This window comes from Lacerta agilis, chromosome 14 (genome assembly GCF_009819535.1).
Source record: "Lacerta agilis isolate rLacAgi1 chromosome 14, rLacAgi1.pri, whole genome shotgun sequence".
Lineage (NCBI taxonomy): Eukaryota > Metazoa > Chordata > Lepidosauria > Squamata > Lacertidae > Lacerta > Lacerta agilis.
In genome coordinates this window covers 7,273,041-7,344,570 of record NC_046325.1, presented here as the reverse complement: position 1 = coordinate 7,344,570, position 71,530 = coordinate 7,273,041, and the positions used below count along the sequence as shown (strand labels likewise).

The window sequence follows — 71,530 nt, the reverse complement described above, 5'->3', positions numbered from 1 at the left end:
GATCTAGGTGAGTAAATGTTCTGCAAGGCTTGAGCCACAGCATAGACACCATTGTAGATACTGTAGCTGTGGCCAGTCATGCCCATTTCAAATAGAGACCTTGGAAGACTCTGCAACCTCTCCTCCCCAGTACACATGCCACTCAACTCCACTGGCACATCAAGATTTGGAAATAAACAGTCAAATGCTTGCTCCCAGAAGACTTTGATGAAACCATCTCCCTGTGTCCAGGAAGGCTTTATGTTGTGAAGAAATTCCCTGAATGCTGGAAGATTTTGTGAGTGGATTGTGAAGGAAAGGGAACCCTGGAAGAGCAGAACGTTCCAAACCTTAAGAAGACCCATAGATATGAAATCAGTCTGTGCTGTAAAGATCCATACCTTTTTAAACGATGTGTTTTTCTTATTTGTAGGATCTGGCAGAAATATGATAGCTCTCAGTGCTATAATGGCTAGAGATTCTCCATAAACAATAAATGTAGTGACTTTATTATCTCTGATTTTTACATACATATTTAAAGCTATATCATGCATTTCATCCACATTATCAATGTGGAGTTGTTTGGGGATTTTTTGTGTGAAGGCTGAGCAAATTCCATTTTGAGAAAGCAATGGCTCCAGGGTCTGCAAGAAATGTTCCCCGCTGTTATCATTCAGAGCAAGGAGTCCGATCCACATCCATCCAAAATGCTTTAGCAAGCGGATAATCCCCACAAACTGGTGGGATTCATTGGGAACCATGCGGTAAAAGGAAGGAACCTGTCTTGTATCACTCTCCACTACAGGAAATGAACCATATGCAAACTAAAAGAAAATGTACATATATTTTCAGGTTATGTTGAAATATTTTGGCTTTTTATTCAGTAAGTATCTGTTGAATTATATAGAAGATGATAGATAGATAGATAGATAGATAGATAGATAGATGATATAGTTAGTTAGATAGATAGATACAGTGGTACCTCGACTTACGAATTTAATCCGTTCCGAATGCACATTCGTAGGTCGAAAAATTCGTAAGTCGAAAAAAGCGATTTCCCCATAGGAATGCATTGGAAACAAAAAATTCGGAAAAATTCGTAAGTCGAGTAAACCACATCTAAAATTCGTGAGTCGAGTAAACCCCATCTAAAACCGCCAACGTGTGTCCTTTGGATGTCAAAAAATTCGTAGGCCTGTGGGCACTTTTTTCATTCGTAAGTCGAAAAATTCATATGTCGAGTAATTCGTAAGTCGAGGTACCACTGTAGATAGATAGATAGATAGATAGATATATAAGCGTTTTTCTTATTCCATATTTTTATTTTCTATTGATCTGATCAGTCTCGCATGCCTAGAAATAACAAAGAAAGAGAAATATCTAGGGAAGAAGGGATAAAGATGTAGAATTGTACTAAATTTTAAATTAATGATCATGACCGTTTGGCTTTTTATTCAATAAATTCTAAGCTTTCCTTTTTCCCTAATTGCACATTTTGATTTGAGCTGTGACCAGATCAGTCTCACATCCCTAGAAATAAAACAGAAAAAAGGAAAAGGAATATGAGCTAATGATGTAGGCTTGTGTACAATTATTTATCATGACTAAGATAGATCCATTAATTTTGGTGAGTCTGTTCTGAGTAAATCTACCGAGCAGAATACTTACCAATAGGCGTGCTCTGTGTAGAACAAACATGGAAGTAACCCATAGAAGGAGGAAGAAAAAAAAAATCCAAGGCACCCCTTCAGATCTCTTACCTGTGGAATCTTATAAAGACCTAATGCGTCTGCCATATGGAAGGTGGTATCATGGCCAAGACCCCCAATGGTGGATATGAGGGTTTTCTGAGTGTCACATTTGTAGTTGGGGACAAATGTCCTCATTTTAAAGAGGAGGTCTAGAGTCGTACGGTAGGTCATCCTTGCGTCATAATAGCTGTCATAGATGTGGAAGCCAAGTGTGGTATTGGGCAAGATGTTGGGATTCTCATTGACTTCTTTCACAGCAAATGCCAACGCAAGGACGTGCTGATAAAATTTTGGCACCATACTGCAAATAAAGTAAATTATTTAGAAATATGAATTTACTACAATATTGGACATCTTCTGTTTCAAATTGAAATGAAGATTGTGTTTGTAATTGACACATCTATGCTAATAAAATTCATACTGTCCAATGATCAGGGCATTACTGTTTTGCATGACACTTTCACACACCTGCTTTTCTTCTATTGCTTTTCTTCTATTGACATTTCCATCTTAGTTGATCAAGAAAAATAAATAAAACAAATCTGTTTCTCCTTAAGTAGGCAACAACTTCATTTAACTGAAATCTGCAATGTTATACAGACTTACATGAAAGTCCCATTGAATTCAGATAGCTTTTTTCCTCAGTATACGGCTGTGGTTGGGGCAGGAAGGTTTCTTACACATGACAACCACAGGTTTGAAGTGTGCAGGCTACTATAGCTAAGGACAGTCATTGATCCTGCAGTGCATCAGATGGAAAGGGGAGTCAGGTGGCATTGGACTTACCTTCACACTGGAAGACACAGCTGGTGGCAAAATTAGTCTCCTATTTCTTTAGGTTTTCCAGCCCAATGTCAGCCTCTCTTTCTGGGCTAATGCCCCATTCTGACAATCTCAGGTTTCCCTGTGTTATCTAACATGAACTGTCGCAATCCCTGTCTGCCTCAACACAATTCAACCAATTTCCATATCCCTCCATAAAGGATGACTTTCACCATGATGTAACAATTTACATAAGAAATCTATTCTAGTCAGCACACACTGAAACTTTAAAGGACTTTGAGTATGTGGTAGTAAAATATAATACTCCTTCAAAAGCCAAGGAAGTTTTGGGGATATTGAAGGACGGTGTATAATTTTATCTTTGAACTTATCTGTAATGTAACCTTATCTATTTGTTTACATTTTCTCCCTTCTCTTCCCCACTCCTCATAATATGTATACTGCAGAGAAATTGCAAGTACACTTTTTTATTCAAAACATTCTTTGTGAGCTGGTAGGTTTTTATTATTGTTATTGAAACAACTTCTTAATAACACCATTCAGTCAAAATGTGGCTCTGGTTGCAGTTTGAAAATGTCGGTGATAAGATATTCCCTCCCCTTAAGATTCCTGTCTGAAAAACATGAGAAAAAGAGAAAAGCAGTCCAGAGGGGGAATGGAAGTTTCTTACTATGAGACATCAAACAGGTTCTGTGATGGGTGTTCCTTGAATAAAACTTCATAGAAAATGTAATAGCTCTGAGAGGCAATCCCACGAATGATGAGGTCACCCGGCTGGTACCACTCATGTGGAACAGAAAAAGGATTATTCCTGGGGCACCGGATAGAGGTATTAGAAACAGGAATTATTAGAAACAGCAACACCAAGAGCAGCAACATCCTGGTAACCAAGCTTATGATATACATTTAATCAAATACATTTCTGTAGCAGTTAACAGAGATTATATTCTTATAAATTGCGACCTGCCTGACCCTCCATAGCATATGAGCTTATTTTTTAAACACTTTCTGTCTTGCTTGTTGATTGTTTTCTACTTACTACATGAAACCATCTGGGGGCTTTACCTGGTGAAGAAATTACAGTCATTTGAGTAATTGTAGTATAGGAGTATTAATCACTTGTTCAGAGATTGGAGTCTAGGTGACACTTTTGCTTTTTTTTTTTTTTTTTACTTCCAGTTCTGCTCCACATTGGGGGGGGGGGCAAGAATAATTTTTCCTTGGTGAACTAACAACAATAGGAAACTCAAGAGCAAAGGCTCTAGTTTTTGGATACAAAGCGGAAGTACTTTATATTGAGATTAAAGACACTTCTCAACTCCATTTTTAAACTATGATTAAAAACCAGGCAGCTTGTCTCATTTGCATGAATTATATGAAGGTATTGTTGTATTGGAGGGGTAGTCCATTCCCCGCCCCCAACAGCATGAGGACTGAATTCTTAGCAAAATAACCGTCCCAAAGCCATATGCCTGTGGGGGCTGGGACTAGAGGTGAAAGTAAACAGAATCCCTAATGTACATTTTAGTAGTGTATTGCGTCTACTTTATTCTCTTACACACCCACACGGGTCTATTCCCCATTCAAACCATCAAGAGTTCAAGGTCATATTGAAGGCAATCAAAAGAACTCCGCATATGTAGCAGAACAAGGGATATGTGTCTTGTTGTTGTTGCTGTTGCTGTCAAATAGTAGTAGTAGTAGTAGTAGTAGTAATATCTTTATAAACCATCTTTTTTTCCCTGAAGGGGTCCAAAGTAGCCTATGGATAAACACAAATATCACTAAAAACATGGAAAAAGCTAACATTAAAATACACCTAAACATTAATAGAATTTAAACTATATAGCTTCTATATAGGGCTTCCAGGAGAGGTTTTCTACAAAATAGATGCCAATATACTTAAATTCTCAGCATTGTTCAATCTGGTGACCATTAATAGACCACCGGAAATGAGAATGCCTTTTCCCAAACAACATTACCTTTGTTTTGGTATAATTAATGTTCAGTTGTTCTTTAGAACAGAAAACGCTGAACTAAGAGAGTAGCCTTCTCAACCCTATGCGAGAGATTGAAATTAAAAACATATCATCATCATCATCATATAAAAGAATAGAGATCTTATTTGACCTGATTGAGAGAGGGGGGAATTATGGGCCAGACAATACTTCCATTTGTCCAACTCCATGCAATGCTGGAATCTTTTTGCTCAATGTGGGGCTCAAACCAAAGACCCTGTTATTAAGGGTCTCATGCTCTACCAACTGAATTAGCTGCACCAGTAATTACAATGAAAGCAGCATGGCCCTCTTTCATTAATAGCAATTCCAGAAAACCTGCAGGAACAAGGAGGTACTCAGTTGCCAAAGGAAGAAGGGATCCAGTCTAGCTTATCCAGTGAGAGACTTCCATAGCTTAGGAGCAGCCACAGAGAAGGCCCTCTCCCACGTCCCCACCAATCATACCTGTGAGGGTGCTGAGATTGAGAAAAGGGCCTCCCCTGAAGATTTCAAAACCTGGGCAGCTATAGTCTGAGAGAATAGTCTTTCAGGGAACTTGAACCTACGTAAGCTGTCTAGAGCAGGGGTCAGCAACCTTTTTCAGCCATGTGCCAGTCCACCATCTTTCAGACCATGTGGTGGGACGGACTATATTTTTTTGTGTGGGCGGAATTGAATTGTTCCCAGAAACAGACTGCAAGCCAGTGGAGCTGTTCTAGCAAGGAAATCATATGCTCCCTAAAACCAGACTTGGTCAGCAACATGGCTTCATCTCTTTGAGCCCTTTGAAGCTTCTGAGCATTTTTCAAAGACAGCACCAAAGGGGAAGGAAATTATGCATGTGCCTCTGTCGCCAAATCAGACATCTCATGTCTGGAATGGGCACAACTGTGAATGTCACTGAGCATGAAGAGTGACTGGGGGTGGACCAATATAATATCTGCCAGTAATTAAAATTATTCATTGTATGGAACAAGAAAGGGGTCACTTGGAGGGTACCTCAAAGTATTTGCAGAAAGAGGGAGAATAACTCCTCCCTCCCTCCCCCCCCAATTTTAGCTAGAATTGGGAATTTTGGTAACAATCGTGCAGGGTTGTATGCTTTCCCCACAACTGACCACATGTCACCTTTGCTCCATGGTGACACCAAAAGTGGCAGAAAAGTGGCACTAGTTGCCAGTTACTGTCTGAAGGATTGTAATTTGGTTGTTGTTGTTTTTTTAGTTTATTGTTTTTAATTGGATTATTATGATTTGATGGATATGTTAATTGGCTGTTTTTATTGGAAAATTAATGAAATGTTTTAAAAAAATAAGAATAGACAAAACAATGTGGGGGCCAGGATGCATCTCTGTCTCACCCCCCTAGTCATCTCGATAACTGTCCCTGTCGACCACATCGGACCTGCAATCTGGTTCCATTATATACAGCTTTTATGAGGAATAGAAGTCGTTTATCCTGTAATATCAAATCTAATTTGGACCATAGCTGGGATCTGGGTATGGAATCAAATGCTGATTTCAGATCCACGAAGGCCATGAAGAGTTTGCCCTGTAGATGCTTGTTATTCTTTTCAGCTAGGAAGGACAGCATATGGATACAGAATTGACCTGTGCCTCCATGGACAGCTGTGAGTCCAAAATGACTTCCAGGCTGTGCACCTGGTCCTTCAGGGACACAGTTACCCCATTCAGGACCAGGGAGTCCTCCACACCTGCGCACCCCCTGTCCCCCCAAAACAGTACTTCTGTCTTGTCAGGATTCAGCCTCAATCCATTAGCTGCCATCCATCCTCCAACCGCCTCCAGGCACTCACACAGGACCTTCATTGCCTTCACTGGTTCAGATTTAAAAGAGAGGTAGAGCTGGGTATCATCCACATATTGATGGACACCCAGCCCAAACCTCCTGATGATCTCTCCCAGCGGCTTCATGTAGATGTTAAAAAACACAAGTGAGAGTCAAGTAAGTGGTCTGAACACTCATCCCCCACCACCACTTACTTGACACGGCCCAGGAGGAAGGAGCGGAACCACTTTATAACAGTGCCCCCAGCTCCCAGCTCCTCTAGATGGTCCAGAAGGATGTTATGATCAATGGTGTCAAAGGTCACTGAGAGATCCAGCAGAACTAGGAAACAGCTCTCACCTTTGTCCCTAGCCCGCCGGAGATCATCAACCAGTGTGAGCAAGGCAGTTTCAGTCCCATGATAAGGCCTGAATCCCGATTGGAAGGGATCCAAATGGTCCACATCCTTCAGGCGTGCCTGGAGTTGTTCAGCAACCACCCGCTCAATCACCTTGCCCAAGAATGGAAGATTTCAGACTGGGAGATAGTTGGCCATACTGGCCGGGTCTAAAGATGTTTTTTAAAGAAGCGGTTTAATGACTGCCTCTTTCAGTGGGTCTGGGAATACTACCTCACAGAGGGAAGCATTCACCACCCTGCAGAGCCCATCACCCAGCCCTTCCCAGGAAAAAATGAGATGGTTCCCATCCCTGTTCTAGGGTGACAGAGCACATTAATAGTTTTTTTTTTTTAATCTAAACTAAATTCCCCTTCCCAACAAAACAGTGGCATGCTGGAGACATTCATAATAAATATATCTTATAATAAATCAGTAAGATAAAAACAAAGGTATTGCTCAGCTCTTTTTCATTATTTGATCCCTATTGTTCAGCTCAGGCCTCAGGAAAATGATGTAACATTTAGGGAAAAAGATGCAGCCCAACAATCCAGCACTTGAAGACAAGATGGAGAAGATCTCCACCACCACCATGGATTTCCCTTTGGTGCTCAGGTAGGTTGGGACAAAGGACAGCCAAACACTGCAAAACAGCAACATACTGAAAGTAATGAATTTGGCTTCATTAAAACTGTCTGGCAATTTGCGAGCTGCAAATGCCACAATAAAGCTGGCAATGGCCAGGAGGCCCATGTAGCCCAGGACACAGTAAAACAGGGTCACTGAGCCTTCATTACATTGAACAATGATTTCTTCTGCTACTGAGTCCATGTCTAGTTGGGGGAACGGGGGAGAAGTCATCAACCACACAGTACAAATACTTGCTTGAGTAAGAGAGCAGGAAAGGACAATGGCATAGGCCAGCCGTTTTCCTACCCACTTCCTCATGCTGGACCCTGGCTTAGTGGCCATGAACGCTACAACTACAGTCACAGTCTTTGCCAACACACATGAAACAGCCAGTGAGAAGACGATGCCAAACGTTGGTTGACGAAGAAGGCAGGTCACTTTCCCAGGGTGTCCGATGAACAGAAATGATGAGAGGAAGCAGAGCAGGAGGGCAATGAGGAGAATGTAAGTGAGATCGAGGTTGTTGGCTTTGACAATGGGAGTTTCTTTGTATTTAATAAAAGTTCCTATCACCAAAGTTGTGATCAGGGAAAAAGAAAGAGCAAGGGAGGCCAAGCTGATCCCAAAAGATTCATCATAAGAAAGAAAGCTTATTCTTTTTGGGATGCACCCATTTTTCTTCTGGTTTGGATACTGATCTGCTGGGCATCTGATGCAGTCATCCATATCTGAAAAATATATGGTCATATAGCATTATGTGAACTACTTTTTGAGTAGTTAGCTGAATATATTCCATTTGAGTTTAAACAATTTATTATGCCTCGGGAAAGCAGGTTTGGGAAAGGAGTAGGGTGAAGAGAAGGTTATCATTTCAGTGAGGACCTGCTATTCGAGTTCCACTCAGTGGTTGAGATGCACCTATTACCCTTAAGAGTTGAGCAGCATTGGGCAGTGGTGTGCCACAGGACAGATCTCACTAAGCAACCATGGGCTGAGTTTAAGAAAGGCCAGCCTCATCTCAACTAGTGGCATGCTTTCATTCTGTGCCCTGCCATGTGCCTTGTCCCCTGCCAGCAACAAAAAGTGCCATCTTGTGCCTAATTCTCTGCCCCACCACTGTTATCACTGGTGCTAGAGGAAGCCCCCCCATGGGCAGGGTGCATAGAGAAGCAGCTTAATATAAGTGTCTGACTGAATTTCACCACATGAATGTCTTCTAAGTTTCATTCCAGTCATACTATCAAGCCGCAAACCTGCATCTTGCAGACAATTATACTTCTAGATGTGCGTTTAATGAGACATTTGAGATGAGTGGGGAGCACTTTCAAATCTATGTGCATTGTATTGCACCAGACATATTGGTTTTTAAATGCTTTCTTCAGAGGTTGCTGGAAAACAGTGGAAAAATATGAACACACCACTCCATGTAGGATAGTGCAAATACATGCAAAACGTAGTAGTTAAGTTATTTTAAATAGATCTGACACAATAATCTTTATTGATATTGAACAATGAAAAGTGTTCTATACCATTCTGGTTTGACATCTTCCCTTCTGGACATAGCATACAATCGTAGCAGCAAAACTTCTGCCCTTCCTTCCTGTTCTTCTGATTACCAGGCCGGCAGTAGTCATTACACACAGAAATGGGTGTCATCTATCCATACACAGGAAATAATTTCATAAGGGAGACTTCTTTCTTAAAAAAATGTTCAATCACTGCATTCAAATAATAAAGTAAACCTCTCACAACCGCCCCCCTAAAAAAAAAAAAAAGCCTTAGAAAGCTGCTTCATCTAAATCACAGCCATTGGCCCATTCTTTGTTAGTAAACCACAGAAAGAGGCAAGATAAAGAACATGGATTAAGCTAGAGCCACTTTATTAGATGTACTGTAACTTTAAGAATTTATAAATAGCAAAGGGCAGGCATAGGCAAACTCAGCCCTCCAGTGTGGTGTTTCTAGTTGAATTACCACGGCACGTTACTTAAAAGAATAGAGAAAAGACAAGACGTTTGAACCAGCAAACGACCTGTATGAGGATAAATGAGCAAGAGAGAGAGAGCTTCCTTCTCAGCCCTCATACAGGTACTTTTTATTGAACACAAAACCCGCCTTTCAAGATTCAAATCATCCAATCACAGTGTCCAGAGCAAACTCCCCCCACAGGCCATGTGGCCATGAGAAGAACAAAGAATCTTTGAACTTAGCAGAACTGTTTTGATCTAACCCTACTTCCTAGGCTACAGGTAATTAGCATTCCAAGATCAGGTAGAAGAAAGACACAAGATTGATAGGAGGAAGTGAAAGAACAAGCATCCTGGCCATATTGACACTTCCCAGGCCTCCAGGATGTTAGCAGATATACTTCAAAGAAACAAGAGGTACAGATGCTCTGAGGTTATCAAAGATACACTCATTGCCATGTAGTTGTAAATTAAACAGCAACCAAATTGGAAAAAGAGAGACGTGACTCTGCTGCTAGCCAGCAATGGAGTTTTAAGACACAGCCAATTAATGCAGCCAGATTCAGGTCATGTAGGATAAATATGAAAATCATATTTTGCCACCAGAACCAGAAAGGAGCTTTGCACTCAAACACAACCAATATTGGTCTCGGAATGTCCAGCTCGACTTCCACCATGTTCTTAGGCAATTTATTTATTCCTTATTTATCCCTGCATGAACACCACATATCAACCTTTTTTTTTCTTTTTTCTTTGTTTTGTTTTGTTTTGTTTGTTGCTGTTAATAACACATTACTGAAGCAATGGCATGGTATCATCTTCATCCGCCTGGAACTGTTGTTGAATCACGTATAAATCCCTTGGAGACAAACCTGAACCAGGTCTAAGAAAGATATTAGAGAAAATGTTGCAAAGAGAGGGAATGCATTGTATCAGGCAACCATATCACAACTAAGCTAACTAAAATCATTCTAACTAAGAAAATTAGAAAACATTAACCATTCTAAAATAAGCAAAGACTAGCAATATCAAAAATGAAATTAGACTACCTTATATTAGGAAAATCTTGAATAAGAAATAAGCATACAACAATTAATAGCAATTATGAAATAAGCATACAACAATAATAACATCATGAGATAAAATCATAGAATACAAACACAATGTTTACAGAAAATACAAATCAATACAGAAGGTACAATCAATACATTGAAGCAATAATAGAATCAGCAATCAACTGAAGAATGATGGATTTCTGATCAATGGTAACTAAAAGAAAGGTCTTCTGGGTAAAAGTTCTTTTTGCTAAAAAGTCTCTTAAACTTTCTGGATCACTCTGATCTTCTTTTTGAAGACTTGGCATCTGGAACACAGTCTTCAACTCTCCTCAGTTTAGTTGTCCAGTTATGATTGTCTGGTTAACTTCAGCATTAGGATGAAACTCTGGAACAGGAATCTTACAGGATTTTGCACGTCTGTGGTCACACACTTCAGCTATCACTGCACCATAGACCTGTTAAAGCAAAAACAATTGCTCCTTTGCTCCAAAATTAGAGCTGAGCGATATGATTAAAAATCTGTTTCATCTTCATACAAATCAAATGATTGAGAAGAACCTCTATCCTGAAACTAATACTTTATAGAAGAAACTTTTTTAATTAAAAACTATAATTGAGAATTGAGATTGTTTAGATTATCAATAACAACATAAGAAATACCTGTGAAAAGAAATATTTAATTAAGGAAATCAGAATCAAATTATTCTGTTCAAAATTCTAAAAGAAATTTTTAGTCTATTAGAGAAATTTTGATTAGAAATATATTTTTTAGAAAACCTAGTTCAGAAAACATCTAAGGATATAATACACCTTTTTTATTTTTATTTTTCTTTATTTTTTGTTCATGCACTAGAAAGGAAAGAAATTTCATAAAAACACTACTATATAACAACTTAACTGTAATAATAACTATGAAATTAAAGATTGGAAATCAGTAAACTAGAACTTCCAAAAAACTGAGTAGCACTGAGTAGAAAACTCCATTGGCAGTAGACAGAAAAAGTTTGGCTTGGAAACACTAAATTTGAAGCAAATAGCCGGGTAGGTAAATTTACTCCCGAGTAAGCTTTCTTCCAGCAGGAAACCTGTAAACGCAACCTGAGAACTTGAGTTTCCCTCCTAGGGGAGGGGCAATCTAAACACAAAGATCAAAGCAAAGATAATACACCACTGTAGATAAAACTTTAGAAATCTGAAAATGAAAACTTTAAAAATATAAAATATCACTTAATTCTAAAACTAGTTAAAAACTTTTAAAGAGTAACTTCTGGGAAAAACCTTATCAAAGGAAGAATTTTTTTAGAAAACATTCACAAAGACAACAAATAGATTAAACTGTAACACACCCTCTAGCTGTGAGCAAAAGAAATAACACTTTCATTCCAGTTTGAACCACTTTGAGGACTAGCAACTTAGCTACATAAAACATCAAAGAACAAAGAAACAGAGATTATAGTAATGCATCTGGATCTGTTTTCGTCTTCAGAGTGAGATCAACAAACCTCATATGGGAAAAAATATTAATAGAAATAAGAAACATGAAAGAACCTGGATAGTAATAAAAATAAAGTGTTAGACAACCATTTAAACCACATAAACACTAAATAGAGAAAAACACAACTAACAATGATTCTCCAGCATCCTTGCAGCGTTGTACTTAAGCTAGAAACAAAACAACGTTAGAAATAGAATTGAGAATTCTTTAGAAATTCTTTAAAATAACTCTTTTCCATGGAATTTTGCTGTAGGTCTAAAAATCATAGCCTGCAATTGAATAAAGTTTAGCACCATAAAACATTCTAAACTAACTTCAATACAGGAAATTCTGAATTATTATTTTTTGAAAAATCATTTTTTTTCCTCAACTGAAACTTGCTAAGGCAACCTATGCATGGAAAATAAATGTCGTTAAATCATAACATAAGGAAATTCTAACATTATATTCTAGAAAATTCTACATAGGCAAAAATAGTGTGCTTAAGCTAATTTCTACAAAAAATGCTGAAACTCGTTCAGAAACTTTGAATAGAAAAAAAGCATAAGATTGTTAAAATCCTAGAGTCATACAGTTGGAAAACAGAGTTAGAAGAGACCACAAGAGGTCATCCAGTCCAACCCTCTGCCAAGCAAAAAATACCATCAAGGCATTGGGAAAAGAAAAAAAACCCTAAATATGTAACTGAGTATAAACTTTATATACTGTAGCTGACTTCAGAGATAAACATTAAAACTTCAGCTCATTCCAAGGCTAGGAAATAAATAATTTTCTATAGAGAAACATCAGGCTTGAAGGAATGCATTTCAAAGAAAGACCTGTGAAAGCCACCATGAGGCAATTCCTCACACAAAGAGATAGAAGTGATCTTAGCTAATTTGCACTTAACTAAGCCCTTTAAAAAAAAATACTCTTTCCATGAATGGTAACAGCTCTTTGAACAGCAAAATCAAGCTCAAAAAATATACAGAAGCCATGAGATAGGAACTTTTGGCACTGATTTAAAAAAAAACCAAGTAGCTATGGCTGTTAATATTTTTTCCTCAATGCAGTAAAGCAGCTTCTTTACAGCAAAACAGGAATTTCTCAGTCTGAGCTGTTTGCAAACAGGTGTTAAGCAACAGTTTTTAAGGCAGACTGAAAAGGACTAGATTAAAATCTCAGCAGCTTTTTACAAGGAGATATTTGAGCAACTGAAAAGAAATTTTTACTAGTCAGTGTTCCCCAGGAAAGAAATGCAGATTTCTTACTTCCCTGGATCATAAGAAAACAATCGAGTCTTTTTGGAACTCTAATGAAAGGCAGAGGTGCTTCGGAGGAACAATAACATCAGTAGCGAAGCAATCTGAATTAGGATTCAGTGGCTTAGACAGAAAAGGAAGCAAGTCTCTGCTATTCTTTACATTGCAAGACTTTGCCTGATGGCTTTGAAAAATACCTAGAGTTCTCATTGGAGATCTGTAGCCATCTGTTTCACTAAACTCAGTGTGAGCAGAATCCAAAAACTTTTCCACGGAGAGATTGCAATCATTTAAATTTACACCTCTGAAACCTTTGCAACTATTGAAATCAGTAGCCATTAAATTCTCAGTGATTTCAGGCTCATTTAGAGAACTAGCAGGAAGACTGAGTGAGCTTTCCTTATCATTCTCACTTTGAAAACTGCTGGAAATTCCTAAAGGCAGTGTTCCAACAAACTGCTGTTTGGCATTAGCTATCAATGGAGAAAAAACACTGCTTTTTTCTTTACTAGGAACAGAGAGGACAGCTTTTTCAAGAACCATCTCTGTAGCTCCAATAGGCAGAGAAATAGCGGAGATTGGACTGGCAAACTGTGCCACTGGCAGAAATTCTATATCAGGCAGAATGCCAGCAATTTGCTTACTGCTTTCTACTATCACAATTGGAGTAACCACCTTTTGCAGATCCTTGCACACTGAAAGAGATAAGGATTCACAGATTCTATGTCCTGGAGCATTTTGCCCAATAGGACAGACTGCCAAAAGAGGCTTGGCCTCAGAAATATCCTCACTATTCTCCTCCTTTATGACCTGAGTAATTAATTGTTGCACAGCAGTCCTTGGTACCTGTTCTGCAGAAAAATCAGCAGAATAGGAAGGTGGTATTAAGTTTTCAACAGACTGAGGCACAGGAAAATCAGGAGGAGGAGAAGAAAGGCAAGCCAATGGACTAACAGTCGGCTGACTTTTTTCAGACTTTAATAATCCTGGCAGTTGCGATGGAGGTAACAATTTTAGGTTTTTTGAGACTGCCAGAGACTGAGATACAGGTCTGGACAATTTTGCTATTACATCACGGCACTTTCTCCACACGTGCAAGATTTTAACAGACGTTTCTGGAGATTTACGCAAAGCTACCCCTACTCTCTCCCATTTCTGAACATCTAAAGATCCACCCTCTGGGAACCACCCACAGGTTTGAGCAATCTGACAAAGCATTTGTTCAATTAATCTATCATAATCGCCAGTATAACCAGCAGAAGCTAATAAAAATACTAAATCTTGTTTATGTTGCAATTGAAGGTTTGATAAACCACCCCCCATAATCTTACCTGAGTTTGGCGCGCACCGGACTCCTGCAGAGCGATAAGATCTTTAAGCCTGTTTAACCCCTTCGACAAAGGCAGATTTAAACAGCACCGAGGAGGTATAAATTGCAAAGAAAGGGAGTTCGTTTTTAAAACTGTCCCTTTTAAAATAATACTTAGCCACACACAAGGGGCACCAATCTGTGGTGTTTCTAGTTGAATTACCACGGCACGTTACTTAAAAGAATAGAGAAAAGACAAGACGTTTGAACCAGCAAACGACCTGTATGAGGATAAATGAGCAAGAGAGAGAGAGCTTCCTTCTCAGCCCTCATACAGGTACTTTTTATTGAACACAAAACCCGCCTTTCAAGATTCAAATCATCCAATCACAGTGTCCAGAGCAAACTCCCCCCACAGGCCATGTGGCCATGAGAAGAACAAAGAATCTTTGAACTTAGCAGAACTGTTTTGATCTAACCCTACTTCCTAGGCTACAGGTAATTAGCATTCCAAGATCAGGTAGAAGAAAGACACAAGATTGATAGGAGGAAGTGAAAGAACAAGCATCCTGGCCATATTGACACTTCCCAGGCCTCCAGGATGTTAGCAGATATACTTCAAAGAAACAAGAGGTACAGATGCTCTGAGGTTATCAAAGATACACTCATTGCCATGTAGTTGTAAATTAAACAGCAACCAAATTGGAAAAAGAGAGACGTGACTCTGCTGCTAGCCAGCAATGGAGTTTTAAGACACAGCCAATTAATGCAGCCAGATTCAGGTCATGTAGGATAAATATGAAAATCATATTTTGCCACCAGAACCAGAAAGGAGCTTTGCACTCAAACACAACCAATATTGGTCTCGGAATGTCCAGCTCGACTTCCACCATGTTCTTAGGCAATTTATTTATTCCTTATTTATCCCTGCATGAACACCACACTCCAGATGTTTTGAGACTACAATTCCCATCACCCCTGACCACTAGTCCTGTTACCTAGGGATGAGGGGAGTTGTAGTCCCAAAACATCTGGCGGGCTGAGTTTGCCTATGCCTGGCAAAGGGGAAAGCCCATGCATAAAGAAATGTTTAGATCTTCTATCAGGTTCCTAAACCTGCCATGATGAACCGAGGTCTTTGTGATTCACACCACCTTTGAGACACACAACTCCAAGTTAGCAACACACGTTAATTTCAAAAGTCACCCATACCCTGCCACATGTTTCAGAGAGTCCAATGACAAGTCTTTAGAATCAGAATTTACAAGGAGCTCAACATCTTTGCCTACCTCTTTCCTTTTCTGCACCTACCTGCCAAGTGACCAGAAAGCCAATTCAAGTAATGAGAAAAATGGTGATTATCTGGCGAGTACCTTGGCTCAAGGGACACGGGTGGTGCTGTGGTCTAAACCACAGAGTCTAGGGCTTGCCGATCAGAAGGTCAGCAGTTTGAATCCCCGTGACGGGGTGAGCTCCTGTTGTTCGGTCCCTGCTTCTGCCAACCTAGCAGTTCGAAAGCACGTCAAAGTGCAAGTAGATAAATAGGTACCACTCCGGCGGAAAGGTAAACAGTGTTTCTGTGCGCTGTTCTGGTTTGCCAGAAGCGGCTTAGTCATGTTGGCCACATGACCCAGAAGCTGTAAAGTGAGGTGAGCACCGCAACCCCAGAGTCGTCCGTGACTGGACCTAATGGTCCCTTTACCTTTACCTTGGCTCAAAGGAATGATAGTTTCCATACCTGGTTAAAAGCTTTGTTCCATATAATCAGGTCCTCATGAATGGTGAATTCTTTTCTGTTGAGAGCATTGGGATCTACCCATCCAACCTTCACTCGAAGGAAAGACTTGTTTGGGAAGGTGACCATGTTCATGATGTCAAATCCACCTCCCATTTCTCTCTTATTAGTAAAGAACATTGTTTCTCCAGCTGAGTTGTTGAATGAAATTTCATGAAGAAAACGGTGCAACTAAATGAAAGGGAAAAGAGAGATGAAGGGGAAACTACATAATGGAGATGTTGAACAAAATGTCATGATTTACAAACACCTTTCTTATTTAGCTATAATTATGTAGCTTTACAATACATAGACCAAGTGTGAAAAATCAGTGGTGTTGATAAAGCAGATGAAAAAATTGTTATGCATTCACACACACACCCCAAATATATGAAGTAAATATGAAAGCATATAACTTTGTTTGTATGTGACGAGCAATACTATCAAAGGATAGCTTCTGCAATAAAACTGTGATGAAATCTTAAGTTGTACTTATTGTTTCAATGAAAGAATCATATGTTTGTTGCTCTTCATTTGTGAAGCATTACCTGCCAAGGCTGTACATCCTGAAGTTTTAAACTCTCACTCCTCTCCATTGCTCTCTGCTTGGATCTGGGTGAGTAAATGTTATGTAAGGCATGAGCCACAGTATAGACACCATTGTAGATACTGTAGCTATGGCCAGATATCTCCATTTCAAACAGAGCCCCTGGAAGACTGTCCAAGCTTTCCTCTCCAGTACACAGTTCTTTGGGCTCCACTGTCACATGGGGATTTGGAAATATACAGTCAAATGCTTGCTCCCAGAAATCCTTGAAGAAACCATCTCCCTGTCTCCAGGAAGGCTTGATCCTCTGAAGAAATTCACTGAACTTTAGAAGATTTTGGGAATGAATTGTGAAGGATATGGCACCATGGAAGACCTGAAAATCCCAGAATCTAAAAAGCCCTGTTACTATGAAATCAGTATGTGCTGTCAAGATCCACACCCTTTTAAATGATGTGCCTATTTTATTTGTTGGATTTTGCATAAATATAATGCCTCTAAGCCATATGATTGTGAGAGATTCTCCATAGACGATAAATGTAGTCACTTTATTATTTGTGACCAGTACATACATATTTAAGGCTATCTCATGTGTTTCATCCAGGTTATCAAGATGGATTTGATGTGGGATTCTATGTGTGAAGGCTGAGCAGATTCCATTTTGGGAAAGCAGAGGTTCCATGGTCTGCAAGAAATTTTGTCCACTGTCATCATCCATAGTAAATAGACCAACCCATGTCCACTCAAAATGCTTAAGTAATCTGATAATTCCCATGTATTGTTGGGCTTCATTTGGCACCATTCGGTAGAATGAAGGGATCTGACTTGCATCTCTTTCCTCCTCAATGTAAAATGAACCATATGCAAGCTGAAAGAAATTACAAAGATATTATAGAGCTACACTGGAAGCTTTCTTTCTGAGCATGTTCCTCCTTCATTAAAACAACAACAACAAAAATGTTGAAGCAATTTGTAGTTTCCATTAAAGTTCAATCCAACACCTTTTTCAATTAAACATTTCTACAGTTATGGAAATATTTTTGACATTAAAAAATCCATCAATTATATCATAGCCTTGCTGGGAAGTTACCTTTGACTTTTGATGAAGATCAAAACTGCAGAAATAGCAAGGCCATAATGGTCCCTAGAAAGGTCACAACTGTTTAATATACAATCTTAAAAGGAGTGGAACTACTCTGGGATCTTAGGTTGTAAGTGGAGGGGTAGAACCTCAGGTGCAGGTCACATTGTGCTCCTTTTTTGGAAGTCTGTCTACCTTTGGTCCACACCGTGCACTCAGATATCACCTTTGGCTCCTAGAAACTGTTAACCATACCCTAGGAAACAGCTTTGACCAGCTGGCTGAACCAGAGGAGGGGAGCCAATGGCTCTCACACCCTTGGTGAGTTACGGACTTCCCCTGCATGTGGTGAATTGAGTGGATGAAACATATAGTGGGTCCAATAATCAAGAAGGCAGTTAGTGAACATGCTGTAGTGGGAAATGAAGGGTTTGTCCACCTGGAAAGGTAGTCTATCTAGGAGAAGGAAAAACTCTGATCCTAAACCTCTGCTGCCTTGTGGGATATTTCAGGAGAAGAAAATCCTAAACCATAAACCCTACACAAATCCAGAGTAGAGTGCCTAGGTCAGTTGGATGGTGCCTTGTATGCATCCTTCTGGCAATGCCTGCAGCTAAGCTGGTGCCAAATCCACTTTCCTATGGACCACATCAGCAAAGCAAAAGGGGGGCAGGAATCCTACCTGTGGAATCTTATAAAGACCTATGATGTCTCTCATATGAAAGGAGGTATCATAGCTAATTCCCCCGATGATGGCTATGAGGTTTTTCTGGGTGTCACATTTATAGTTGGGGACAAATCGGTGTGATTTGAAGAGCAGGTCAATAGTGCTTCGGTATGTCATCCTTGCATCATGATAGCTGTCATGGATGTGGAAGCCCAGTGTGATATTGGGTAAGATCTTGGCGTTTTCATTAATCTCTTTCACAGCAAATGCCAAGGCAAGTATGTGCTGGTAGAATTTTGTCATCATACTGCAAATGGAGTGAATTAATTTACAATATCAGAGAAGAATTCTATAATGAAGAAAATCAACATACCATAATATTATGCATTTCTGCCTGAATCTGCTTGGGATTTAAATGTTACTGTTTTATTCTTAATTGATGTGTTCAAGCTAAATAGCATGCAGATCAGGAAAATGTAGGATTCATCGGGGCATTTGTGTGCTACATAGTATTTTGACACACCCACTCTTAACTCTTCCTTAATCTTTTCATCACAGTTGATTTAAGAATTGTGCAAATCCTCCCACCACATATTTCCCTATAGGTAGGGGATCACTTCTCATATCTGGCATCTCCAGGAAGGCCTACTGTGGACCTTGTGTAATTCTGCATTGATGCTGAGCTAGATGGACATTTGGTGGGACTTGGTGTAAGGCAGCATCCAATGTTAGTTTTTATGGCTACACTAAAACACAAAACACATTTTTAAAATTTATTTTTAAAGGGGGTTTGTTGTGCTTGACAGTGCTCAAGAATTGTTCTCCTCCAGTTAGCCACATCTCCATCTGCACTACCCTACATGGGACAAATTATTAATAAGTGAATGGGACCATTAATCTGTCCATCATCAGATTTTATGGTGATGTGTCTTTTGAAGGGACATATCGATACTATAAAGTTACCAGAAGATTGCTTTGTTTTATGTTTAAGATGAAAGTTAGACTATGCTTTTTTAAAGACAAAAAACAGCAAACCAGCTAAAAAGAAGAGAGGAAAGAGAGAGACACCTTTGGATTATTTCATATGTTGTAAAAAAAAAAAAAAGTTCTGCCAGTAAAAGTTTAAATGCATCATTTCCACAGTAGTCAGTTTTTATGCTTCCAGACACTTCAAACTGTGCAATATTTAATATTTGCAACAAAACCTAGGGATCACAATATAGAATACATGAATAAACTGAGAAAGAGGGCACTCTATTCTCTAAGGTTTCAATTCTAAAAGGCAGGACTCATAGGGAAAGGATGTAGAGAGGGAAATACTCTTACTGTGGAACCTGGAACAGATTTTGTGTAGGGTGTTCTTTGAAGAAAACTTCGTACAATACATAAAACAGCTGAGAAGCAATTCCACCAATGATGAGTCCACCAGGCTTATACCACTCATGTGGAACAGGAAAAGGATCACTCGGAGGGCAGCTCAAAGTCATTTCTTTGCACTCAACAGGGGACAACAGAAACATGAAAACCGAGAACCACAACATCCTGCTTCATTAGAAATGCAGACCTGCCTGTCACTATCCGTTTCCTGGCTTGAGCTACCTACTATGAGTGATACCTGTCTTTCGCAATACTGTTCTAGAAGAGAGCTCTATGAACTGGTTTTGAGAATCAAAAGATTACAAACAAATGTATTTCATAGTAGATAAAATTGTCAACCATCTGAATTCAAGTCTGGTCAATAAAACGGGGTGGGGGAGTCAGAAATGAAACTGATGAAGAATTTCCTGTCTCTTGCCCCTATTCCCAGCTATCCATAGCACATGTCATAATTTATAAAAGTTTTCAGAGTTGTTTTTTGACTTTGCTAGTGCCTACTAAAAACCTCTCTGGATTTGATTATGTGAACTAATTATGGTGATTTGGATGATTGCAGGGAGAGATAATAACTTTCTTAGATAGAACAAAATAAAAACTAAAAAAATCCTTCCAGTAGCACCTTAGAGACCAACTAAGTTTGTTCTTGGTATGACCTTTCGTGTGCATGCACACTTCTTCAGATACCTGTAACTGGAACTTTCTTAGATGTTCTTTTCTCCCCTTGCTCAGAGAGCCACTTTTTGGTGTTTCTTAACCTCTGCTCCTTTGTGGCACAACCACAAGCATCATGAAAATGAGGTAGTAAGATATAATAATCACAGGAGAAGGAAGCTTGGAGAAATTGGAGGATAAGGTTTGGCACAGCATTGGTAGTATCCACCATGTTACTTAGATAATTTTTTATTTATTTTCATTTCCACTTTTGTCCTCCCCAATTTCTATATTGCAGAGGAATTGCAAATACAGTTTGTGCAAAGAATACCATAAATAAAAAGTTTGTTTCTGTACTCTTTTAGAAAAGAGGAAGCATTTTTATTTTATTTTTAATAAAGAAAAAAAGTCATTTTTCCTGTCTACAAGCTTACTAGAAGACGACTCAGGTGGTGACCGAAACTGAGTCTCTCAGGTGTGGGTAAATGTGATTTATTGTCAATTATTTAAATCATTTCTTGTGAGCTGGCACAATATTTTTAATTGATAATCATCATCATCATCATCATCATCATCTATCATTGTCAAAAACTTCACCCAATGCAGCTTATAGATGTCAGTGATCTGACAGTCCCTCTCCCTAGGAATTTTTTTCCTAAAAGAGATCAGGCAAAAGGAAATGTGGTTTTGAGGGGCATGGGAAATTCTTACTATTAAACGTTTATATCATTGTATCATTTTAATTTTCTTTGTTACTGTATTGTGAAGTCTCCTTAAAAGACCCTCCCTTCTAGAGTAAATGGTGCATCACCTGTTCTATCTAAATCCCGATGTAGGGAATCTACTTGTGTAATACAATACTGTTAGACCTGCCATAAAGATACTTCTCTTTTGACGAATGTAAAACCCTGTAAACCAATTTTCCTCACTAGAATACCATTCTGTGTTAAGCATGTAATATTCACTATGTTAGAATTGTTTCCTGTATCTAACCAATATTAGAATGTAATTTCTCTGTACGTTAGAAATTCTTTTCTGTGTTAGGAAAATTGCTTACAAACTTGTGTGTCCCTAACATGCTTCAAAATAAGCCCTCTTTCCCCATACAACCTCTTTCTCACAGCGACACCTATTGAATCTATTCAGAATAACATGAATGCACATGGCCCGGTATATCAGAAAATAACCTTTATTTGACCAACGTGTAAAAACATTGACATCCATGACAGTGTCCAGGGCAGGATATCACAGGGCAGGATATTACCACCATAAGAGCTATCACCAAAAGGTGTTGAGAACCCAAGAATTGTCATTGATCTTCAAAGATTGCCCAACAATTTCAAAAGGATCCGTTCCTGCAGAGAAAAGAAAAGCAAAGATAGCAGCCCCCACAAGAAAGGGACTTATCATAACACCAAGAATATTTTCATGATCTTGTCAAGCACCATATTGCATCATGCAAATTTTCCTTTTGTGCCTTTTGGTTGTCATTGAGTTGTATTGGATGGAAAGGTATAAGAAGGGTTTTTTTTCCTGTTGTTCGGGGTCTCTCCTTATCGATCCTCGTGAAGCAGAGACCCTGCAGCTGCAGTTTTTTTATATATATAATACAGGATCAAACTTGTTTTTTCTTATATGCCGAGTTGGTCTCTGTCATTTTCCCAACCGGAGTTGAACCTAGAAAATTGCAGTTTCCTCCAAGCGGGCTCAGACTTCCTTATGAGGCTGTGACCCTTTTCCGGGGGGTATAGTTCTTATAACAGAGGGGTGGGCCTTCATTTTCTGCCTGACTATTGAATTTTCTTCGGGGTTGTTGTTGTTCAGTCGTTCAGTCGTGTCCGACTCTTCGTGACCCCATGGACCAGAGCACGCCAGGCACGCCTATCCTTCACTGCCTCTCGCAGTTTGGCCAAACTCATGTTAGTAGCTTCGAGAACACTGTCCAAACATCTCATCCTCTGTCGTCCCCTTCTCCTTGTGCCCTCCATCTTTCCCAACATCAGGGTCTTTTCTAGGGAGTCTTCTCTTCTCATGAGGTGGCCAAAGTACTGGAGCCTCAACTTCAGGATCTGTCCTTCTAGTGAGTACTCAGGGCTGATTTCTTTGAGAATGGATAGGTTTGATCTTCTTGCAGTCCATGGGACTCTCAAGAGTCTCCTCCAGCACCATAATTCAAAAGCATCAATTCTACGGCGATCAGCCTTCTTTATGGTCCAGCTCTCACTTCCGTACATTACTACTGGGAAAACCATAGCTTTAACTATACGGACCTTTGTCGGCAAGGTGATGTCTTTGCTTTTTAAGATGCTGTCTAGGTTTGTCATTGCTTTTCTCCCAAGAAGCAGGCGTCTTCTAATTTCGTGACTGCTGTCACCATCTGCAGTGATCATGGAACCCAAGAAAGTGAAATCTCTCACTGCCTCCATTTCTTCCCCTTCTATTTGCCAGGAGGTGATGGGACCAGTGGCCATGATCTTCGTTTTTTTGATGTTGAGCTTCAGACCATATTTTGCGCTCTCTTCTTTCACCCTCATTAAAAGGTTCTTTAATTCTTCCTCACTTTCTGCCATCAAGGTAGTATCATCAGCATATCTGAGGTTGTTGATATTTTTTCCGGCAATCTTAATTCCGGTTGGGGATTCATCCAGTCCAGCCTTTCGCATGATGAATTCTGCATATAAGTTAAATAAGCAGGGAGACAATATACAGCCTTGTCGTACTCCTTTCCCAATTTTGAACCAATCAGTTGTTCCATATCCAGTTCTAACTGTAGCTTCTTGTCCCACATAGAGATTTCTCAGGAGACAAATGAGGTGATCCGGCACTCCCATTTCTTTAAGAACTTGCCATAGTTTGCTGTGGTCGACACAGTCAAATGCTTTTGCATAGTCAATGAAGCAGAAGTAGACGTTTTTCTGGAACTCTCTGGCTTTCTCCATAATCCAGCGCATGTTTGCGATTTGGTCTCTGGTTCCTCTGCCCCTTCGAAATCCAGCTTGCACTTCTGGGAGTTCTTGGTCCACATACTGCTTAAGCCTGCCTTGTAGAATTTTAAGCATAACCTTGCTAGCGTGTGAAATGAGTGCAATTGTGCGGTAGTTGGAGCATTCTTTGGCACTGCCCTTCTTGGGATTGGGATGTAGACTGATCTTTTCCAATCCTCTGGCCACTGCCGAGTTTTCCAAACTTGCTGGCATATTGAGTGTAGCACCTTAACAGCATCCTCTTTTAAAATTTTAAATAGTTCAGCTGGAATATCATCACTTCCACTGGCCTTGTTGTTAGCAAGGCTTTCTAAGGCCCATTTGACTTTCTTCGGGGTAACCTTCCATAAACTTTATGCCATTGGTCAGTGGGACCAGAAATGAAAGAGCACAGAACATATAATCTAAATTTTAACAGGATTTCATGTCTACTTTACACAGACATTTGATTTGTTCTGTTCTTAAATTTGTGTGACCTAAAAATATATAGACTGCCTTTGATGTATCAAAACCATTGTTCAGTGATGAAAGTACCATTTTAGATTAACCCAGTAAGAGCCACAACATTGTAGGGAGTATGTTGCGTTCTGAATGCAACATGGAGAACTGGACTCTGATTAATGAGTAAAAGACCACACAGAGGCTTGTCCAGCAAGGCTCTGAGTGGAGGTGCGTGCAAAGTGTTCCCCCGCCTCTGCGGCCCAGGTCGTTTTTATTAACCAAGAGAATTTCAGCACAGGTTCGAAAGAACCAATCACATTTTCATTCATAGGAACCAATCAGATTCTTTCTGGACATTTCAAAACTCCACGTGGGACAAAATCAGACCCCCACATGGGAGCAAACAACTGCAGTAATTCTCTAAGCTACTAAGGCTACTTTGAAGCATGCATACATATCAAAGACAGATAAACAGGAAAGCACCATAGCAGATCCTAGAGGCAATAAACTACAGGAAGGATAGGTATTTATTGCCATTTATTACCCATGCTAGCACTGTTTGCCTGGCATTAAAAATCTACCTACGGATAAAAATCTACATCAAAAGCTACCTTCTTATCTACAAGGTTGAAAAGGATGCCTGGCCAGAATGTCTGGCAAACAAGCAAGTGGTCTGCATGAAATTGCTGTGAACCTGGTTGTAGGCATAGAGAAAATGGCATAGATGCAAAAATCCTTATGGGTAGATCCGAAATTATGTCCATGATATCACACCTAGTCAACAATGCATTCATCATGACACAATGGCATGATTCATCTTTCATAATTCCATAGCAATCCCAACATAACCACTACAGGAGTATATACTCTTCCATATTATCCTACCAAGTTGTTAGGAGTCTCAGTCCCTTAATCTTAGGCAATCAATTTATTTACTTAAGCAAATGTAGTTCAGCATTTTTGAAGAGAATGATGTAAGATTAATCAACCCCATGAAAGAAATATTTATTAATAAGTCAATACAGTCGAAGTAATTCATTTGAAATTGATTCATTCAATAAAATTGAAGTTATTCGTCCCACACTTTCCAATGCATTTCCCTATTTCTTTCTTACCCATAAAAACTCCCTTTTTATTATTGGGTATGTTGTGCTAGGGAAGAGATCAGAACTTGTTCCACGGCAGTCAGCCTGACGGCACTTCCTCATATTCCTATTTAGCCAAAGGTTGATAGCTGGTTGGGGCCACCAACCTGTTATTAAAACTTCCCGCGGGGGCAAGTTGAGAGACTGACCCCAAGGCGGATGAAGCTTCCGTGCCCTCTGGCTTCTTGAGTCCAGGGGCACAATTGTAATATGCAGTTGTTCCCAGCTTGAAAACAACATACACAAGCCATTTGGCTAAGATCTACTTTATTGTAGATAAAGAGCAGAGTATGCCTCTGCGTAGCAGCTCATAATTTCAGAGCTGTGTCTTAAAGCATCTTGCACCTCCTGATGCAAAACAGAAAGAAAGAATACAATAGTAAAATACAATGACATCACATGTGTGGGAGCTGGTATGCCCAGTGTAATTCCCACAGAGAGGAAACATGACTCTTGAGTCTTGTGACCTTGCTGCAGCGTTCGCAGCTCGTCATGTCATAATATCACAACATCCTCCCCCGATATTAGACAATGTAAGAGCGGCAAAAGTTAAGGCATCATTAAGAGAAGCAAACAAACAGTTATCATATACACAGTATGTATCTGTTGTCTTTGTTCCATCCTTGGAACTCTCTGAGACTGGTTCTACCAGTTTGAGCCTTTGATAACCAACTCTCCAGGGGACCAGAGCACTTGCTCTGTGTGTGTTGGCAGAAACAGTGTTGAACTTTGCAACCTGTTGCTGTGGCTTTCTCACATCTGTGAAATGAGCCTGAGTGCAAACTACAGCTACATTTGCAACAGCTGAGATTGCAAACTCTTTGGAGTAACGTTTGGGCGCCTGACCCTTTGTTACTCTCTCAGATCTACGCACAAGATGTAGATCCTCTTTGCTGAGTTTCTCCTTAACAGGGCTTTTTGGAGAAACTTTACCAATTGTAAACAGTGGCTCTAAAGATCCTAGCACATCATCATCTTGTTCTGATGGCCTGGAACTAGCATGAGTTCTCTCAATGACAGTTTCACCTGTGTCGGAACTAGTCGTGGTTGAGCTTGCACTGCTACTGCTGGTGTCAGTATCCTCACATGTATTGACATCAATGGGAAAGCTTTGGAGAATCTGTGTCTCCGGCTTTACAGTAGGTTCTACCTCCTGAGTAAGAATTACTGTGTTTGAGGAAGGCAATAGAATTCTGTATTGTCCTTTCTCATAGCCCATAAAAATGCCTTGGATGGTTGCACCTTCAAGTGATTCCACCCACATCTGAGAACCAAAAACCTTAAGATGCTTAACAGAAGGCTTTCTGTTAAACAATATCTCATAAGGTGAGCATTCCATTCCTTTTGGAACACTCCTGACCCAAGCATATGTGAAGGCAGATAGGCTTTCAGCCCAATTCTGTTCAGACAGCTTTGCACTTAGCAATTGCGCCTGCATACCCTCACGTAGTATTGTGTTAATTTTAACACACAAATCTTTGTTCCATGATGATTGGCTGACAGCAACTTTGTGCCGAATGCAATGTTGACTTAGGAAGTCCTTGAACTCCTGTGAATCAAACACTGGTAATTGATTAGTATACAAACATTCAATTTTTCCATCATGCATGAAATCTATCTTAGCACAAAATTCAGTGAACTTGGCCAAGACTTGCTGCGGACTTTTCATAGTATAAATCCAAGAAAATTTTGAGAAATGATCAGACAGCAATAAATAACAGGTAGCTCCGCCTCTAGATTTTGGCAAAAGTCCTATTACATCAGCAGAAACCTGCTGGAAACATCTTGTGACCTTTTCTCTGCGTGGCTGTTTGGTAGTCTCCTTGGACTTAGCAGCACCTGCAAAATAAGAGTCAACAACATCATAACAACAGTCAGTGGATTCAAAAGACAGTAAAAACAGTCCATCTTTGTTCTTCTGAGCTGTAAGGATCACCTGTCCATCTTTATGAATTGTGCACAGTCCTTTGCGTAATCTGAGCTCGCAGTCCTTCTCGGTAAGCTGCGATGCACTTAGCAGATTGTAGGCAATTTCTGGGACATATAGCACGTTGCTGATAGACAGCTGGAGACTCTGAAGATAAACAGTTCCAACTCCAGTCGATTTCAGGTGTGTTCCACTCACCTGCGACACGGTGGATTCCAGCTTCTTAAAAGTCTTAAACAAACGTTTGTTTGCGGTCATGTGGTGCGAACAAGCTGAGTCTATAACCCAGGCTAAGTCAGTATGCTGCTCCTGCACGCCTTGTGTAAGCAGTGCCTGTACGCCCTTTGGAGACTTTGGCTTGCGTTTTGCCTGTAGATCCAGCTGCATTTTGGCTCTGGATAGATCCCTTCTTGGGCTTCCTGCAGGTCTGGAAACTGTGTCCTCTCATTCCACAGTTTGTGCAGCGTATGACTTTAAGAGCTTGCACATACTCTATTGGACCACTAGGTGGGGTTGAGGACGCTTCACTCCCCCTTCCATTAGCCTCATTTTGAGCAGCACAACGATCTTGCTCATTTAGCAAAGTTGAGAAGACTCTGGCAACGGTTAAGTTTTGAGCATCCAGGGCACCTAGCTGTGATGCAATAGCACTATAACCGGCATGGAGGCTGTTCAAAACCATGACTGGTAATTTTGTCCAGTAAGCATTGGACAAAGGGAGCTGCTGCTCTGCTTGCTTTCCTTTGCCATAGTGGCGAAAAAGCAGGCTTTTTACTCTCTGTCTTCAGAAAGCAAATTAAGCTAACAAACCTAGCCTTCTGAGGTTTATTGCCTCGTAAATCAGTCCGGTACTACTCACAGTCAATTAACGCGTCTTCTCACAGTGGGAAAACGGCCGTCTTCAGCACGAAAAAACTCCCCCGGAACGAAGCACGCAGTTTAAGGCTGCTTTCTTTGCCGGCAGATAAACATTAGGCAGAAGTCATCAAAGGTCCGATGTTCGGAAACCAGCCAACTGCTACCAATGTTATTAAAACTTCCCGCGGGGGCAAGTTGAGAGACTGACCCCAAGGCGGATGAAGCTTCCGTGCCCTCTGGCTTCTTGAGTCCAGGGGCACAATTGTAATATGCAGTTGTTCCCAGCTTGAAAACAACATACACAAGCCATTTGGCTAAGATCTACTTTATTGTAGATAAAGAGCAGAGTATGCCTCTGCGTAGCAGCTCATAATTTCAGAGCTGTGTCTTAAAGCATCTTGCACCTCCTGATGCAAAACAGAAAGAAAGAATACAATAGTAAAATACAATGACATCACATGTGTGGGAGCTGGTATGCCCAGTGTAATTCCCACAGAGAGGAAACATGACTCTTGAGTCTTGTGACCTTGCTGCAGCGTTCGCAGCTCGTCATGTCATAATATCACAACACAACCTGTCACTCACTGAATGCCAAAATGCAACGAGTCCTTTAAAGGCACATCTACAAGCAGGTTTGCTATAGAAGGTGGAAGAAGTTTATCCTGCAAAAATGAGTCCCTCATCTGCATTTGTTGCAGTTTCAATGAGAGCTGCCTCCCCCTCATGAGCAAAGTGGGCTCCCATTACTTGTCATCATCATAATCTTATTTGAATGCCAATCCCCCTCCCACAAACTAATGAAAGTGGCTTGAACCGATAGTAAAAGAACATGGGTAGGCAAACTAAGGCCCGGGGGCCAGATCCGGCCCAATCACCTTCTAAATCTGGCCTGCAAATGGTCTGGGAATCAGTGTGTTTTTACATGAGTAGAATGTGTCCTTTTATTTAAAATGCATCTCTGGGTTATTTGTGGGGCATAGGAATTCGTTCATTTATTTATTTTTCCAAAATATAGTTCGGCCCTCCCACAAGGTCTGAGGGACAGTGGACTGGCCCCCTGCTGAAAAAGTTGGCTTACCCCTGTAAAAGAACATCCCCCCTCCAAAAAACCACAAAACAATGTAATAGCAAATATAAAACATACCCCCCCCAAAAAAAACCCCATCAGAGTACTATAAATACAACAAAGATTACATGATCAACATTACACTCCTGGCAACAGCAAACTGAAGAAGGGAACGCAATGGTTTCACATAATCCCAGAAACACCTGCCCCATGAACTTCCTTGCAGTCCTTTCCTGCAGCAGGTTACTATCAGATGTTCAAAAGTAGGCACTGGGATAAATGAGGACATTGCTCCAGGGAATCTTTCCTCCAGCAAGAAAAGAACTGGGAACTCACTTTAAGCTCCTGATTGTGACTTTGAATTCAGCTGTGAGGCAGTTGGGTGCGGTTTGTCAAGATTGATCAGCCAATTAGAATCTTAGTTGGGCAAAATTGAATTCACCAGCCAGATTTCTCACCCCTGAGCTAGGGTGAGAGAGCATTAGAACCTGCTTTTAATGCCATAAACTTAAACTTTCCAATATGTGTTTGACTTCCTACTAGAGGTAACCACTTCTATACTAAAACCCTTAATATATAATAACAGCACAATAGAATTTTTTAAAAAAGGTACAATTTACATCTTTCTCTTTATTAGTTGCTCCCTTTTGTTCAGCTCAGGCTTCAGAACAATGATGTAGCATTTAGGGGCAAAGATGCAGGCCAACAATCCAGCACTGGAGGACAAGATGGAGAAGATCTCCACCACCACCATGGATTTCCCTTTGGCGCTCAGGTAGGTTGGGACAAAAGACAGCCAAACACTGCAAAATAGCAACATACTGAAGGTAATGAATTTGGCTTCATTAAAACTGTCAGGTAGTTTGCGAGCTGCAAATGCCACTATGAAGCTGGCAATGGCCAGGAGGCCCATGTAGCCCAGGACACAATAAAACAGGGTCACTGAGCCTTCATTACATTGAACAATGGTTTCTTCCATTACCGAGTGCATGTCTAGATCAGGGAATGGGGGAGACGTCATCAACCAGCCACTACAAATGCTCACTTGAATGAGGGAGCAGGAAAGAACAGTGGTGTTGGTCAGTCTTTTCCCCACCCACTTCCTCATACTGGACCCAGGCTTGGTGGCCATGAAAGCTGCAACTACAGTGATGGTTTTGGCCAACACACAAGAAACAGCCACAGAGAAGACGATGCCAAAAGTGGGTTGTCGAAGAAGGCAAGTCACTTTGCCAGGGTGTCCAATGAATAGAAGAGAAGAGAGGAAGCAGAGTAGAAGGGCAATGAGGAGAGCGTAGGTGAGATCCCTGTTGTTGGCTTTGACTATGGGAGTGTCTTTGTGTTGGATAAAGGTTCCTAGCACCAAAATCGTGATCAGGGAGAAAGCAATTGCAACTGCCATTAAGCTGATACCTAAAGGTTCCTCATAAGAAAGAAAGGTTATTAATTTGGGTATGCAGCCATTCTTGTTCTTATTTGCATACTGATCTTCTGGGCATCTGAAACAGTCATCCATATCTGAAAAACAGAAGAATGCCAAATTGCATTGACAATTTGTGTATGATGTTTGCCCCCCCCCCCCATATAACAGTTTTTGCTGTTTTTCATGTGAAGCTTCTGATTATGTGTCAGCCAATTATCATATAATATCTGAACTACTCTTTGATTTGTCTGCTTAATTTGACACAGATTTGTTTAAACATCTTAAATTGCCACTCGATGCACCAGAATGGCAGAAGGGATGGAATCAGAGCCATCTTAGCCATTGAGCCTGCTGGTGCAAGGCACCAGGGCGCCATGGCCTGGAGGGCACCTCCGCCCTCCAGCCCTACTGGCAGCGCCGCCCTCGCCCACCTCTTCTTTGCTGCGGACATGGGGAGGCCGTTGGTGAGCCTCCCACCGGCGCAGCAGCCAGGGCTCGCCGACAGCCTCCCCCCTTCCGCAGCCTGGCCCTTCCCAGCGGAGCGTGAGTTCGCCGTCCCCGCCCGCCACTGCGCCCTCCAGCTGCCCATCGTGCCTGGCCCTGCCCGGCGGAGCACGAGGGGCGCTGGAGGGATCTTCGCGCCAGGGCGCCGGGTGTACTTAAGACGGCCCTGGATGGAATCTTGAATCTTTGGGTCACCAGTTAATTGGAAATATATATATATATATATATATATATATATATATATATATATATATATATATATTACTCCCATACTTAATTTTCTCTGGGTTGAGGAGTCTTCACCTTCCCCTCAGGAAGTGCAAATAACAACCTTTGTTAGTTGATCTAAAGCTTTTGTTGAAAAGCTGGGCCAAAAAGCCATTAGGCAGAAACACATTATTATTGCGGACGATATAGGGCTTAGCAACAGATAGTATCAAGCCATGCCCTGAGGTCAGTTGGGGCCCAGAATTGCCCAAACCCCTCCCACAGTTGTGACTGGGAACCTGAATGCTTGTTTTGCCAACACACAAAAATCCAACATTATTCAACTCTGAAGGGTGTTGAGTGCACCTGCACAATCAAGTGGAATATCATTTGAACAGCAAGTGCTGGCTGGAATCATGACCCTATCTTCACCCTAGTGTCATGCCATCCCCTCCCTCCTGAAATGTAATGAATAAAGTTCTGGGCTGATTGCACCGACAATGGATGTCTAGTGTGTTTCATTCTTGCCACAGACACGTTTCACAAATCTGCAACTTCTTTACAATTGTAGTACTTGAAAGGTTCTCTTAAATTATGTGCACAATGAAATCATTTTTCTGTTGACTGGGGCTTCCTGTCAAATCCATGTGCATGGGATTTCACCAGGCTCAATAGTCTTTGAATGTTTCACTGAAAATTTACTGGAAAGTAGCAATAAAATGTACACACCACTCCAAGCAGTGTGGTCACATGCACAAGATAATGTTTAAATTATTTTCAACAGATACTTGCTAACCTTGTACAATGAAAAAATGTCATTTACCATTTCGGTTTGAAATCTCCCCTTCTGGACATGGAGTACAATCATAGCAGCAAAATTTATGTCCTTCCTTCCTTTTCTTCTGATTACCAGGGCGGCAGTAGTCATTGCACACAGAAATGGGCATCACCTTTAAACAAACAGGAAATAATTTCAGAAGGGAGAAATATTTGAAGCCACTGAACTTCAAATAAGAAAGGTGATCTTTGATTGGAAAGTTTATCGTTTCATCCAACTAGCTATTCAAAAAATTTCAATCAACCTATCCAGGAGAATAATCTGGAGAACGTAGTGACACAATAAACCCCTAGATTCCAGACCTGATTAAAACCATTGTGCCACTGAATCATGTCCTCAAAAAGGATGAATTCTCTTCCATCTATTGCATCAGGATCAATCCATCCAACTTGCACTCGAATGAAGGACCTGTTCAGGAACATGACCATATTCATGATGTCAAATCCACCTCCCATTTCTCTTTGATCAGTAAAAGTCACTGTTTCTCCAGCTGAGTTGTTAAATGAAATACTATGAAGATAAGAATGGAGCTAAGAGAGGGAAAGAGAGAGGGTGGGGGGGGGAGAGAAAATAACAAAAATAACAAATAAGCAAAAATAACAAATGCCATGATTTACAGAAACCCTTCCTTATGAGCAGGGCCAGCCCACCCATGACATAAAGTAAGGCAACCTCCTTTGGTGACAAGATCCATAGGGGCAGCCATAGGTGCCAAGTCATTTTCAAAACATTACCTGCCAAGGCTGTAGATCATGAAGTAATCTTTTACTTCTCCCCATTGCTGTTTGCTTGGATTTAGGTGAGTAAATATTATGCAAGGCATGAGCCACAGTGTAGACACCATTATAGATACTGTAGCTGTGACCAGTCATGCCCATTTCAAATAGAGAGCTTGGAAGATTCTGCAACCTCTCCTCTCCAGAACACATACCATTGACCTCCATTGGCGCATTGAAATTGGGAAGAATACAGTCAAATGCTTGCTCCCAGAAGCCTTTGATGAAACCATCTCCCTGGCTCCGGGAAGGCTTTATGCTCTGAAGAAATTCTGGGAATGCTAGAAGATTTTGCGAATGAATTGTGAAGGAAATGGCACCTTGGAAGAGCAGAACATTCCAAACCTTAAGAAGACCCATAGATATGAAATCAGTCTGTGCTGTAAAAATCCAAACCTTTTTAAATGATGTGTTTTCTTTATTTGTAGGCTCTTGCAGAAATATAACAGCTCTCAGTGCAATAATTGTTAGGGATTCTCCATAGACAATAAATGTAGTGACCTTATTATCTGAGAATGGTACATGCATATTTAAGGCTACATCATGCATTTCATCCAAGTCATCAAGATAGACTTGTTTTGGGATTCTTTGTGCAAAGGCTGAACAAATTCCATTTTGAGAAAGCAACGGCTGGAATTTCTTGATGAAATTTTCTCCACTGTTATCATTCAGAGCAAAAAGTCCAACCCACATCCATCCAAAATGCTTAAGCAAACTGATAATGCCCATGTACTGGTGGGCTTCATTGGGCACCATGTGGTAGAAAGAAGGAACCTGACTTGTATCACTCTCCACTGGGGGAAACGAACCATATGCAAACTAAAAGAAAATTTACACAAACACACAAAAAAATCTAATTAAGCAGAAAGCATTCATCCTGCACCATATGGCATTTTATTCAACAAATATATGTTGAACACTTTTTAGTTGTCATTTTAAAACATTTTTTAGATTTTAAATGATTGTTCCACTCCCTTCTTATCCTGGTATATTTAGGGTATATTGTTGTTGTATGTTGAAGTAATATATAAATTAAATCAAGAAACCTTCCAGTCAAGGCTTATTCTCAGCTTTATTTCTGATTGCACATTTTGATTTAAGATTTGAACAGATCAGTCTCACATCCCTAGAAATAACAGAGAAAAAGCAATTTGCAGGGAGCATGGGAGACAGATGTAAGCTGGTATCCAATTTAAGTTTAAATCAAGGATCATAACTAATATAGGTCCATTAATTTTGATGAGTCAGCTCTGAATAACCTACTGAGAAGAATACTTCCGAACAGATCTGCTCTGTGTAGAACAAATATTGGATAAAAACCAAGTATGAGGTGGGGGGGGGGATAGCCCCATATCCTCATTTATGCATCTTACCTGTGGAATCTTGTAGAGACCTAATGTATCTGCCATATGGAAAGTCGTATCAGAGCCAAGTCCTCCAATGATGGCTATGAGGTTTTTCTGGATGTCACATTTGTAGTTGGGGACAAATCTATGCATCTTGAAGAGGAGGTCTAGAGTCGTACGGTAGGTCATCCTTGCATCATAATAGCTGTCATAGATGTGGAAGCCAAGTGTGATATTGGGCAAGATGTTGGGATTCTCGTTGACTTCTTTCACAGCAAATGCCAATGCAAGGACGTGCTGATAAAATTTTGGCACCATACTGCAAATAAAGTAAATTAGTTACAAATATGAATTTACTACAATATTGGACATCTTCTGTTTCAAACTTCTGTTTTATTTTTGATTAATGCATCTGAGCTAATCAACACCATACTGTCAAAGAAAACCCATGGCTGATTAGGACATTACTGCTGTGTATAGTACTTTCAAACACCTGATGTCCATCTATTGCTTGTCCTTCTCATCTCAGTTGATGAAGAAAACAACAGTAAACTTTCTGTTTCTCCTTACATAGGTGACTACATCCTATTTCTAAAGAACCATGCTCGTGACCCTAATACTTCCTTATCTGAATGTCCCATTGAATTCAGTGTGGCTTACGTCTCTGTATAAAGTTGGAGTAGGGTTAGGAAATATGGTTGTAAATCAGAATCACAGCTATGAGGTGTGCAGTCCACAGTAGTCAAGCACAGTCATTGATCCTGTGAGGCATCAGACAGAAAGGAGAGTCAGGTGGCATTGAATTTATCTTCTCACTAGAAGACACAGCTGGCGGTAAAATTTGTCTCAGGTTTTCCTGCCCAATGCCTGCCTTTCTTCCTGACCTAATGTCCCATCCTGACAGCCTTCGGTCTCTCTGTCAAACCTGAAACTTAGCAATCCCTGTTTGCCTCAATGCAACTCAACCCTTCCACAGATAACTCCAAATAGCCCCAGTGATGGAACTTAGATTACAGCCCAGGGAGTTTCACCATCACGTACCGGTAACTTCTCCCAAGGAGAATAATTTTTCAAACGGAAAGAAAAGTACCCTCAGGAATGTTAGCCACATCACACCCAAGACGTAAAGTCAACCCTGCACACATTGAAACTTTCAATCAACTTGAAAATGAGCTAACAAAACATAATTTCCCCACCATGTAAGCTTTTTAAAATTTATTTTCACTTTCACCCTTCTCTTCCTCACTCCTCGCAATATTCATGCTGCAGAGAAGTTGTGAATACACTTGGAGTAAATAAAATAAAATACATTGGTACCTCTGGTTACGTACTTAATTCATTCTGGAGGTTCGTTCTTAACCTGAAACTGTTCTTAACCTGAAGCACCACTTTAACTAATGGGACCTCCCGCTGTCACTGAGCCACCAGAGCACAATTTCTGTTCTTATCCTGAAGCAAAGTTCTTAACCTGAAATGTTATTTCTGGGTTAGCGGAGTATGTAACCTGAAGCGTATGTAACCTGAAGCGTATGTAACCTGAGGTACCACTGTATTCATTTACAAAATTGAAAGTATTTATTATGGGAGAAGAAAAATTGTATTTCCTGTCTATAAGCTTAGGTTGTGAAAGATTCAGGAGGTGACTGAAACCAATAGGTCTCTCAGAGATGTATAAACAGGAGAATTTTTGACAGTCATTCAAATCATTCTTTGTGAGCTGGTAGTTTTTAAACAATTGAAACATCTTCTTTGAATCCACCTTTCAGCCCAAAAGTGACCCCTGTTGCAGCTTGAAAAATGCAGGTGATAAGATAGCCCCTCTCCCCGAGATTCCTGTCAGAAAGGCATGGGACAAAGGGAAAGGCAATCCAGAGGGGGAATGGAAGACTCTTACTATGAAACATCAAACAGGTTCTGTGATGGGTGTTCCTTGAAGAAAACTTCATAGAAAATGTAATAGCTCTGAGAGGCAATCCCACCAATTATTAAGTCACCCGGCTGGTACCACTCATGTGGAACAGGGAAAGGATTATTCCTGGGGCACCAGATAGAGGTATTAGAAACAGGCGGTATTAGAAACAGCAACACCAACAGCAGCAGCATCCTGGCAGCCAAGCTTCTCTCTGAGTGCAGACTCTGCTTTGTGCACCCATAGTAGCTATGTTTGAATAGGTTACAGTGGATGATACATGGCTCAGTCACGCCACTCTCATGAGAGACATTATGGGCTGTATTTAATCAAAGGGTTGCATCTCTTGAGTAGTAACAGAGATTATAATGTCAGAAATTACATTGACCAAGCCCTGCCTGCCACTTGCCTCTACCCTTGTTCTCCATAGCACGTAAAATTATTTATAACCATTTTCAGGCTTGCTTATTGATCTTTTTCTATTTCCTTCTAGAAAGCACCTGGAGATTTGACCTGGTGAAGAAATTGAAGTCACTTGAGTAATTGCAGGGTAGGATCATTAATTACTTCCTCTGAGTTTTGGTGTCTAAGCGGCACTTTGGTTGTTGTTTGTTTTTCAATGCCCAGTTCTAACCACAAGTCTCTTCTGCACCTTAAAGTGCAGGGAACTCAGACTAACAGGGAACTCAGAGTGAAGTTATTACAAAAGGGAAGTGCAGAATTTTGAGATAATGGCCACTTCCCAGCTCCAGTTCTCTCCAAGGGAATGAGGGTCAAGACTTCTCTGGCTATAGTTCTCAAGACTATATTTTAAAAACCAGTTGTTTGACTCACTTGCATTAACTAACAGAGAATATTCCTGTACTGGAAGGTTGAGAAATCTTTTTCAGCCTGAAGACTGAATTCCCTTCTGAGTGAGCTTCTGAAGGCCATATGCCACTTGTGAGTGGGACCGAAGGTGAAAGTGTATAACGTAAATTTAACTACTGCATGGGGGCTAGTTTCTACACTCACACATAGACCCCTCTCTGATCACCAAGAGGCATTATCCCTGTTCAGGGAAATTCCAGGCAACCAACCCCCCCCCCCCAAAAAAAAATCAAGCACAGCTAGTGAGTGATATAACCTGTAGAGAGTTCTGAGGTCCAGATATAATCTAATAAGGCAGTACAAAATAAAGGCCATCATTCATTCTTTCCAGACTTTCAAATTCACACTTTCTCATTCCACAGTTTCCTTATTTCCCAGTTACTGTTCTAACCACAAAAACACAATTTTAATTTATTTTTTAAAGAGGGTTGTTGTGCTTGACAGCGCTCAATAATTGTTCCCCTCCAGTTGGCCACATCTCCATCTCCGCTACCCTACATGGGCCAAATTATTGATAAGTGAATGGGACCATTAATCTGTCAGTCATCAGATTTTATGGTGATGTGCCTTTTGAAGGGACCTATTGTGGGGGGGGGGGAGCTTTCTCCATAAGCAGTTCCTTCCCCATCCATTATAGTAACTGTTTCAATGGTAGCAGCATCCTTCACCTGGAGCAAGATGTGCTCCCATTCCCCATCATCATCATTTCATTTCTGTGCCACCTATCCATGTGGCATACAAAAAGAGAGGGGGGGGATATGTGTCAAAATGAGTTGAGAATAGTTTTATTACAACTTAAAAGAACAATGTTGTAATAGCAAATGTAACAACCTACAAAAAGCAGCATTTCTGTACTATAAATGAAATGGAACATTAGCAACATTACAGCATCTGGAAATAGCAGATTATCCTTGGTCCTAGAAACATTGTTCACAGTCCTGCTCCTTCAGCAGCTTCTTATAAGGCTTCCAAAAGCAGTGGGCGGGGTAGCAGGAAAGATCCCTCCCTTCAGCTATTGGGAAGGGGACTTTCCTCCAGAAAATGAACCATCAGGAAATACATTCAAGCTGCTGCCTATTTCTGTGAGGCCATGTCAGTACCTTCACTTCATTCTCCTTATTAGTTGCTCCTTCTTGTTAAGCTCAGGCTTCAGCACAATGACGTAGCATTTAGGGGCAAAGATGAAGCCCAACAATCCAACACTGGAGGACAAGATGGAGAAGATCTCCACCACCACCATGGATTTCCCTTTGGTGCTCAGGTAGGTTGGGACAAAAGACAGCCAAACACTGCAGAACAGCAACATGCTGAAGGTAATGAACTTGGCTTCATTGAAACTGTCTGGTAATTTGCGAGCTGCAAATGCCACAATGAAGCTGGCAATGGCCAGGAGGCCCATGTAGCCCAAGACACAGTAAAACAGGGTCACTGAGCCTTCATTACATTGCACAATGGTTTCCTCTGTTACTGAGTCCATGTCAAGAGCAGGGAATGGGGGAGACGTCTTCAACCACACAGTACAAATACTTGCTTGAATGAGTGAGCCGGAAAGGACAATGGAGTTGGTCAGTCTTTTCCCCACCCACTTCCTCATACTGGACCCTGGCTTGGTGGCCATGAAAGCTACAACTACCGTGATGGTTTTGGCCAACACACAAGAAACAGCCACAGAGAAGACGATGCCAAAAGTGGGTTGTCGAAGAAGGCAGGTCACTTTGCCAGGGTGTCCAATGAACAGAAGGGATGAGAGGAAGCAGAGTAGGAGGGCAATAAGGAGAGCATAGGTGAGATCCCTGTTGTTGGCTTTGACAATGGGAGTGTCTTTGTGTTGGATAAATGTTCTTAGCACCAAAGTTGTGATCAGGGAAAAAGAAAGAGCAAGTGAGGCCAAGCTGAACCCTAAAGGTTCCTCATAAGAAAGAAATTTGATAGTTTTAGGGATGCATCCGTTTTTCTTCTTGTTTGCATACTGATCTTCTGGGCATCTGAAGCAGTCATCCATGTCTGAAAAACAGAAGAATGCCAAATTCCATTGACAATTTGTGTGTGTGTATGTGTGTGTGTATGTTGTTGTTGTTGTTCCTGTTAATCTGATACTTCTCAATATTAGAGAGCATTTTTTTATGGCTGAATTACCATTTGAGTTTTCTGCCGAATCTGACATAGGTTTGGTTAAACCATTTTAAGTGGTCACGCGGTACTCACTGCAAGCAGGGGGTAGTTGGATCCATGATGGCAGAGGGGTCGGATCCTTAGGTTCCATTTGATGCTTGGGGTTTCCAGTTAACTGGGACAATAATGTAATTACAGTCTAGAAAGGGCAACTGAAGAAGAAGGAGAAGAAAGCACTCGAGCTATAAGGCTCCTGTCTTTGTAACCTATCCTAATAATATTCAGCTAAACTCCAGTAGACAAGAAGGCAAGATTCATTATACTGGTGTGAATGAAGGGGTTGGAAACAATATGTTCGGGTTAGAGACTCTCAGCTCCTATCCTGCTACCAATATATTTCCCAGTGTTGGGCCAGAGGACCAAGAACAGCAGTGGCAGACCTTAGAATGTTAAAGGTGGCTTTGGAAGTTACAGTGTGTAGAATAATTCCTGCCACTCCCCGGGAGGAAGAGATGGGTAGTGGTGGTAGGTGACTCCCTACTTAGGGACACAGAGGCAGTAGTTTGTGGAGATAACAGGATGTCCCGGTAGGACATTGATCAAGACATGGCTCTAGATTGGATGGGATTCAGCCTTGCCTAAATCCATACCATGTTTGCCTAGCGGGTGGGTGGATTTTTGTTTTGCCACACCCTATGGTCCAACCCTGGCAAGCTCTGAAGGGCGTTGAGTGCATCCCAACCATCAAATGGAATACAATTTTAACAAGTGCTGCCTAAGTGCAGAATGTTACATTTGTCCCCATTGAAATTCATTTTGTTAGCTTGTGCCCATTTCTCCATTCTGTTAAGATCATTTTGAATTCTGATTCTGTCTTCTGCGGCATTAGCTACCCCTCCCAGTTTGGTGTCATCTGTAAATTTGATGGGCATCCCCTCAATTCTTTTATACAATTCATTTATAAAAGACGTTGAACAACAATGGGCCCAGTACAGAAACCTGCAGCACCCCACTTGTCACTTTTCCCCCAGGATGACGAGGAACCATTAAAAAATTAATGGAAAGCAGTAGAAAAATATTCACACTACTCCAAGCAGGATAGTGTGACTACATGCACAAGACTGAAACGATAATATTTTTTTTAAACCAATCTTGTATGACAAGAAATGTCATGTACCATTCTGGTTTGAAATCTTCCCCTCTGGACATGGAGTACAATCATAGCAGCAAAATTTCTGTCCTTCCATCATTTTCTTCTGATTACCAGGGTGGCAGGATTCACTGCATATAGAGACGGGCATCATCTATCCAAAAACAGGAAACAATTTCAGAAGGGAAAATGTTAAAATAAATAAATAAATCAGTCATTGAATTTAAAATAAGTTAGTGGACCACTCATCACAAAAAATATTGGTGTTTGTATAATGGGGGGAAAGATTCACACCCAGTTTGAGGCCTCAAACTCCAAGCAAATGACACACGTTAACCTAAAAAGTCAGCCATACTGTGCTCCATGGGTCACAGAATCCTGTGTACACATTTCTGGAATCAGAATTCACCTGAGGAATAGCTCAGGATACTCATCATTTTTCACAACCTCTTACATTTTTATTTTTATTTTTTTGCACATACCTAGCAAGTAATGAGAAAACCAATTCTTACAATTGCATGTCTGCCAGCAGTAACTGCATTTATGTGGCACTGCTGGGTGGAAGTAGGAAGTGGGTGGAAAAGGTCACTCAGCCTATCCCTAGCCCACCAATCACAAGGTTCCTACTTGTTCCCAATTGTGCCAACCAGCACCCTGGGAGTGAGGGCTAGATTCCATGTATCTGAAGAAGGAAAAGGCGAAGAGGAAGGTGGAAGGAATTTTATATCCTAAACCATCTCCTCCACAGCACAAGCACAAGCACAAGACTATGGACTGAGCTGGAAGTGGACACTTGATAAGTTTCTTGCCCCACCCAGACTGGGATCAGACTAGTGGTGCAATATAGAAATGCTTGGGGTTTTCAGCCCTACACTGACATGGCTCTCCTGTACTGGTGGACCTCCAGGATATAAACCAGAAGTGGATACTTTCCTGACTTCTGGCACCTATCACAAATATACTTTCACCTGGACCCCTTTGGGACAAGGCAGGGGGTGCAATATTACCGGTAGCTCTCTAGAAATACAGATGAGGTTCACTTAGACAAGAAAAAAAATGATGTGGGATCTTCATCTGATCTATGGCCACTTTTCAATGAAAATAGATACACATCTATTTTTGGTTCAGGAGTCAATTTTATCTGGATCATCTGGAATCCTGCCATATATAAATGTGGCACAGTAAATATTATTAGAAGTTCATTTCAATTAAGACCATAGTATGGTTACAAACAGCTAGATATCCAGATTCTTGCTATGACCTGGCCAAGAGAAGAATGATAGCTATTTTGAGCATCTGAATGACTGATCTGGAGAGTGTGGAGCCCACAAGAATACCCCAGAATTCAGACCTGGTTAAAACCATTGTGCCACATAATTATGTCCTCATGAATGTTGAATTCTTTTCCATCAAGAGCATTAGGATTCACCCATCCTATTTTCAAACGGATGAAAGACTTATTTGGGAATGTGATCATGTTCATAATGTCAAATCCACCTCGCATCTCTCTGTTATCAGTAAAGGACACTGTTTCTCCAGCTGAGTTGTTAAATGAAATGTCATTGATAAAATGGTGGAGCTAATTGAAAGAGCCGGGGGGGGGGGGACATAATGGGAAAAGAATGTAATGCAGACTTTGAGCAAAATGTCATGATTTACTAACACCCTACTTTATTAGTATTATTTAAATATAGCTATATAGCTTAATTTAACGAAGACAAAGTGTGAAAAATCAGCTGTTTTGACACAACAGATAGGAACTCTATCATGCATTCACTGCACACAAAATAAAGTTTCAATCAAAATGTAGACAAGTTAAAATGCACACATAAATCTTGGCTAGTGAATAAGACATGCAATGGCATCACACCTGTATTGTGGATGAAAATTGTGATACAGTCATTTGTTGCACTAATCTGTTTATTGGAATAATAATATATTTTGTTGCTCTTCATTTTCAAAACATTACCTGCCAAGGCTGAAAATCTTGAATTTTTAATCTTTTACTGCTCTCGTTTGCTCTCTGTATAGATCTAGATGAATAAAGTGCATGCAAAGCATGAGCCACAACATAGACAGCATTGTAAATGCAGTAACTGTGGCCAGTCATACTCATTTCAAAAAGAGACCCTGGAAGGCTCTGCAGCCTCTCCTCCCCAGTACACATGCCATTGACCTCCATTGGTGCATCAAGATTTGGAAATATACAGTCAAATGCTTGCTCCCAGAAGACTTTGGAAAAACCATTTCCCTGAGTCCAAGAAGGCTTTATGTTCTGAAGAAAATCTTGGAATGCAAGAAGTTTCTGTGAGTGAATTGTGAGGGAAATGGCACCTTGGAAGAGCAGAACATTCCAAACCTTAAGAAGACCCATAGATATGAAATCAGTCTGGGCTGTCAAAATCCACACCTTCTTAAGTGATGCCTTTTCCTTATTTGAAGGATCTCGGAAAAATATAATAGCTCTCAGTCCTGTAATTGTCTGAGATTCTCCATAAACGATAAATGTTGTGGCTTTAGCATCCATAAATAGTGCATACATATTTGAGGCTATATCATACATTTCATTCAAGTTATCAAAATGGAGTAGTTTGGGGATTCTTTGTGTGAAGGCTGAACAAATCCCATTTTGAGAAAGCAGGGGCTCCAGAGTCTTGAGGAAATATTCCCCACTGTTATCATTCACAGCAAATAGTCCAACCCATGTCCATCCAAAATGCTTAAGCAAACTGATAATACCCATGTACTGGTGGACTTCATTAGGCACCATGCGGTAAAAAGAAGGAACCTGACTTGAATCCCTCTCCTCTGGGGGAAACGAACCATATGTGAGCTGAGGAAAAAATGTACAGATATTGCCAAGTTCATTCTGTGACTATGCGAGTTCCTTTCGACAAATATTTCTTCAATCAGTTTATAGATTAAATTCAAGCACTATTCCATCCAGGGCATATTTAAGCTTCTTTTTTCCAACTGCATATTTTGATTTGTGATTTGGACAGATTGGTTGCATGGATGGGAAACATGAGATTAAGATTTAGGTTTGTATTCAACTGAAATGCATAGAAGAAGCAAAAGTTAAATCCTGATGCCTAGTTCATACATCTTACCTGTGGGATCTTGTAGATTCTCAAGGCATCTGCCATGTGGAAGGAGGTGTCAGAGCCAAGCCCCCCAATACTAGCTAGGAGGTTTTTCTGGGTGCCACATTTGTAGTTGGGGACAAATCTATTTGATTTGAAGAGCAGGTCCAGCGTGGTCCGATAGGTCATCCTTGCATCATAATAGCTATCATAGATGTGGAAGCCAAGTGTGACATTGGGCAAGATGTTTGGGTTCTCATTGATTTCTTTCTCAGCAAATGCCAAGGCAAGGATGTGCTGGTAGAATTTGGTCATCATGCTGCGAATAAAGTTCATCATTTAGAAATAAAACGTACCACAATACCAATTCTGTTCTGTCGTCTCAGAATGCTTTAGACCAAAATCAAAGTATTTTGTTTATCATGAACGTTTCGAACCTAATAAACACCATACAGTCAAAAATTAATGGTGGGCGATAGCACTTCTATTTTGCATAGTGGTTTCACTTCACCTTCTGTTCATCTTTTTGTTTGACCTTCTCAGTTCATTTGGTCAAAACAATAAATCACCTCTGTTTCTCTTTAAGTATGTGACCATTTCATATATCTGAAGAAGCATGGTCTAGGCCATGAAAACTGCAATCCCATACTTGCTTAACTGGAAATAAGTCCCATTGGAGTCAGTGGGGCTTATGTGTCAGTAGACAGTTGGGAGAAGGGCACAGCTCTGTAGCAGAGCATCTGATTTTCATGCAGAAGATCCCAACTTTAATCCCCAGCAACTACAGGAAAGGCTAGCAGCTTTGGTGCAACATGCATGACGAGGCTTTCTACCTCCAAGGTCTATGTATAACGTAAAGAAAAACACCTTCACCGATGTCAGCCACCAAAGGTAACCTCAAGCCCCCCCAAACATTGAAACTTTAAAACACTGTGGAAAAGAGGCGAAAAACACAGTACTTTTTAAAAGGGGATGAAAGCTGATTTGGCACATCTCTAGTTTTAGGTTATGAATTTCTTCCCCACTATACTTTATTGAGTCATTCATTTATTTATTTTCATTTTCATGAATCTCCACACCAATAGCTGTACCGCAGAGGAATTGCAAGCACTCCAAACACAAAATTACAAAGTCTCTTTCGCCATCCCTTTGCAAAACAGAAAGCGTTATGAGTGAACAAAAGTCCTGCTACTTGTCTGTAAGCTTAGCAGACTGCATAAGAATCAGGAAGGAATTAAAAATGGGGAGTGTCCTGGGGTTCATCAGTTGGATTGTTCTTAATTGTTTAAGGGATTCCCTGTTTGTTTTTACTTGAAGGATTATTTATTATCTTAAAAGGTAAAGGTAAGGGACCCCTGACCATTAGGTCCAGTCGTGTCCGACTCTGGGGTTGTGGCGCTCTTCTCACTTTATTGGCCGAGGGAGCTGGCGTACAGCTTCCAGGTCATGTGGCCAGCATGACTAAGCCACTTCTGGCGAACCAGAGCAGCGCACGGAAATGCCGTTTACCTTCCCGCCGGAGCGATACCTATTTATCTACTTGCACTTTGACATGCTTTTGAACTGCTAAGTTGGCAGGAGCAGGGACCGAGCAACAGGAGCTCACTCCATCACAGGGATTTGAACTGACGACCTTCCTGTCAGCAGGCCCTAGGCCCTGTGGTTTAGATCACAGCGCCACCCGCGTCCCTTTATTTATTATCTTACACTTCGGGGGGGGGGAGTCTTGCATGGCAGCTAACAGCATGCTAATAAATGTGAGTATCGAGACAGTCCCCAACCTAAGTGACATGAGCCGAAAGGAAAATGGATGTGGAATGGTGCTGTAGCAGGAGGTAGAGAAGCTCTTACTATGTAACGTCAAACAAATTCTTTGCTGGGTGTTCCTTGAAGAAAACTTCATAGAAAACATAACAGATCTGAGAAGCAATCCCACCAATGATGAGGTCACCTGGCTGGTACCACTCATGTGGAACGGGAAAAGGATTATTCCTCAGACACTTGGGTGTTTTACACACAACAGCAGGCATTAGAAACAAGAGCACAAATAGACACAACATACTGAGACCCAAGCTTCTCTCTAAATACAAACTCTGCTGTGTCCATCCATCGATAGTAGCTGCCCTTGAAGAGTCCACATTGGATCATGCATGGTTCTTCCAATACAGCTCTTTGAGATCTCAGAGCTGCATCTTGGGTTCCAAGTGTTACTAATACATGACTCGAGTACTAACAGAGATTATGATGTTAGAAATTAAATTGATCGCTCCCTGCCTACCTCTTGCCCCTACCCTAGCTTTCCATAGCACTTAGGTTTATTTATAACCACTTTCAGGCTTGCCTAGAAAGTCTCTAGAGGTTTGACCAGGTGAACAAATTATAGTGATTTGGATAAATGTATGTGCATCTGGGGGGATTATTGCTTCAGAGTTTGGCTCTGAGTGACATTTTGTTTCTCCCCACAAGCACCATTCCTCACCATTCCTCTCCTCTGCTCCTTAAGAGACACAAAAAGTGCCAGGTACAATTTTCCATAGTGAGCAAACAACAACAGGAAACTCAGAATGAAACCATTGGCTTTAGGATGCAAACAGTAGCACCATATTTTTGAGATTATGGCCACTGCCTAGTCCAATGTTTCTGAAGGAATCCAAGTTAACATTTTTCATTGCAGCTCAGCTATAGTTTAAAAACACCTGCGTGAACCAACAGAAGGTGTTGCTGTATTCATTGTGGAGATGGGGTGGGGAATCAGCCTGTGCACCAAATTGTTGGAAACGTTGGGGGGAGAAGACGACTCCATGGCCATAACTCAGGAACGTATCCAGCATGTAGTAGTAGTAAGGGACGTGGGTGGCGCTGTGGGTTAAACCACAGAGCCTAGGGCTTACCAATCAGAAGGTTCGGCAGTTTGAATCCCCACAACGGGGTGAGCTCCTGCCAACCTAGCAGTTTGAAAGCACGCCAAAGTGCAAGTAGATAAATAGGTACCACTCTGGCAGGAAGGTAAATGGCGTTTCCGTGTGCTGCTCTGGTTCGCCAGAAGCGGCTTAGTCATGCTGGCCACATGACCCGGAAGCTGTACGCTGGCTCCCTCAGCCAGTAAAGCGAGACGAACGCCGCAACCCATAGTCATCCGTGACGGGACCTAACAGTCAGGGGTCCCTTTACCTTTTTTACTACTACTACTACTACTACTACTAATAATAATAATAATTTTATTATTATTTATACCCCACCCATCTGGCTGGGTTTCCCCAGCCACTGTGGGCAGCAAATAAATCAAAGCTATTGAATTGAAGAGACGTGGCAAATATACTTAATTACCTGGATCCCAACTTCAGTCTCTCAGCAAGGAAAGACTGACTTAGTACCAAAAAGATAACAATATTTATACTCCATCTCTCCTTTGAAGAACAATTGAAATAAAAATTTTAACTTTGAATTTTTTAGCATATGTGATGTATATTGAAATAAAGCAATAATTTTAATATCAGTATTCTATTTGCAGGTGTTTTAGTCTAAATATCATTTACTTGTTGTATAAAGCAGGTGGTGTGGAACATTTGGCCCTCCAAATTTTGCTGACCTATAACTCCCATTATCCCTAGCCACTAGCCATACCTGCTTAGGATAAAGGGAGTTGCAGTTTCTCAGCATCTGGAGGGCCCTACCTTTCAATCACTTGGTGTCGCAATGCCAGGTAATGAGTTTATCTGAAGGCACATTTCCACAGAAACATCGTCTTGGAGTAGGAAATGTCTTCTGCTGCAAAATTGAGTTTTTGTCTGTATCTTAGTAGCAGTTGCTGTCAGGCGGCTGCCAGCAACTCCCACGACTGGTTGCCCAGGAACATACAAACACCAGGAAATGTTTCTTACTGTCCACATTTTATTCAGTATTTACAGAGAAAAGCTTTAGAACCCAACCTCTTGGATAATGGTGTTGTCCCGAATGAATCTCCACCACCACCACCACCATCACCCGTCTCTCCCATTTCTTCATTCGTCATACTGATCACCTCCTCCAGTGCTGACAAGTGCCCTCTGCCTTTGAGCTCTTTGATCTCCTACTTTCAATACTCGACGGTTCTGGGAGATTGGGGGGTGGATCCGGAATGCTTTCTAAAGACACTGTGTCCATCTGCTGTCGCCCCCTGGTGCTTCCTCTTCCTCCACCTCCTCTCCCATTATTTCCCAACTTTCCCCCTCCTCTGCCTCCAAGCTATGAGCTCCTTATAACCCCTGTTGTAATTCTGAACTGTCTTCCTCCTCTCTGGGAGGGTCAACCTGGGGAGGCAGTCTCCACCATTCCTCCTCTGCCCAGTCCCTGACAGTTGCTCCTGTGGCACCTTCTTACTGCAAATGAAAAATAAAGAACTCACTTTAAGCTCCTGATCATTCCTCTGAAATAATTGGTAACTGTGACACAATGTCAATTATATAGTCTGATGAGGGGTAGATGGGTATGGATGGTCAGGAATGATCTGGCAATTGGAATCATTCCTAGATGAAGTTTGGCCCACCAGCCAGAGGTTCCCTACTCCTGTGCTAGCATATTAATCCACTTTAAATTCACAAATTTGAACTTTTTAGTACATGCTTGTACTTCTCCCACAAAAGAGTTATAGAATAGAGGTACTTATAGTAACAACTTTATACTAAATTCTTTAATATACAACAGTAGAATAGAATAAAGAACTAAGATACAATTTACATCTTTCGCCTTATTATTTGCTCCCTATTGTTCAGCTCAGGCTTCAGCACAATGATGTAGCATTTAGGGGCAAAGATGCAGCCCAACAATCCAGCACTGGAGGACAAGATGGAGAAGATCTCCACCACCACCATGGATTTTCCTTTGGTGCTCAGGTATGTTGGGACAAAAGACAGCCAAACACTGCAAAACAGCAACATGCTGAAGGTAATGAATTTGGCTTCATTAAAACTGTCAGGTAGTTTGCGAGCTGCAAATGCCACAATGAAGCTGGCAATGGCCAGGAGGCCCATGTAGCCCAGGACACAAGAAAACATGGTCACTGAGCCTTCATTACATTGCACAATGGTTTCCTCCGTTACCGAGTGCATGTCTAGATCAGGGAATGGGGGAGAGGTCATCAACCACCAAGTACAAATACTTGCTTGAATGAGTGAGCCAGAAAGGACAATGGAGTTGGTCAGTCTTTTTCCCACCCACTTCCTCATAATGGACCCAGGCTTTGTGGCCATGAAAGCTGCAACTACAGTGATGGTTTTGGCCAACACACAAGAAACAGCCATGGAGAAGATGATGCCAAAAGTTGGTTGGCGAAGAAGACAGGTCATGTTGCCAGGGTGTCCAATGAATAGAAAGGATGAGAGGAAGCAGAGTAGGAGGGCAATAAGGAGAGCATATGTGAGATCCCTGTTGTTGGCTTTGACAATGGGAGTGTCTTTGTATTTAATAAAAGTTCCTAGAACTAAAACTGTAATTAGGGAACAAAGAACAGCAATTGAGGTTAAGCCGATTCCTAAAGATTCCTCATAAGAAAGAAAGGTTATTAATTTGGGAATGCATCCATTTTTGTTCTTGTTTGCATACTGATCTTCTGGGCATCTGAAGCAGTCATCCATATCTGAAAAATAGCATAAGGCCGAACTCTAGTTGCAATTCAGGAGTGTCCTTTGGCTCTTACATATAAGTTATCATTCATGTTCTCAGACTTCAGGGAATTCTCTCCCTCCCCTGGTGGCCACAAGGAGCAGAGAATAACAAGAGTTCTACTAATGAAGAAGAGGAGGAGGAGGAGGAGGAGGAGGAGTTTGGACTTGATATCCCTCCTTTCACTCCCGTTAAGGAGTCTCAAAGTGGACAACAATATCCTTTCCCTTCCTCCTCCACAGCAAACACTCTGTGAATTGAGTGGGGCTGAGAGACTTCAGAGAAGTGTGACTAGCCCAAGGTCACCCAGCAGTTGCATGTGCGGGAGCGGGATAGTGAACCTGGTTCACCAGATTAACCAATACACCATGCTAGTGAGTTTATTAAATCATCACAATGCAAGACAAAGGAATCAGTCTGCCTACCAATTAGTGGTGTTGCTCCAAATGAGCTCCTCCTGCCTCCCTTTGTAGCAACAGCACTTCCCCTGGTGGCAGCTGCCAGAAGCTGTCTCTGAGTCCTTTGTTCTTGCACCCTCAACGAACTCCGAGTTCTTGGAGAAGGGCGTCAGAAATACTCTCCAGTGATGACATGTCAGCTGGCTGCTCTGTCTCTCTGGGCTCTTCTCCCAACAGCTCTCAACTCTTCTGTTCCTCTGTCTCTGAGCTGTGACTTTCCTAAACCAACTGGTGTTATTCAATACTGCATTCCTCTCCTCTGGAAGCTTCGGGAGGGGAGGAAACTTCCACCATTTTCTTCCTCCTCAATCTCATTCCATTCAGTCCAGCCCCTGCACCTGTTTATCTCAATCTTCCGAAATTAAGCCAGTTGGTGGTCATGTAATATTATCTGAATTACCTTTAGAGCTTTATTTATCACAGCTTTGTTCAAAACATTTTAATTAATAGTTATTTTTGAAAGTTTTTATAAGAAGTTACTGGAAGGCAGCAGAAAAAAAATGTTCATGCAACTCTGAGGATAGTGTGGCTACATTCACAACATAGTTTTTTAAATTCTTTTAAATCAATGTAACTAATTAATCATTACTAGTCCAGTATGATGAAGAATGTCTTTTACCATTCTGGTTCGAAATCTTCCCTTCTGGACACGGAGTACAATCATAGCAGCAAAATTTTTCACCTTCCTTTCTTTTCTTCTGATGACCAGGGGGGCAGTGCTCATTGCACACAGAAATGGGTATCACCTATTCATAAATAGAAAAGGAGTTTCAGATCCTTTTCTTCCGATAACCAGGGTGACAGTAGTCATTGCACTCAGAAATGGGCATCACCTGTCAACAGGAAAGCCTCTCTCTCTCTCTCTCTCTCTCTCTCTCTCTCTCTCTCTCTCTTGGAGGTTGTGTTGAATAAACTTTATTAGGGTTTATAGATAAAAATACAAAACTTAATATCAAATATTTTCCCTCTTCAGAACAACTAAGACTTTGATCTGAATAGAATAAAAACATAAAGAGATGGGGGGAGGAATAAAGGCATAAAGAAAGAGAAAGAGAGAAACAAAGAAATAGAAATAGAAAAGAGGTTAAATGAGAGAGAAAAATAAAATTTAGAAGGTAAGGGACTGCTCATCCCATATATGTTTGCACAGGAAATTAGATCAGCCATTGGCCAATTCGAATTAAGAAACCAGAAAAGGGCAACAAAGAAGACACGAATTAAACAAGGGTCTCTGTCCTAACCCTAAATTTTGGAACTTATAAATTGCATAGAGAAAAGACCATGTGTGGAAAATATTTAAAACTTTCATCAAGCTCCTAAGCCTGTCATGTTAGGGTGAGGTATTCATGATTCACACACCCTTTGAGGCCAACACCAGCAAGCTAATGACACGAGTTAATGTCAAAAGCCATCCACACAGGTCACTGAGCCACTGGAAAAGCACTTACCAGACTGCCTCCACTAACTGCACCTCTCCAGTACTGCTTGTAAGGTTTACAATGAAGTTGGGAAATCTCATCTGCACCACAAACCATTCAGACAATCACAGGAGAGAAAAATCCTACTTGGTTTAAAACAATGGCGACCAGTTTACCTCAAATTGTATATGGGGAAGGAGGAGGAGGAGGCAGATGAGAGACAATCTATATTCTATGGCAGTGCCTCTCAAATGCTGGCACACATGCAAAACGTAGCCCAACACACTTTTCTGGGCCAGGGGGGGCGGGGAGTGGTAATAATACTTTAGGAATACAGAAATGGTTAGGGATGTGTCATATAAATGTGTCATAGTAAATAGTATTAAAACATTATTATTATTATTTTAAAAAAACAAACCATTAGCTTTGTTTTGGAAGTTTATAATAGCATCCAGCTAGATATCCAGATTATTTCCATGAGTTTATGAAAGAGATCATTGGTGGTTATTTTGGGACACCTGAATGACCCATCTGAAGAATGAATACCCCTGGTTTCCGGTTCCGCTCTGCCTTAATGGAGGCAGACCCCACAACAGTGGAAGGTCGTTTGCGAAGGAAAAAGAAGGATGGTTGAGGGTAATTATCATTGCGAATTCTCCCCAGGGACAGGGGGGAGTGGGCTTCACTCAGAGTTCATCTTGCTACCAGGCTCTGGCTCCAGCATGGATTGCGAGGGGGCAGTGAAGTGCTGAGTGCAAAACCATTTCACCTGCTGGCAACACTCCAATGTCGCCATTAAGAAGCAGAGGGTCTCCTGTTAATTAGAGCTTAATTGGACTAAAGTACGGGCACATGCTAGAAGAGATGGGGTCACAAACTGTGGAACAAAACCACCTGCAAGGACTTTAAGGTTTGAACTTGAGATAAGACTTCATTTGGTGCAAAAGACTTTGTAGGGAGGGGAGTCTACGGTTTCCTTATTTAAAGTATTATTCTTTGCATTTATGATTTGGCAACCCTCCTCTGAATGTTAGTTCAAATCATATTTGTACAAGCGAGGAAGGAATAAATTGGATTATAAATATGGAATACAACATCAAACGGAACTGTGTGTGTAAAAAAAGGGAAAGAGGAGGGAAGCCCTATTTTGCAAAAGGTTTATGATGGAAACTTTGATCTGACTTTTCCCTATCCTTTATTATTTATTGAGTGAAATGAAAAACACTAAGAAGACTTGGAATTTAATTTATTTGGAAGTATAATTGCTCATATATTTTCAGCTGGAAGGATGGATGAAAGGAGTATGTTAACTGGCAAGGAACTGTTAAGGTTTTTTTTTATTGAGTCAGTAGTTTGACAGACCTCTCTTCTTACCAGAATGAGAGGGAAAAAATGGTGAAAACAGGTTAGTTATTGGGAAAGAGTGATTTTTGCAACTGTTGTTAAAGTTGCAAAACAACAAAACACAGGACAGAGCAGTGGAGGAATTTCTGGAACAACAATGGGATATCAGCTCCGCCCAAGGCATGATGGATAACCGCAACAACCGGGGGACATAACATTTTGCAAAGACAGGAAGAAACACCATGGATAGAATAATTGCCACACACAGGAAGAACAAGGATATAGTTTGAGTTCCTCACTTCTAGCTTTGTGTCAACAGAAATAGAAGTTATTAATATTGCAGTTGCTGTATAAGGAATTATTATTATGACTGGAATGTAATGGAAATCAATAAGATTTTGGAATGCAGAAATTAAGCAAATAATCAAATCTAGCACGTGGGGAGCTACATTATCTAAATTATATAGTTCGTTATTTGCACAATTGGTATTAATAATTGTATGATAAATTGGTATTGTTATAATGAGGCTATTGATCGATTGCAATTGAAAACTTATAAAAATTATTATGAAAAAAACAAAGAAATACAAGAAGAAGAAGAAACAGAATGAATACCCCTTATGCCAGACCTGGTTAAAACCCTCATGCCACATAATCATGTCCTCATGAATGATGAATTCTTTTCCATCAAGAGCATAGGGATTCACCGATCCTATTTTCAATAGAATGAAAGACTTATTTGGAAATATGACCATGTTCATAATGTCAAATCCACCTCGCATTTCTCTGTTATCAGTAAATGATACTGTTTCTCCAGCTGAGTTGTTAAATGAAATGTCATGGAAAAAATGGTGCAGCTAATGGAAAGAGACAAAGGCAAATATTTTTTGAAAAAATGCCATGATTTTCTACCACCATTCTTTAGGAATATTATTTACCTATAGTTATTTGGCTTCTTTTAACAAAGACCAAACATGAATCAGCTGTTTGATATTAAATATTTTTCAGTGAATGCAAGACGTAATACCATTTCAGCAGTTACTTGTTTATGACAATTGTGATCAACCATTTACTTCTTACCAATTTGCTCACTGAAATTGTCTGATATTTTGCTACTCTTCAATTGCAGTACATTACCTGCCAAGGCTGCAGATCCTGAATTTTTAATATTCCACTGTTGCCGGTTGCTCTTTGCTTGAAACTAGTCAAGTATATGCCTTGCAAAACATGAGCCACAACAAAAACAGCCTTGTAGATACTGTAGCTGTGGCCAGTCATGCTCATTTGAAATAGAGACCCTGGAAGACTCTGCAAGCTCTCCTCCCCAGTACACATGTCATTGACCTCTATTGGCACACTGGGATTTGAAAATGTACAATCAAATGCTTGCTCCCAGAAGTCCTTGAAAAACCCATCTCCCTGTGCCCAGTAAGGTTTTATTCCCTGAAGATATTCTTTGAACTGCAGGAGATTTTGTGAATGAATTGTAAAGGAAATAGCACCTTGGAAGATCTGAAGGCCCCAACTCCTTTGAATTCCTGTTAATATGAAATCAATCTGAGTTGTTATAATCCACACCTTTTTAAATGATATTTCCCTATTTTCAGGATCTCTTAGAAATATAATACTTCTGAGCCATAAAATTGCCAAAGATTCACCATACATAATGAATGCATTGGCTTTGCCATCTGTTAAATGAACATAAATATTTAAGACTATATCATGAAATTCAACCAAGTTATCAAAACGGGCTATATGTGGGATTCTTTGTGTGAAGGCTAAACAGATTCCATTATGGGAAAGTAATGGCTCCAGGGTCTGCAAGAAATGTTCTCCACTATTATCATCGACAGTAAAGAGCCCGACCCACGTCCATCCAAAATGCTTAAGCAAACTGATAATCCCCATATGCTGATGGGCTTCATTGGGCACCATGCGGTAAAATGAAGGTACTTGGCTTCCATAATTTTTGTCTGGGGGAAATGATCCATATGTGAGCTAAAAGAAAATGTAAGTTAATTATAGAGATTGGTTAGGAGCAGATGCCTGTTTATTCAATAAACACTTGTTTAAGCAATTTATGGTTTAAATTCAAGGCTGGCTGGCTGGCTGGATTTGTTTGTTTGTTTGTTTGTTTGTTACATATATTGTCCTTCATCTTAAGATCTCAGGGTGTTCCCAGAAAAAAAAAATCAAATAAAACCATAAGATACCTACCTGTAATATAAAAAAGAACAAAACAAAACAATGACCCCTACTCCCTCCCACATGGTTTTTGTATGTGAAAGGAAAGGTGGAAGTTGAAAATGCAAATGAATGGAGAAAGACAGATAACTAGAGTAGAATTTTTTTAAAAAAAGGAAGGGATATTAACAGAGAAGGAATGAAAAAGAGCCAGGAAGTTTGGGATAAAGTTGAAGAAGGAGCAAGCACTTTGAAAGAATTGAGGCATAAAGTTTCCTGTGACTGAAGGATGTTGGAAGGCAGTGGTTTCCATTTTGTTTCAGTGAGTGTGAATGGGGAGGAGGTTGGGAGCTGTAATTTCCAGCCCCAGGTTTGTTCACAGAGCAAGCAGGTTGGGGCTAGCATAGCTGTGTCTTCGTTATGGCCAACATGGAGATGGGAATGCATTGGCTAGAATGGAATGCTAGGGAAATGGCTCTTGTAGGGGGATACTCACAGATGTACTAGGCCAGCTTTAAACCAGATGGGGTAGAGTTGCAGAGAGCTCAGGTCAGCTTAACACCCTGCAGCCTGTTATAACAACAGCAGCAACAACAACAACAACAACAACTTCAGATTTAAATGTCAGCCATAAACCCTTCCTCTTACAATGTTAAGGCAAGAGTGTATTTTGTGATACCATTTCAGAGATCCTACTGTACCTGTGGAATCTTGTAGAGGCCTAATGTATCAGCCATATGGAAGGAGGTGTCAGCACTAAGTCCCCCAATGATGGCTATGAGATTTTTCTGGGTGTCACATTTGTAGTTGGGAACAAATCTATGTGATTTGAAGAGCAGGTCAAGAGTGGTACGATAGGTCATTCTGGCATCATAGTAGCTATCATAGATGTGAAAGCCGAGGGTGATATTAGGACAAAACTTGGGGTTCTCATTTATCTCTTTCACGGCAAATGCCAAGGCAAGAATGTGCTGGTAGAATTTTGTCACCACACTGCAAGCAAAGTTAATTAATGTACAACTTTGGAATATGAAATCAACATGCCACAATGCCATTTTTAAGAGAAACTGATGTAGATTGACATGAAATTATTTTAATTTTCATTGATGTTTCTAGCTAATAAACTCAGTGCAGTTCATATAAAAAAATATGCTTTGTCAGGATATGCCTAACACTTTGAAACACATACTATTAATATCTTTCTTGACCTTCTCAGTTCTCGTGGTTCCCCAGTGGGAATCTTGGGAGACAGTCTACTATACTCTTGAAAACTATCGAATGTTACATTTTTAAAAGTTTTTTTTTTTTTTTACTTTTCAAAAGGGGAGAAAATGTTTATTTAGGCTAAATGAAGGACATTCCTTTATAAAGTAAATCAGGAAGACCACCAATCACAGGAGCTTATACAAAAGATTTTCTGTCAATAATTAAAAATGACTCCTTGAGGCATGGTAGATGCATTGAATCAAACATTCTTTTAATGCCTCTCTTCAGCTACAAGAGCAAAGGAAATTTGGAATGATGCAAAGAGAGGAAAGGCTCTTACTATGGAATATCAAACATATTCTGTGAAGGGTGTTCCTTGAAGGAAACTTCATAGAAGACATAAAATATCTGAGAAGCAATCCCACCAATGATGAGGCCACCCGGTTGGTACCACTGATGTGGAGCAGGAAATGGATTATTCATGGGACACCTAAGAGTATCTACTTTGCACACAGCAGGAGGAGGAAGAGATAACATCAATAGCCACAGCATCCTAGTGGGCAGACTTTTCTCTAAACACACACCGTCCTGTTTCCATTCAGAGCAGCTGCATGACTTGAACAGGATACATTGGGTAATTCCTAGCTCTGTCAATACAGCTTTAGAAGAATGGTTTACAACCAGCATTCGAGAATCAAAGGGTTACAACTGTATACCTTGTTAGCAGAGATTGCCAACACTGTGATGCTAAATCTGATCAATATCATATATATATATATATATAGGTGACACGTGAGCATTGAAACTTACAGAACCTTGACTGCCTCTTATCCCAATTTACTACTCCCAATAGCATGGAGTTTCTTTATAACTACTTTGAGGTTTGCTTATTGACTGATTTCTTGAGTTCTAGGTAGCCTGGGAAGGTTCAGAGAGGTGAACAAAGTATAGTGATTTGGATAATTGCTAGGTGAGATAATTACACTTTCATTGCTTTGGCTGTAAGTAGCAGTTTTGCTAACAAACATGCTGAGCTGCTCCCACTTTTAACCATCTGCTACTTAGGGGCAGAAAAAGTGACAAATACATTTTTCCATGATGAGCAAATACAAAAAGAAAACTTTTGACTTTGATGAAAGGAGGCTAGTCAACTGCAGTTTTATCAAAGAAATGTGAAGCTACAATTTCTTTTTGCCAAGAATGGATAACCTGTGGGGTTCCACGGGCTGCTGGGATACAGCTTCCATCATTTCCCACCACTGACCATGTAGGCAGTGGCTAATAGGGTGGGGGGCAAATTTCCTTATCTCTCTTCTAAGAAATAAATCTGAGAGAGAAAGAGAGTAAATGAGGGACAATAATAAATTTTAATCTTAAGGAATCCCATCAGTCATGTTCCAGATAGAGTATCCATTCATCATCATCATCAACATCATCATCGTATTTATTATTATTATTATTATTATTATTATTATTATGAAAACAATTCTAGTGTGCCATATTGTTTTTCTGTAATTCGGACTCCTTTAAAAGCAGGAAAATGGAGTAGCTGGTTTCCATTTTTGGGCATCATAGAATTCTAGAGTTGGGAGAGACCTCAAGAGTCATTTAGTACAACCTCCTGTAATGCAAACTGAGATTGTGGTTGACAAGAAAATAGGATAGCCTTTATCAATGTTATCAATAACATTTAAACAAAACAAAACAAAAGTTACGCATATTGCCAGCACACCTGGAAATGAATTTCATGAGACATAAACTGTCACAACTTTATTAACGATAAACTTGAGGGTGTGACATAGAACACCGAACATATTACACACTGGAAATTTGCAGAATCCATCATGAAGGCTAGGCTTTGTGGTTTTTACCTGGCAGTTCATAAGCTGGCTGGGAGGGAATGGGAACAGCAAAAGAAATGATGGAAAGCCCAGAGTCTTCTCCAGATGGTTTCTATTTTGAAGGAGGGAATAAATTTCATACTGGCAAATTTAGCTTTTTTGCAATTAAAGTGAATTAAAGTGCTCTTGTGCAACAAGCAAACTTAAAAAAAAAATGGAATAGGGAGTGGGGGATATACACTTGAACGTGTGGAATAATAATTGCTAGTCATAATTGCTAGTAAGTCATAAAATCTCTGCAACCAAATAAGGGTGAATGCTCAATAAACAGAGGGCATTATATAACCTCTCCACGAGCTTTGTGAAGAATGAATTCTCAATAAGCACATTGCTTGAAGGCACCCAAGGTAGACCATTGCAAATAAATTTCAGTGATTAATATTAATCTATTTTCTCCTAAAATCAGTGTTATTTTTTCTAGAAAAGAGGTTCTGGAACACACCATAAATGCCTTTGTTGTTTCCTTACAATGGCAATGGCACCCACCGGGGAGGTGCCAAAACTGAGTTCTGGCAAGTTCTGGCTGGACAACCAACCAAAAGCCCTTCCTAAAATCATTACCCTTCATATAAAACAATACAAACAATACAAAAGGTGGGAGAATCAAGAGTTCCTTTAATTCTTTCTTCTCCTTAGTTGTTCTTTGCTGTTCAGTTCAGGCTTCAGAACAATGATATAGCATTTAGGGGCAAAGATGCAGCCCAATAACCCAGCACTGGAGACCAAGATGGAGAAGATCTCCACAGCCACCATGTATTTCCCTTTTGTGCTCAGAAAAGTTGGGATAAAGGACAACCAAACACTGCAAAATAGCAACATACTGAAAGTAATAAACTTGGCTTCATTGAAGCTGTCAGGTAGCCTGCGGGCTATAAATGCCACAATGAAGCTGGTAAAGGCCAGGAGACCCATGTAGCCCAGGACACAATAAAACATAGCAATGGACCCCTCATTACATTGCACAATGATTTTTCCAGTTACTGAGTGCATGTCTAAATCAGGGAATGAGGGAGAGGTTGCTAACCACACAATACAAATACATGCTTGGATAACCCAACAGAAAAGGACAATGGAATGAGACAGTCTTTTCCCTACCCACTTCTTCATACTGGACCCTGGTTCGGTGGCCATGAAAGCTACAACCACAGTGTTGGTTTTGGCCAACACACAAGAAATGGCCACTGAGAAGATGATGCCAAAAGTTGGTTGTCGGAGCAGGCAAGTCACTTTGCCAGGTTGGCCAAAGAACAGGAAAGAAGAGAGAAAGCAGAGTAGGAGGGAGACAAGGAGAGTGTATGTGAGGTCCCGGTTGTTTGCTTTGACAATGGGGGTGTTTCTATGCTTAATGAATATTGCTAGCACAAAAGTTGTGACTAGAGAAAAAGAAACAGCAATTGAGGCTAAGCTGATCCCTAATGGTTCTTCAAAGGAAAGAAAGTTCAGAGTTTTGGCAACGCATCCGTTTTTGTTCTTGTTTGGATACTGATCTTCTGGGCACATGAAACAGTCATCCATATCTGGAAAAAGAAGAAGAAGAAGAAGTTCACATTCCAGTGGCAATTTATTTAAGATGCATGGTGAATTGCTCTGCATCTCACATGGTAGCTATTGCTCCTCTTAATTTGAATCCATTTGTTCAAGGGTTAGCGTATTTGAATAGGATGTATCTATTATAGTGATGCACTGCATGTAAGAGTTGTATTAACAAATGGAATACTGGGATAGCTGGGCAGCTGAATAACATCCTTTTTGGTTCGTTCTGGCAATCCAACCATGAAATTAGGCAAAAATCAATATATCAAAAGGTGATGAATAACTTCATTGGCTACCAAACATTTCTGATATTCTTTATGTTCATAACATACCACTCTGGTTTGAAATCTTCCCTTCTGGGCATGGGACACAATCATAGCAGCAAAATTTCCGCTCTTCCTTCCTTTTCTTCTGATTGCCAGGGTGGCAGTAGTCATTGCACACAGAAAGAAGCATCATCTGTCGACAAACAGAGAAGATTTTTTAAAATAATAATAATAATAATAATAATAATAATAATAATAATAATAATAATAATAATAATAATATAAAAATTTCTGCTGCTCAAACAAAGAAATTGAATACTCAGGTCAGTAATGCACCCTAAACGGCCTCAGCCCAGTATACCTGAAGGAGCTTCTCCAACCCCATTGTTCAGCCCAGACACTGAGGTCTAGCTCCAAGGGCCTTCTGGCAGTTCCCTCACTGCAAGAAGTGAGGTTACAGGGAAACAGGCATAGGGACTTCTCAGTGGTGGTGCCTGCCCTGTGGAATGCCCATCAGATGTCAAGGAAATTAGCAACTATCTGACTTTTAGAAGACATCTGAAGGCAGCCCTGTTTAGGGAAGTTTTTAACGTCTGATGTTTTATTCTGTTTTTAATCTGTTTGGAGCTGCCCAGAGTGGCTTGGGAAACCCAGCCGGATGGGCGGGGTATAAATAATAATAATAATAATAATAATAATAATAATAATAATAATAATAATAACAACAACAACAACAACAACAACAACTACTACTACTACCATATTATTGTTGTTGTTGTTGTTGTTGTTGTTATTATTGTTATTATTATTATTATCAGATGCACTTGAAGGACCATCTGCAAGGAGATTTCCTAAAAAGTCCTTCAGGATCTCAATATATGTGATATTTCCATCAGTGTTGCTGCCTCAGGCTGCCTTCTTCACAAGAATTTGTATGTTTATGCAGGGGTTGTGAAGCTTTGATACCTCAAGGTTAATCAGACATTATTATTATTATTATTATTATTATTATTATTATTATTATTATTAGGCCCCGTTCCTCTTCAGGGGTGAGGAACATTTTTCCAGCCATCATACGCAAAAATGTGGGGTTTGCATACTAACTGCAAAATTGGAAAATGAATGTAACCCTTACCTTTGTAACTTGAAGTCCAGCTAAGTACACATGCATACACCAATGAGAAGGGGCATGACCTGGTAGGTATTTGAGGACCAAACAGATCTGGTCTGCATTCAGCCTCTGGTACTGAGGTTCTTCACACACAATGTCAAAAGGGTAGCTTCAAGCCCTGCCTGGATATGCAAGGGATTGGCATTCTTTTCCCATTCAAAGCATTTGTTCTGGTGACCACAACCCAGTAGAAATTGTGATGGCCAACTTGTGCCATCAGAACAACTTTGTTCTGAATTTCCTAGAACCCTCCCATATTTAAGAAATACACAGTGAATACCATCAACACTTCACCTGCCAAAAGTACAGCATTATTTTGCCAAAGCAAAACGTTGCATCTGAATTTTGGATGTGGATGGCAGTGAGATTCTCTAGGTAAAGGTAAAGGACCCCTGGATGGTTAGGTCCAGTCAAAGGTGACTATGTGGTGCAGTGGTCATCTCACTTCAGAGCGCATGGAAACGCTGTTTACCTTCCCGTCACAGTGGTACCTATTTATCTAGGGAAGTGGGTGGTGCCGTTGTCTAAACCACTGAGCCTCTTGGGCTTGCCAAGTTGGCAGTTCAAATCCATGGGATGGGGTGAGCTCCCATTGCTTTGTCCCAGCTTCTTCCAACCTAGCAGTTCGAAAGCATACCAGTGCAAGTAAATAAATAGGTACTGCTGCAGTGGGAAGGTGAACGGCGTTTCTGTGCGCTCTGGCACTTGTCACGGTCCTCCATGCGGCTGTAGCAGTTTAGTCATGCTGACCACATGACCCGGGAAGCTGTCTTTGCACAAACGCTGGCTCCCTTGGCCTGAAGCAAGATGATTGCCACACCCTTTATTTGCCTTTGACTGGACTTATCTTCCAGGGGTCCTTTATCCTTACCTTTCCACCTATTCATCTATTGCACTGGCATGCTTTTGAACTGCTAGGTTGGTAGAAGCTGGGACGGAGGAACGGGAGCTCACCCCGTCACATGGATTCGAACTGCTGACCTTCCAATCGGCAAGCCCAAGACGCTCAGTGGTTTAGACAACAGTGCCGCCTGTGTCCCCTTTCAGATTCTCTATGGTCCTATCCAGGAGAAACAGGAATGATTGTACAGAAAAGGGGATTTTCAGGTACTCAAATGACACATCTGGAAAATGAAGGGAATGCAAAGAATACCCTAGAATGCAAACCTGGTGAACACCATTGTGCCACACAATCATGTCCTCATGAATGATGAATTCTTTTCCTTCAAGAGCATCAGGATCCACCCATCCAACTTTCACTTGAAGGAAGGACTTGTTTGGGAATATGACAACATTCACGATGTCAAATCCACCCCCTATTTCTCTTTTATCATTAAATGAAACTGTTTCTCCAGCTGAGTTATTAAAATAAATTCTTTGAAGAAAAGAGTGGAGCTAATTGAAAGAGAAAGAGACACAGCAGAATAATATAGTGAACATTTACTAAAACCCACCCTAACCAGTATTGTTTAAATAGCTTCACCCAACAAAGATAAATGCATAAAAAGCTATTTTGCAACAATCAAGGAAAAAAATATACTGCAAATGTAAAATGTTTTAAACATTGGATTAAAAAACAGGCCCAATATACTCAGAAAACAGTGAATGAAAAATACAACACTATTGTGGGCATTCAATACTAGTTCTACTCATAGTAGACCCCTTGAATTTAATGGACATAACTAAATTAAGTTTGTTAACTTTACTGGGTCTACTCTGAGTAGGACAATTCCAAAATATCAGATGCTCACAATAACTCACAGTAGGACTTTCACTGGGGCTCCCTGTGTTCTGTAGAACAATATTACTGTTAAGTTACAAGTGTCCATTATCTGTACTTTCTGGAAATGTGTCAAGGCATTCTTATTTTCCATGTGATTTTCCAGATGAAAAGATCATTTTCTGTTGTTTCTAAGCCCAAACTCTGCTTTTCTTCTTCTAATTTAAAAATCATTTTAGCTGGGGTTTGTTTGTTTTTTTTAAAAAAATGATAATCTTGGGAAGGCAGTGCACAAATCCATTATTATTATTATTATTATTATCATCATCATCATCATCATCATCATCACCATCATTACATTAGTTAGTTGTGAGTGGCTATCCATATGTAGTAGCGCCTTGCACAAATTAGTTCATTGAAATAAGGTTTCCTTTCCATGACATTACCTGCCAAGGTTGTGGATCTTGAAGTTCAAATCTTTTATAGCGCACCATTATCCTGTGCTTCATTCTAGTAGAGTAAATGGCTTGCAAAGCATGAGCCACAACGTAGACAGCATTGTAGATACTGTAGCTGTGGCCAGTCACACTCATTTCAAACAGTGGCCCGGGAAGGGTCTCCAATCTCTCCTCACCGGTACATGTTTTATTTACTTCTGTTGGCTCATGAAGAGTCGGAAATGTACAGTCAAATGCTTGCTCCCAGAAGTCCTTGAGGAAACCATTTCCTGAGGTCCAGTAAGGCTTTGCAACCTGAAGAAAATGCTTGAACCCTGTAAGTTCTTTTGAATGACTTGAGAAGGCAATGATGCCTTGAAAGAACTGGAGATCCCACCCTCTTTGAAAGCCTGCTAATACAAAATCAGTCTGGGTTGTCAATATCCACACCTTTCTTAATGACATGATTTCATTATTTATAGGATCCCGCATAACTATAATCACTGTCAGCCACGTCAGTGTCAAAGATTCTCCATAGATGATAAATGTACTGGCTTTATCATCTGTGAATGGTAAATAAATATTTGAGGCCAGGTCAAGAACATCACCAATGGAATCGAAATGGGGTACGTGTGGGATTCGCCGTGTGAAGGCTGAGCAGATTCCATTCTGGGAAAACAAGGACTCCATCGTCCGTAAGAAATGTTCTCCACTGTTATCATTCACAGTAAAGAGTCCAATCCATGTCCATCCAAAATGCTTCAGCAATGTGATAATCCCCATGTATTCCTGGGTTTCATTGGGCACCATGTGGTACAAAAAAGCAACCTGACTTTTATCGCTCTCCTCTGAAGGAAATGAACCATATGTCAGCTAAAAATAAATGATCAAATAGGGTAGAGATGTGTTAGGGCTGTTATATGTGAGAATATGCTTGTTTATCCATGAAATATTTCTTGAAACAAAATTTAAAAAATTCCATCCAGTAGCACCTTAAAAAGGCAAAGGGACCCTTGACCATTAGGTCCAGTCGCAGACGACTCTGGGGTTGCGGCGCTCATCTCGCACTATAGGCTGAGGGAGCTGGCGTTTGTCCGCAGATGGTTTTTCCGGGTCATGTGGCCAGCATGACTAAGCCGCTTCTGGCGAACCAGAGCAGCACACTAAGTTTGTTGTTGGTATGAACTTTTGTGTGCATGCACACTTCTTCAGATCCTTCAGCTATTTCTTGAAGTTGTTTGTAGGTTCCATGAGTACTATACTAGGAGTATTTCAGCTAAATTTTCTAGAGATAAGGAAACAGTATACAATTTCTAGGAATTGTCATCCCTCAGGAATTGTAGAGGGAGTGCTTTCTTCAATTCCACTTTTTATCAACAGTTGATCAGATGTTGTATTAAGGGATCAATGGAACCCCCAAACCCCAATAACTAAGAGTCCCTCAAGATGAACCATTTTTGCTTCCACCTGCAGCATAGGAATGGCATGCAAATGACACAGCAACAGTGTTATTTATGGAAATCCCCATGTCTCCAATACATTCCTACCTGTGGAATGCTGTACAAGTCTAAGATGTCTGCCATATGGAAAGACGTGTCAGAGCCAAGTCCTCCGATGATGGCTATGAGGTTTTTCTGGGTGTCACATTTGTAGTTGGGGACAAATCTATGTGATTTGAAAAGTAGGTCCAAAGTTGTCCGATAGGTCATCCTTGCATCATAGTAGCTGTCATAGATGTGGAAGCCAAGTGTGACATTGGGTAAGATCTTTGGATTCTCATTGATCTCTCTCACAGCAAATGCCACAGCAATGGTGTGCTGGTAGTATTTTGTCAGCATTCTGCAAACAAAGCAAATTAATTTACCATTTTAGAAGAAAATTCTACAATGCAAGAAATAAACATATTATTTATGAGCTAACGGACACCTTCTCCTTAGAAAAAATATAATTTAGGCTGCATGAGTATATTCTGCATAGTATTTCGACACCTCTTAGAGTCTGACTTTCTGTTGCAATCCACAATCCCCTGGAAACAAGTAGGGTTTACTCATGAATAAGCATATATGGAACTGCATCATATTTGTTACATTTATTCCCACTGAAATATTTGAAATAAAATAATCTGATTTATTATTATTATTATTATTAATTTTTAATCTGATGTCCTATTATGATGGATGAGTAATATGTAAGATAGCAGTTTTAGTCTGAATACAATCCTTAATCTTTAAGGTACCAGAAGGTTCTTCCCTTGTTTTGGTTAATGATTGGAGATTGAGTGATAGCAATTAATTTCAATGGTTCTACTCTGAATACCACCCAGTGTTTATGTTTCCCCCTTTAATGTTTTGTTACTAGCAGCTTGGGTTCAAGAAACATGAAGTGTGTGTGTGTGTGTGTGTGTGTGTGTGTGTGTGTAGTTCATTGCTGTTCTTAATATGCAACAAATAAGCTTCCTGCAAAATATCTGAGAATGATGCACAAAAATCAGTGCACACACACACACACACACACACAGAGAGAGAGAGAGAGAGAGAGAGAGAGAGAGAGAAAGAGAAATGAACTGTCTTCTGTCACCTTGAAGACTAATGAACCTAATATGGATTCATTTTTGTTGATTACAATCAATTTCATTAGTTGCAAGAAGTGTTACCCTCAGATTTCTCTCCCTGTTCCTATGTTCCTTGCTAAAAATAGAAACATTCCTATTATATGTTTTATTAGTTCCCTAATAAAAATCACCTAGTTGACTTTCAAAACATAGCACAATACACTAAAAAAGTAATTAAGCTCAATAAACACAACAACAACAACAACAACAACAACAACAACAGTGAAATATCAGCAGTATAAATACACTAAATGCCTGAGAATATACTGGAATAAAGTCCATATGTACTGCCTGAAAGCTTAGCAGAATGCACAAAATTCAAAATGTGATTGAGAATGAGGAGCTGGCCAACAGGATTTCTGTCAGTTATCAAGACAATTCTCATGAGAACTGACCAAGTCCAGAAGATGGAGAGTAGGGATTGATCCTTACTGTGGAACCTCAAACATTATCTGTGAAGGGTGCTCCTTGAAAGGAATTTCAGAGAAAACGTAAAATATCTGAGAAGTAATTGCACCAATGATGAGGTCACCTGGCTGGTACCACTCATGGGGAACAAGGAGAAGATTGGTCACAACATCTAGTCTGCACACCACAGGAGGAAGCAGAAACAGCAACACCAATAGTGACAACATACTGGCAACAAAGTTTCGCTCTAAATACAGTCCTTCCTTTCCCCATCCATACCACCTGCCTTAATTAAATAGGTTTTGTTGAATGATGTCAATACAGCTGCAGAAGAATAATTTATCAGTTGTAAATTTAACTATTAAATGATTGACTCTGAACATCTTGATTAACTGCTGAGATTACAAACACTTTGATATGACATCTGACCAGTATTATAGGGCAGAAGAAACATCAGGAAGGCTGCTAACAAAGCTCTGTCTGCCTTATGCTCCTATGTCCTATTTATAAGCACTTTCAGGCTTACTTGTTTATTGTTTCATGATGTGTTCTGGGCAGTCTCTTGAGCTATGCCCATTTTTTGTGATTTAGATAATTGCAGGGGGAGAAAAATCACTTATTCAGAGTTTGGATCCTTTAGTGGCCCTTTTGATAGAAAACATGTTGGTCCATATGCCACCTCTGTTCTTTAGTGGCACAGAAAGTTGTGGATTGGCTACAATTTTCTCCAAAGAGCAAATGCCAAAGGGAAAGTGAGAGTGAGGCCATTTTCTTTGAAAAAACGAAGCAGTGCAAAAATCCTAAAAAACAATGGCTACTGCCAACTTGAGTTTTAGCAAAGCAATGTGCAGCTACAATTTATCCATGCAATAAATCAATGCCTAAAAAAGTATGGAATTGACTATAGGGGGTAAAATTGTATATTTAATCTCAAAGAATGTCTAGGGTTGGCTTGACATTGAGCATCTGTGAAATTTATTCCATTGTCATTTCTAACTTATTAAAAATAAATAAATGAAACACTGAGTGACCTATTTGTTTTTATGGTGGCATATACAGAATGCAAACAAAAAAGCAACTGCTGTGTTAGAAACCTACTTGCATGTTGAGGTCCCCAAAAGGTAAAGGTAAAGGGACCCCTGACCATCAGGTCCAGTCGTGTCCGACTTTGGGGTTGCGGCGCTCATCTCGCTCTATAGGCCAAGGGAGCCAGCGTTTGTCCGCAGACAGCTTCTAGGTCATGTGGCCAGCATGACAAAGCCGCTTCTGGCAAACCAGAGCAGCGCACGGAAAACTTCGTTTACCTTCCCGCTGGAGCGGTCCCTATTTATCTACTTGCACTTTGATGTGCTTTCGAACTGCTAGGTGGGCAGGAGCTGGGACCGAGCGACGGGAGCTCACCCCGTGGCAGGGATTCGAACCGCCGACCTTCTGATCAGCAAGCCCTAGACTCTGTGGTTTAACCCACAGCGCCACCTGGGTCCCCCAAACCACACCTCAAATGAAACACACTTTGCACAGAGATTTAAGTTTAAGGTTTTTGGCATAATTTTGACCACAACTTTATTAAGATACAAAATATGTGAGTGGTTGCTTAGGCATTGGTTAAGACTATCTGTCCCGCTGGGGACAGAACTGACATCCACCCACTTGTGGAAGTCAGTAAAGGGAAAACACTTTGGGGAGAGAATGGGAGCCGGGGGTCTGACCCTTGCCTCTCCCCTAATGCTCAAAGGGGCTCTTGCGTGGCTCTGGCCCCTGACCAGGGGATATGGACAAAAGCATGGTGAGCCCTTGGATTCCTTTAATGGAATTCCTGCACAACAGCAGCATTGGAGGGGCAGCCACAGTCAATCCTGACCCCTCCACCAACACATCAATAACCAATGCCTAACCACCAACCTTACAAGTTGTGACGAATTGCTACGCAGTAGGCAAAAACCAGATGGCACCAGCTGATCACCAAATGGAAAAATTCCTACCAGGCCCCTGCCCCAAAAGCAGACGACCCCATGGCAGGCATAGCAAGGTCATACGCAGAAGCCTAATAATAGGGAGGAAGGGAGGGTGATCCGATGCAGGCAGCAAAGAGGAAGCTCACCCTGCGTGCAAAGACATATATAAGCTCTGGGCTATCCATCAACAATTGCAACATAGAAATCTCCCCAACGACACCCAGGGTGCAATCACACCAATGGCCATCTATACGATCCCACCCAGCAACGGAGGGGTGACTTGCTGGCCCCCACCGCAACACATGCTCTCCATGAAGGAGAACCCGCTTTGTAAGCAGTCACCAGAAGGCTATCAAATCAGCACACACATGAGTGGGAAACTGCCTGGGTAGACCGACATGATCATCATGGGCTGATGAAAGAGTTCACTCCCTTCACATGTAGGTTGGCTCCAATCAAAATCACACACATGTGCACATAGACATATACACACTTATTTATGATAAATAAAAAGGCTTCAAAGAGTTTGCCGTGATGTATAACATGCCATTTTCTTTTAAATTTAAATCCACAGAGAAAAGTGTGGCCATATGCTGACTGAAGAGTTTCTATATTAGTCTAAACCTGCATTCATGATTTAGAACATAATTCGTACCAAATTCTTCTCCACGGAAGTAATTCAATGGTCAATGGCAGGGCAGCTATGAAAACGCTGGTTGTTGTTCATCATTTTGCTGAGGCCTTTGACTAATTAAACAAACTATGGCCTTTAAGTGTGGGGGTGCATTATTTTTGTTTGTTAACATGTTATCCATTTATGTGTTTTTAAATTGTAAAACACCCTGTGATCCTCTGCTGAGTGGTATAGAATTTAACAAATGAAATAAATATAAATAAATTGCTGAGGAAGGAAAGCAGTAGAGAAAGTCAAATATTTCTTTGACAGCTTTGCTGGATAGCCATCACATCACAACTGCATGCTAATGTATTGCTTTGTGAGGAGACAATGATGGAAGCAGTCTAACATTCAATTAATGTTGTTTTTAAACATAAACACCACATCTTTAAAAGGAGAGGGATGGAGACACTGTGTGTAATCCATGAGAAATGAGCAGAAGGGGACAAACTTGGTTGCTTGGTGTTTGGTAGAAAAAATGGATAAACTGTAAACAGTATTTCCAAAAATATATATGTTGGAAGCTAATGATTATTGGAAAGGTGTTTTTTAGTTGAATTTGAATATTGCTGGGAAACAATTGAAGGAGGTATTGGCTGTGGGAGAGAGCAGGGGCGTTCTTAGCCCCTTGGCTGCCGGGGGCGGGAAGCCAAGAGGCACCCCTGGGGGCGGGGCATCACAGTGTGTGCGTGCGTCATGACGCACGCAACGCCCCGCCCCGGGGGTGCCGGGTGGCAGATTCGGGAGTCTTTGCGGGCTGCACTGGGGAAAAAAAGGAACAATGCCCAGCAGATTGCAAGATAAAGTGCCATTGACTGCTGGTTAAAGCTGTGCAAGAGCTTTCAACACAACAGGAACAACACTATTGAGAGGCAACACTGTCCTAGAAAGGCATGGAATCAGTGACCACCATGAAGGAATTCATTTCCAGGACAAATGTTGTTGTTGTTGTTGTTGTTGTTGTTGTTGTTCAGTCGTCTAGTTATGTCCGACTCTTCGTGATCCCATGGACCAGAGCATGCAGGGCACTCCTGTCTTCCACTGCCTCCCACAGTTTGGTCAGGCTCATGTTGGTAGCTTCGAGAACACTGTCCAACCATCTCGTCCTCTGTTGCCCCCTTCTCCTTGTGCCCTCAATCTTTCGCAACATCAGGGTCTTTTCCAGGGAGTCTTCTCTTCTCATGAGGTGGCCAAAGTATTGGAGCCTCAGCTTCAGGATCTGTCTTTCCAGTGAGCACTCAGGGCTGATTTCCTTAAGAATGGATAGGTTTGATCTTCTTGCAGTCCATGGGACTCTCAAGAGTCTCCTCCAGCACCATAATTCAAAAGCATCAATTCTTTGGCTACCAGCCTTCTTTATGGTCCAGCTCTCACTTACATACATCACTACTGGGAAAACCATAGCTTTAACTATACAGACCTTTGTCCAGGACAAATACCAGCAGCAAATGCAGCATGGAAAAAGTGACTAGCAAGCAGATTATGTTCCTCTGGCTTAGAGTTAATGAAAGAAAGCAAAACTGCTAGTCATAAAGCAATTTATTCGATCCCCACCCCCACCTATTTGCCATGCTATGCGCATTTGTCAGCGAAATAGACAAATGGTTGTCACTTTCCAGAGGTCCACAGTGACACCCCTGTTCATTTGTGGAAGTTTAATTTTTTGTTGGCCTCATGGCAGATCTCTGTGATGGGAAATGAATTTTAGAAAACTTTGATTACTCCAAAACAATGGATTCCTATCTATCCTATCTATCCACATACAGGAATAATTACCTCCAATTAGTCACTTTTGGTGATATATTTTCTTTTTACAGACTCAGTTGTCTGGCTGGCTTCTTTTATTTAACCTGCTTTTTTCTATGCTGAGACCCAATAAAACTTTCTTTTTCTCCCTACTAAGTAGGACCAACTCAAACTTTGGCTGTGATAAGGTAAACATGATCTTTTGCAATCTGATAGAAGGATTTCAACAGAACTGGCAATTAGCTAATGTGTAATTATCCAATTAATCACAATCACTTCTGCTTCTCTTCTCCATCCCAGGGGAGTGAAAATAGCCACATACAAACTATGAAGCAAAACTGGAGGAAGCAATTTACAGACCCTGTGCCATTCAGAGCTCATGTTGGATCCAAGGCTCTCCCAGACTGATCACTGATTTCTTTACCCTGAGTGGACCGCATTGTCACATGCATTTCAGAGACACTTTCCTCATCAAGAATACTTGAATTCTGCACCAGTATTATCAGTCTGGGGACTTCATCATTGGTGGCATCATGTCTCAAATTTATATAACCTCAAAAATATTAACCTTCCGTAAACCTCCCTCTCCTGAATTTTTTGATGACATTTTGTAAGGAATTGTGGTTTTTATATATTAAATATAAGTTTAATGAGTATATTTCTGCATTTGACATATGATGATTAAGAAGATGACGATGATTTCTACTAGCCTTCTCTTCTTCGTAGTAGTTTAGATGCTTATTGGGGGTGGGGTAGAAGATCTTGAGGTATACCTTAAAATTATTTGTGCAAGTTGTGCCAACCTTTGATTCAGAATTTCAATTTATAAGGGAGGTCTGAAACTAGCATCTAGCCATTATAAAATTATCACAAGGCAGCAGAAACAGTATTATTCACTTTCACTTTTTTAAGGTTTTACAGCTATTACCCACGGAAGACTTTGAATTTGAGAATCCATATTTGACATTTCTGAAACCTGCCATAAATGGTTAATCACTAAGATTTGAAAATGACCTTGTTACCAGCTTTGGGCAGTGCTGTATGAATGTATGACCAGGCATTGCCAACTCATTAAGCAGTATAATATATCATTATTATCATCATTAGGTTTGGTAATAATAACAATGATAATAGAGTTGGCAGGAACAACTATTTACATTCTGCAAATAAGAAGCTCTATCCTACTTGAAATATGGCCTTAGGTCACATTCTGTTGTGGTATATGCACAAAATGTCCGAATACCAACATAACATTGTATTGGTAGAATCCTTTCTCTTTCCGAAACTGCTGTCATACTAGTGATCACAATTAGAGTAATAAAATTATGGGGGAAAGTAAGTTAGATTTTTGTGATTTCTCTCATGCTCACTACATATTTCAATGGACTGAATCCGTTCATTATAGGATTCAATGCCAGTATTGTGTGATTTTTTTGACATATAGAAGGGGAATTATGTTGATACTGAGTTTTTCAGGAAACAAAAGCAGGGGAAACAGAGTGCTGTGCTTGTATCTGTGCAAAGAGGCTATTACTTATCAACATCAAAGCCAGTGCTTTTTCTTTTTTATTAAAAAAAAAGTTTAGGGGTACTTCCATTTTCCCACTCATATTGAAATACTGCCCCTCATTGAGGCCAAACTTAGATTCACAAAATATTTAGGGGTATGGATACCCCTGTGTACCCCCAGAAAAAGCACTGATCAAAATCATGTCAAGAGTG

General features: G+C 40.6%; 5 protein-coding genes across 5 annotated transcripts; all 5 read right to left on the bottom strand.

Annotated features, from left to right (window-relative positions):
* Window positions 1-7,157: 7,157 nt before the first annotated feature.
* Window positions 7,158-18,773, bottom strand: LOC117058936 (vomeronasal type-2 receptor 26-like). The gene is made up of 4 exons (XM_033170355.1): window positions 18,483-18,773; window positions 16,137-16,364; window positions 8,858-8,984; window positions 7,158-8,056 (listed from the first exon to the last, which is right to left on the bottom strand). Exons 1-4 carry the CDS (start codon window positions 18,771-18,773, stop codon window positions 7,158-7,160), a joined length of 1,545 nt encoding a protein of 514 aa, XP_033026246.1.
* A 10,759-nt stretch (window positions 18,774-29,532) lies between these two features.
* LOC117058934 (vomeronasal type-2 receptor 26-like) lies at window positions 29,533-33,420 on the bottom strand. Its single transcript, XM_033170354.1, has 4 exons — window positions 32,623-33,420; window positions 32,191-32,418; window positions 31,874-32,000; window positions 29,533-30,434 (listed from the first exon to the last, which is right to left on the bottom strand). Exons 1-4 carry the CDS (start codon window positions 33,418-33,420, stop codon window positions 29,533-29,535), a joined length of 2,055 nt encoding a protein of 684 aa, XP_033026245.1.
* A 4,471-nt stretch (window positions 33,421-37,891) lies between these two features.
* Window positions 37,892-43,452, bottom strand: LOC117058932 (vomeronasal type-2 receptor 26-like). The gene is made up of 4 exons (XM_033170352.1): window positions 43,162-43,452; window positions 41,403-41,630; window positions 40,079-40,205; window positions 37,892-38,793 (listed from the first exon to the last, which is right to left on the bottom strand). Exons 1-4 carry the CDS (start codon window positions 43,450-43,452, stop codon window positions 37,892-37,894), a joined length of 1,548 nt encoding a protein of 515 aa, XP_033026243.1.
* Window positions 43,453-47,846: 4,394 nt separating this feature from the next.
* On the bottom strand, window positions 47,847-55,867 carry LOC117058931 (vomeronasal type-2 receptor 26-like). Its single transcript, XM_033170350.1, has 5 exons — window positions 55,725-55,867; window positions 54,880-55,171; window positions 52,624-52,851; window positions 49,852-49,978; window positions 47,847-48,748 (listed from the first exon to the last, which is right to left on the bottom strand). The coding sequence occupies exons 1-5, from the start codon at window positions 55,865-55,867 to the stop codon at window positions 47,847-47,849; spliced, it is 1,692 nt and encodes a 563-aa protein (XP_033026241.1).
* A 2,033-nt stretch (window positions 55,868-57,900) lies between these two features.
* LOC117058127 (vomeronasal type-2 receptor 26-like) lies at window positions 57,901-59,259 on the bottom strand. The gene is made up of 2 exons (XM_033169066.1): window positions 59,151-59,259; window positions 57,901-58,802 (listed from the first exon to the last, which is right to left on the bottom strand). The coding sequence occupies exon 2, from the start codon at window positions 58,798-58,800 to the stop codon at window positions 57,901-57,903; it is 900 nt and encodes a 299-aa protein (XP_033024957.1). The 5' UTR covers window positions 58,801-58,802; window positions 59,151-59,259.
* Window positions 59,260-71,530: the final 12,271 nt, after the last annotated feature.

Bases quoted from the DNA above. Each gene is read 5' to 3' on its own strand.
- LOC117058936 (XM_033170355.1), bottom strand. From the start codon at position 18,773: ATGATGACAAAATTCTACCAGCACATACTTGCCTTGGCATTTGCTGTG. The intron at 16,365-18,482 runs GTAGGATTCCTG...CCTTTCATTTAG, and splicing joins GTCTTTATAAGATTCCACAG to TTGCACCGTTTTCTTCATGA. The intron at 8,985-16,136 runs GTATGGAAACTA...GTGTATGGATAG, and splicing joins GGAACAAAGCTTTTAACCAG to ATGACACCCATTTCTGTGTG.
- LOC117058934 (XM_033170354.1), bottom strand. From the start codon at position 33,420: ATGGTGCCCAATGAAGCCCACCAGTACATGGGCATTATCAGTTTGCTT. The intron at 32,419-32,622 runs GTAATGTTTTGA...TCCCTCTCTTAG, and splicing joins ATGATCTACAGCCTTGGCAG to CTCCATTCTTATCTTCATAG. The intron at 32,001-32,190 runs GTCTGGAATCTA...GTTTGTTTAAAG, and splicing joins GGCACAATGGTTTTAATCAG to GTGATGCCCATTTCTGTGTG.
- LOC117058932 (XM_033170352.1), bottom strand. From the start codon at position 43,452: ATGATGACCAAATTCTACCAGCACATCCTTGCCTTGGCATTTGCTGAG. The intron at 41,631-43,161 runs GTAAGATGTATG...TCTTTCAATTAG, and splicing joins GAATCTACAAGATCCCACAG to CTCCACCATTTTATCAATGA. The intron at 38,794-40,078 runs GTACATGACATT...TCTGTTTTTCAG, and splicing joins GAAGATTTCAAACCAGAATG to ACATGGATGACTGCTTCAGA.
- LOC117058931 (XM_033170350.1), bottom strand. From the start codon at position 55,867: ATGAATAATCCATTTCCTGCTCCACATCAGTGGTACCAACCGGGTGGC. The intron at 55,172-55,724 runs GTAAGAGCCTTT...CTTTGCTTGCAG, and splicing joins AATATGTTTGATATTCCATA to TGTGGTGACAAAATTCTACC. The intron at 48,749-49,851 runs GTAAAAGACATT...GCTATTTTTCAG, and splicing joins GAAGATTTCGAACCAGAATG to ATATGGATGACTGCTTCAGA.
- LOC117058127 (XM_033169066.1), bottom strand. From the start codon at position 58,800: ATGGATGACTGTTTCATGTGCCCAGAAGATCAGTATCCAAACAAGAAC.